The 72,089-nt window shown below is 44.3% G+C and overlaps 1 protein-coding gene and 2 long non-coding RNA genes across 3 annotated transcripts; 2 read left to right on the plus strand and 1 right to left on the minus strand.

Annotated features, from left to right (window-relative positions):
• The first annotated feature begins 4,176 nt into the window (after positions 1-4,176).
• Positions 4,177-18,259, plus strand: PIGT (phosphatidylinositol glycan anchor biosynthesis class T). Its single transcript, XM_040436392.1, has 12 exons — positions 4,177-4,392; positions 5,306-5,483; positions 7,219-7,346; positions 7,568-7,668; positions 7,749-7,835; positions 8,952-9,039; positions 9,293-9,387; positions 12,917-13,085; positions 13,706-13,906; positions 15,584-15,749; positions 16,369-16,452; positions 17,859-18,259. Exons 1-12 carry the CDS (start codon positions 4,206-4,208, stop codon positions 18,109-18,111), a joined length of 1,737 nt encoding a protein of 578 aa, XP_040292326.1. The 5' UTR covers positions 4,177-4,205; the 3' UTR covers positions 18,112-18,259.
• Positions 8,557-26,302, minus strand: LOC121004227. The gene is made up of 3 exons (XR_005779676.1): positions 26,293-26,302; positions 14,546-14,550; positions 8,557-8,770 (listed from the first exon to the last, which is right to left on the minus strand). It is a non-coding gene; the product is annotated as an uncharacterized LOC121004227 (long non-coding RNA).
• LOC121004226 lies at positions 18,904-35,257 on the plus strand. Its single transcript, XR_005779675.1, has 3 exons — positions 18,904-19,067; positions 23,412-23,414; positions 35,246-35,257. It is a non-coding gene; the product is annotated as an uncharacterized LOC121004226 (long non-coding RNA).
• Positions 35,258-72,089: the final 36,832 nt, after the last annotated feature.

Here is a 72,089-nt window from a genome sequence, read left to right on the forward strand (position 1 = left end):
TTTAAGATCTTGTATACATGTCTGAGCCTCATTATGGCCTACTGTATTGTATTTTCCAATATGTCATTTGTTTGATAACAAAATAATAAAAATAATTTGTAAAGAAGGCCGTGATGTGGGCGCATGTTATTATCCATATTACAGCTAGAAATCCTGGCCGAGCATGGACCTAATGAGCTGAACTGACTGTATCACAGGTCCCTAAAATGCACCATCTAAATTAAGCCTAAGAAGGACAGAGACAGCTGTACAGTGCCCCCCTTACGGCCAGTAATGTCCCCCAGTACCCTCCTTATGGCCAGTAATGTCCCTCAGTGCCACCCTTATGGCCAGTAATGTCCCCTCAGTGCCACCCTTATGGCCAGTAATGTCCCCTCAGTGCCACCCTTATGGCCAGTAATGTCCCCTCAGTGCCACCCTTATGGCCAGTAATGCCCCCTCCTTATGGCCAGTAATGCCCCCTCCTTATGGCCAGTGCCACCCTTATGGCCAGTAATGTCCCCTCAGTGCCACCCTTATGGCCAGTAATGCCCCCTCCTTATGGCCAGTAATGTCCCCTCCTTATGGCCAGTAATGTCCCTCAGTGCCACCCTTATGGCCAGTAATGTCCCCTCAGTGCCACCCTTATGGCCAGTAATGTCCCCTCAGTGCCACCCTTATGGCCAGTAATGCCCCCTCCTTATGGCCAGTAATGCCCCCTCCTTATGGCCAGTAATGTCCCCTCCTTATGGCCAGTAATGTCCCCTCAGTGCCACCCTTATGCCAGTAATGCCCCCTCAGTGCCACCCTTATGGCCAGTAATGCCCCCTCCTTATGGCCAGTAATGTCCCCTCCTTATGGCCAGTAATGTCCCCCCAGTGCCCCCTTATGGCCAGTAATGTCCCCCCAGTGCCCCCTTATGGCCAGTAATGTCCCCTCAGTGCCCCCCTTATGGCCAGTAATTGTCCCCCCAGTGCCCCCTTATGGCCAGTATGTCCCCTCAGTGCCACCCTTATGGCCAGTAATGTCCCCTCAGTGCCCCCCTTATGGCCAGTAATGTCCCCCCAGTGCACTCTTATGGCAGCAATGTCCCCCTGTTGGCACAAGGTAAAATCTTATACTCACCTGTGTCCTTTCGCTGGTGCTCTCTAGGTGCTGGTATGGCCCGGGATGGTGCATGCAGACGCGCACAAACCTCACTGCTGTGCGTCCTGGGACGCCTGTGCCGGACGCCCAGCATCGAGGTGCGTAGCCTGTAGTGTAGGTGGATCGGCGGCGGGACAAGGAATTATTGGCTCCCATGCCCCGTCACAACATTCAGCTACAGCGCGGCAGCCCTGTCGCAAATGGTGACGAGGCAAAAAAGTTTTGTTGCCATCTGCAAAATTTTAAGGCGCATTGGCGACCATTTTGGTCGCCATCTGGAGCACTGAATAATAGTAATAATAGAGTCAAATATGAATACTGGAGTACTAATAATATTGATAGGGAAAATAATAACAGTGGTAAGGATGAGAATATTATTATCGGTAGGCCCTGATTGCCTTTTCCCAGGGTCAAGAAGGAACACCTCCCCTGTGGCCAAATGTTTCCAGGGATCTTTGCCTTCTTCTGGGTCAACAGGTTAAGAATATGCCTCGCATTTCCAGTGATAGTAATATAATTTATAATAATAGCAACAGTACTAACAATATAACATAAAAAATATACTAATAATATATCATTAACCCCTCAGTGACCAGCCTGTTTTGGGCCTTACTGGCCAGCGTTTTTCTTCCTTTTTCATCGTCGAGTTCCAAGAGCTATAACTTTTTTATTTTTCCGTCTATATAGCTTTATGGGGGCTTGTTTTTTTTGCTGGACAAGTTGTAGTTTTTTAATGGCGCCATTTTGGGGTCCAAAAACTTTTTTGATTAACGTTTATTAACCCTTTCTGGGATGGAGATGGAAAACCAGCAATACTGCCACTGCGTTTTTTACGTATAAATTTAGGGCGTACATTTTTTCGGTATAAATAACATAATATATTTATTCTCTGGTCACTACGATTACAGTAATACCAAATACATATAGTTTTTTTTAGGGTTTTACAACTTGTTTTGCAATAAAACCCCTTTTTTTTAAAAGGAAAAAAATGTTTTTACATTGCCGCTTCCCAAGACCCATAACTTTTTTATTTTTCTTTCTATGGAGTTGCGTGGCGACTTGATTTTTTCGGACGACTTGTATTTTTCATTGGTATCATTTTGGAGTAAATGGCTCTTTTTAATCACTTGTTATTAAAAAAATTTCGGTGGCAACTAAGAATAAAATTAGCATTTCTGTCTTTTTTTTTATGGCGTTCACCTGTAGGGGTTAATTTATGTGATATTTATGTAGTCCGGGTGTTACGGACGCGGAAATACCATATATGCGTGGAGATTTTTTTTCCCTCTATTTCTTTCATTGAAAAGTGTATTTTCAATGGGGAAAAAAGTGTAATTTTTTTTAATGGAAATTTATTTTTATTTTTCACAAGGGGACTATAACAGACAGTATTTTGATTGCTTTTAAAATGTAATGCATTGCATTTGAATGGCAATGCTATTTTAAACATTGACCAGCAGGCTGTGCTAGAGAGGCACAGCCTGCTGGAATTACTACAGCCGGGACCAGGGCCTACAACAGATGCAGGTAGCCTTAAAACACATCGGCAAACCGCGATCGCATTTGCGGGGGTGCCGATTGGGAGACAGAGGGTGTTCGCTCCCTTTGTCACGGCTTTACATGCGGCGGGTGCCATTGCCCGCGGCATGTAAAGTGTTAAACAGCCCGGATCGGCACTCCTGCCGGTCTGGGCTGTTAGAGCATGGGTCGCGGCTCTCATGTGAGAGCCGGGTTCTCGCTGGACTCTTCTCTTTTTTTATTAGTGGATGTGTGCTCCCACGGCTTTCTTCTACATACGGTTTGACTTTTTAGGGCCCAGCCCATAAGAACATAGCCATGGATAGATGGTAGCCATACTTTTTATGACGTGCATGGTGGGATGGTCCAAAAGTTTGTATCTATATGGCAAGATCTATGACCCTACACTACACTGGGGAAACAAATTGGATACGTCATTGGCTAAAGATTGAGTATAAAAAAAAAAAACAATTCATTTAAAGGGGTTGTCTGGTTTCAGGAGAAATACGGACAACACAGAGATCTGTCAGATCCTACATCGCTGCTCCCATTCTCCTGGCCGGGTTCGGTTTTTCTGAGAACTGGTGACTGCTGCAGCCAATCACTGGCCTCAACCAGTGCACCAAAGAGGGCCACTGACTGGCTGCAGCAGTCACTTGTTGTCGATGTGACGTCACCACTGCACTCCGGTAAACTGAACCCGGCCAGGGGCGCGGGATCTGCCAGGAACATAATGATCACCGTGTCATCCAGTTTCCTCCCTGAAACCAGATGACCCCTTTAAAGGGGTTTTCCGGGGAGCAGAATATTGATGACCCATTTTAAGGCTAGGCCAGCTCCCGGCACCCGTTGAAGATACTGTGGTCCTCTATCAGCACTGAGGCCTGTACAGTGCCATATATTGTAATGGCTGTAGGTGGTATTGCAGCCCAGATCTATACACCTGAATGAGCTGCGCCTCCTAGGTCATCCCACAGATTCACGTGACGTCACGGACTAGGAGGAGGCCGCATCGCTCAATACAGCACCCCCGGCTCTTCAACAGCTGGACCCCTACCCATCAGATACTGATGACCTATCCTGAGGAAGACACTGGACTAGAGTACACATAGTATAGACATACTACATCAGGGGTTAGCAACCTCCAGCAGTATGAAACTACAACCCCCAGCATGCTTCATTCATTTCTACGGGAGTTCCAAGAACAGCCAAGCAAGTAGGCATGCTGGGAGTTGTAGTTTTCCTCACAGCTGAAGTGCCAGAGGTTGCTGATCCCTGCATTACATGTACATGGGGGAGCAAGGGCATAGAGAGGAGTCAGTCATCCCTGGCCTTATTAAGCAGGAGGATGGGGCTGCTGCTGTGGAGAGTTGGATGATGAGGTTATCTCTCCTCCTCAGTGCACTGGGATAGCAGCGCCGCCTGTATTCGCGGGCACATACGTGTACACGGACATGACTGGCCGCAGCACCAGCCGCCTCTGCTTCGGAGTCACGTGACTGGCGCTCATCACGTGACCCTGCGCCGCCGGAAGGTCCTCACCGCGCACGGGCTGTGTAGTCATGGCCGCTGTGTGGCTGCTGCTCCTGGTCTCTCTGCTGCTGTCACCCCGGGGAGGGGACGCGGCCGGGCTTCCCCATGGAGACTCCTTCCAAGAAGAGCTGCTCCTCACCCCGCTGCGCTCCGGGGATATCGCCGCCACCTTCCAGTTCCGCACCCGCCTGGACTCGGACCTGCGGCAGGAGAGAGGTGACAGCCCTTCTGTACATCCGTGTGCGGCTCCCACCAGGCGGTGTAGCAGAGCTGAGACTGTCACCTGATGACCTGCTGCCCCCCTAGCAGGCCATAGAGTATAATTAGGGGGGTCTGTCACCACACACCTCTGTATTGACCCAAATGACCTGCGTTTGCCTGCTGACTGACATGACACGCTGTTTCCCCCCATACTGATTGGCATTCCAGAGAAAATGATCTTGGTGCAAGGAGGGTGTCACCAGTGCACCGAAAGCTTTGCTCCCTTTTACTGGCGGTCACACCCCCAGCTGTGAGTGAGGCTGTGTTCTCTCATGCATGCGCACACGCAGTACTGCCCTGATGATCGCCACGGCTCGTGTAGTACATATACCGAGCACCGGGGTCGAACTGCGCGTGCACAGACTCCTGAAGCACCGGCGCATGCATGAGAACGCGGGGCCACTGAAAGCTGGGGCCTCCAGGGAAAGGGAGCAGAGCTTTTGGTGCAACGGTGATGCCCTTGTTGCTCCAAGCAGATCATTGGCATATAGTAAAGGCATGGATTTCTCTGGAATGTGGGCACTGATTGGGTTGGGGGAAACAAATGCACATCTGACAATTTACTTGGGTTACTATGGAGGGATGTGGTGACGGGTCCCCACAGGTCTCCACTTCCTGGCCCCATCCTGACACACTGGAGATGCCCGCTCAGTGGACTCAGCCAGTGATTGGCGTGGCTCAGCGGGCATCTCCTACCATCTTCTGTGTGTCAAGCTTAGGCCCAGGAAGTGGACACCAGCAGAGACCGGGCAGAACAGCAGTGGTGGGGGGGGATCCATATTTAACCCATTCTGCTTATTGTCTGATATGCCCTATCTTAGGTATCTACTGGCTCCGTTCTGCATTTCTACAGATATTTCTCTTTCAGTTTCCCACTACAGGTTATTCCCTAAAGTTCTTGGCCAAGTGATCTGGAAGTACTCCATCCAGGAGCTGCATCTGTCCTTCACGCAGGGGTTCTGGCACACAAGATCCTGGGGGCAGCCCCTCCTGCAGGCACCTGCCGGGGCCGAGCTCTGGGTCTGGTTTCAGGAGTCTGTCAAAGAGTAAGTCCCCAGTGTAGAGGAGAAGGTGTGAAAGGGGTTGTCCGGCGAGGGCGTATGGACGCCTCTGAGGCGGGAAGCCGCTACTCTGTGGAGGATTTGGTGTGACCCATTATTATTGTATGCAGGGGCGGACTGGGAACTGAAAGTGGCCCCATGTTCTAGGTGGGTCCAAACTGATAGAAGATGGGGCAACATTAGGAGGTGGGTCAGCAATACCACAGTGCAACACAAAATACCGCCCCAGCAGAACTAAATACCACAGTGCAGCACAATATACTACCCCAGCAGAACCAAATACCACAGTGCAGCATAATATACCGCCACAGCAGAACCAAATACCACAGTGCAGCACAATATACCGCCACAGCAGAACCAAATACCACAGTGCAGCACAATATACCGCCACAGCAGAACCAAATACCACAGTGCAGCACAATATACTGCTCCAGCAGAACCAAATACCACAGTGCAGCACAATATACTGCCCCAGCAGAACCAAATACCACAGTGCAGCACAAAATACTGCCCCGGGAGAACCAAATACCACCGTGCAGCACAATATACTGCCCCAGCAGAACCAAATACCACAGTGCAGCACAATATACTACCCCAGCAGAACCAAATACCACAGTGCAGCACAATATACTGCCCCAGCAGAACCAAATACCACAGTGCAGCACAATATACTGCCCCAGCAGAACCAAATACCACAGTGCAGCACAAAATACTGCCCCGGGAGAACCAAATACCACCGTGCAGCACAATATACTGCCCCAGCAGAACCAAATACCACAGTGCAGCACAATATACTACCCCAGCAGAACCAAATACCACAGTGCAGCACAATATACTGCTCCAGCAGAACCAAATACCACAGTGCAGCACAAAATACTGCCCCAGGAGAACCAAATACCACCGTGCAGCACAATATACTGCCCCAGCAGAACCAAATACCACAGTGCAGCACAATATACTGCCCCAGCAGAACCAAATACCACAGTGCAGCACAATATACTGCCCCAGCAGAACCAAATACCACAGTGCAGCACAATATACCACCCCAGCAGAACCAAATGCCACCATGCAGCACAATATACTGGCCCAGCAGAACCAAATACCACAGTGCAGCACAATATACTGGCCCAGCAGAACCAAATACCACAGTGCAGCACAAAATACTGCCCCAGCAGAACCAAATACCACAGTGCAGCACAATATACCGCCCCAGCAGAACTAAATAACACAGTGCAGCACAATATACTGCCACTCTCGCCACAGTATTCAACTGTACCCACGTCCTGAGGACAGTGATACAGTTGTGGCCGTTGGCCAGGTGCATAAGTACCTGATGCTTATAGCATTAGTGCTGAGAGCATCAGATCATTATCTACCCAGCGCAGGGCAGTGAGGAGGGCTCGGGCAGCCCCCTGGGTTTCAGCCCTCCGAGAAATTTCCCTGTAGGGTCTATGAGCAGTCCGCCCTTGATTGTATGGTTATGCGTTCATAGGAATGTGCCTGTGTAATATTGCTTTTCCCTGCAGCTTCACCCATCAGGATTGGTAACTTCCTATAGACAATCCAATGTGCATTTGCAGAGGCTCTGCTTATATACGACCCCGTGTACTCCTCACTTATACATGATGTATATGTATTGATCCTCTGCTTTGATAATGGTCATGTTAATTGGTAGAGGCCATGTCTCTTTTTTATGTTGGGGTTTCGTTTGTAATTTCAGTGTGGACAAAAATTGGAAGGAGCTGACGAACATCCTCTCGGGAATCTTCTGCGCCTCGCTAAACTTCATAGACTCCACTAACACCGTGACTCCGACTGCGTCCTTCAAGCCTCTGGGACTGGCCAATGGTCAGTGTATAAACGGTCTGCACATAGTCCCTGGTTACGGGAGATAATTCACCAGAGGTGTCTGGCAGCAGTTTTTGCCTCTCTTCTCATTGAGAACACATGCATACTTAGCCAAACTGAGTGTGCATGTGTATGAGGGACTCGGGAGACATAGCTGTCCGCTATTGGAGGTGTAAGGGCAGCTTATATGTTGGACTGATTCTAATCTGCCCATCTTACAGTGACAGATCACCACCTTCTGCGATATGCCACCTTACCCAGGGAGATTGTGTGCACTGAGAACCTGACTCCATGGAAGAAGCTGCTGCCTTGTGGCTCCAAGGTAACTGCGTAGATACGTTATAAGATGATCCTATTAAGAGAGTGGATTCCAGGTATTAATTCCATGTGTTCTGCCCGCAGGTTGGCCTGGCTTCTCTGTTAGAGGCAGAGCGTCTGTATCACAGCAGTTACCACTCCCAGTCTGTGCACATCCGACCAGTTTGTAGAGTAAGTGATATATAGTAGTACAAGGGTAAGAAAAACACTTACTGGATTTAAAATAGTTTCCCGGAGCAATAACGTGCATATGTTCTAGCGTGACCGCTGAGTCCAGCGATTGTCTGCAGCACGTCATCACTTCAGGAAAGCAAACAGTGGACACCACTGAAGCATCAGCGCTGGTACCTTGGGGGTTTAAAGAAAATATGTCATCAGAAAATGACCCGTTGTTGAAAGGGGTTATCAAAGACTGATAAATGCTCCCCCATATGCCCGGGTCCCTCACACTGAATCTACTTACCTGGCTCGCTGCGCTGCTCCTGGTCCCCGCACCACTGCTGCTGCTTTTCTCCGTGCGCCATTTGCAGACGGTGACAGGGATGAGCCTCCCTAGCATGACCCGCAAGGATTTTCCCTGTTACCGTCTGCTACTGGCTGCTCTCCCCCCCCCCCCCCCCCCCCCCGACACCGGATGTTTTTATCCGCTCACGGGGAGAAGCAGGTGCAGGGACCAGGAGCGACACGGCGAGCCAGGTAAGTATGTTCAGTATGAGGGGCCTGGGCATTTGTTAGTCTCGAATAACCCATTTAAATCAGGTTATATCACACACATTTTTTTAAAATCTTTTTTTTTTTTCTTTAGCTTTACATGTCTTTGTAGTTAAAAAATCCTAAAACCTGCAGTTTACATACTGGCCACTAGGCCTCTTGCACTTGTCTTATTTTTGTCCGTATTTGTGAATGAGAATAGCCTTTTCTATTGATTGGAGTGAGAAAAAACTGGAATTCTTGTGCAGACCCAAAATTTGATACGGCCAGTAGTGGTTCTGTGCCTCTGTTCCGCACCGACCGTCCCGATTGCGGACCCATTCAAGTGAATGGGTCCGCGTCCGTGATGCGGGGTGCACACAGCTGGTGCCTGCATATTGCAGACCCACTGTTTGCTACCCGCAATACGTGGGCCGCTGAACAACGGCCGTGAGCATGAACCCTCACTGTAAGTCTGCACATCAGAGGAATATGCATCCATATCTTAGGATAGCGAGTATTATCTAGGAATGCGGTTTTTGTGATACTTTTGATAAATATCTACAGTACGAAGAAAACGATCTCCTTATTTTCCAGGATACAGGATGCTCAGCGGTCTCCTGGGAGTTGAGACAAATGTTAACTGTGGTGTTTGACATGTATACCAACGGACTTGGGAAAAGAGGTATTCACGTTTCTTCTAATGCTTGTCACTAATAGACGTGTGTAAGGTCCACCTCCCTTATGTACTGGTATGTAAGTAAGTGACCAGAACAAACCTGTCCCTATATGTGCAATATGCACGTTTTCTAAAATCGCAGCGTCCCTGTGATCCTGCATTTCTCTGCGCAGTTTCCATTTTCAATAACCATCTCCCTGAATTCAGCTATCCTCCAACAGACCGGCTCCTTACATTTAGTCATTTCATCCTCTTACAGACTGGTCTCTCTTTAAGATGTTTGCCCGAACAGTAACTGAGCCTTGTCCTCTGGCTACTCAAAGCAAGATCTATGTGGAGTCTGGATATGACGAGGTAAGACACTGTGTACACATGGAACCTGGCAGAAATTGTCCTGCTGTTTAAATCACTTTTTTATGTTTAACATATTTTTAAGCTGTTTTTAATGTTCCAACAAAAAACATAAAATGCAGAAGTTTTGTGCACTGGCTACTATATCTAACAATAGGCACCACTTCATATGTATAGATCAGATATACGGTTATGGTGGCTCACTTCTAGTAGTAGAATCGCGGCGGTGCTCAGTCCAATAAAGCTAACCCAAAGCTTCGGAGGTAGTGGAGTAAAAATAGAATAAATGGACGGCACTCGCAGCAAATGGGGTCTATGGATACTATTTATTAGGTTATAGAAATAGGGTTATTTAAAAATACCAAATGGAAATTGACATGTAGTTTTATATTTATTCTTTAAAATGTGTAATTTTCATAAAAATTAGGATGTGCGCACTCCTTAAGGAATAGGTGAATAGATAATGAATGGATTTAATTTATGTCCATATAAAAAGATAAACTAATACTCATGTCCATATAAAAATTCATATAGTCAGTATATGTCCATATAAAAGTTCATATAATCAAAAATGTAAAAAGAGTGCAAAACAAGAATAAATATATAAAAAAAGTCACAAATAAATAGTTCATGCAGGTCGTTGGACAATTCAGATATTGGTCGCTCTAAATGTAGGGTAGTTGGTGATCCCTCATGGTAATAAATAGTTATAAATAGTTGTAAATACAAGTAAGGTAATAGTTTCTGAATATACTCCCTATAGGAGCTTCGACTCGTATTAAGGCCGGATCACAACCTGAAAGACAAGGATCTTACATGGGTACGTTACCACTCCTGTGCGCGGTCTTACTACGGCCGTCGGGGTGGTAGGTGACGTCCTCCTTGCTGCGCGCGTGAATTGCACAAGTTCAGCCGCCGCGATGTTCCTTCCGGTGACGTCACTTCCGGGTAGCGGTGAGCTTTCTCGCAGTCGGCGTGTCACGTGTTTAAATCACTGCGGTTGGCGTGCCACGTGTTTCTGATGAGCGGGATCTTTGAAAAATAGCGGGTTCTTTGTTTGTTCCGCAATCCTTTAGTATATTGGCCAATATAGTAGAAAATATGGGACTTATGGCTGCTCTCTCCCCATACGTGGGTACCCACTGATGAAGGAGCTGGTAGCTCTGAAACGCGTATGGGAGGGGGGGAGCAGCCATAAGTCTCATATTTTCTACTATATTGGCCAATATACTAAAGGATTGCGAAACAAACAAAGAACCCGCTATTTTTCAAAGATCCCGCTCATCAGAAACACGTGGCACGCCAACCGCGAGAAATCTCTCCGCTACCCGGAAGTGACGTCACCGGAAGGAACATCGCGGCGGCTAAACTCGTGCAATTCACGCGCGCAGCAAGGACGACGCCACCTACCACCCCGACGGCCGTAGAAAGACACAGGAAGACCGCGCACAGGAGTGGTAACGTACCCATGTGAGATCCTTGTCTTTCAGGTTGTGATCCGGCCTTAATACGAGTCGAAGCTCCTATAGGGAGTATATTCAGAAACTATTACCTACTTGTATTTACAACTATTTATTACCATGAGGGATCACCAACTACCCTACATTTAGAGCGACCTATATCTGGATTGTCCAACGACCTGCATGAACTATTTCTTTGTGATTTTTTTTATATATTTTTCTTGTTTTGCACTCTTTTTACATTTTTGATTAGGGTATATGAACTTTTATATGGACATATACTGACTATATGAATTTTTATATGGACATAAGTATTAGTTTATCTTTTTATATGGACATAAATTAATATCCATTCATTATCTATTCACCTATTCCTTAAAGGGACACTGACAGGGCCAAAAAGCATATTAAGGCATACCTTAATATGGCTGCCTCTGAGAATGAGACTGTGCGCAGGCGCGATGCGATCCCGGCCAGTGAGGGTGCCGGTCGCATGCGCTGAAGATGGCCGGGGACACTAGTAGCCGCCCAGCGAAAGTGAATATTGATGAGCTGGGCGACGCTTCAAACGGCAGTTGTGGCGAGGCTGGCTGGGCGCAAGCTGAGGTGAAACACTGCCCCTTGGGCAGATTGAACCCGATTCCAGCAGGTTATAAAACTTCACATTACTGTAGTTATAAGATGGACAGGGGGGATACTTAGATGATTCTTATACACTTTATAAGACCTGTACGGTCATATATATACCTTAATATGCTTTTTGGCCCTGTCAGTGTCCCTTTAAGGAGTGCGCACATCCTAATTTTTATCAAAATTACACATTTTAAAGAATAAATATAAAACTACATGTCAATTACCATTTGGTATTTTTAAATAACCCTATTTCTATAACCTAATAAATAGTATCCATAGACCCCATTTGCTGCGAGTGCCGTCCATTTATTCTATATGTATAGATCACTTTACTGCAGTTATCTGCTTATCTGTCATTCTAATCCTGTCTGTAAAGATATCACCTTTGTGTACAGATTCGACAGGATCCACCATTCACAATAGGTGATTGTCACAGCTTTCACACTAGCAAAAACACTTCCGTTACTGATAATACAACCATCTGCATCCGTTATGAACGGATCCGGTTGTATTATCTTTACTATAGCCAAGGCGGATCCGTCATGAACTCCATTGAAAGTCAATGGGGGACGTATCCGTTTTCTATTGTGTCTGTCCCCATTGTCTTGCATTGTGGGTCATGACGGATCCGTTTTGTTCCGCATCCCAGGATGGAAAGCAAACTTCAGCATGCTGCGGTTTGCTCTCCGGTATGAGAACGGAATGGAATGAATTTTGGAGCATTCCGTTCTGTTCCGTTAGGTTTTGACAATTAATGGGGACAAAACGGAAGCGTTTTTTTCCGGCATTGAGACCCTATGACGAATCTCAATACCGGAAAATATTAACGCTAGTGTGAAAGTAGCCTTATCGATTCTTTCCTTGTACAATGACCTCTGCACAGATCACAGAGCATGCCTAGAAATCTCCCATAGAAGTCAATAGGGTCCCCTCATGTACATTGCATCTATGGCCCATGTGACTGCCGTAAAGCAATTTTCTTACTGCTTTCTAAATTCTGTTGAGATCAGCTCAGGCAAGATGGCCGCCCCCATAATCGTGTTCATGAAATAGAATAAATCTGAATCAGAAAATAAAAACAGATTAGAAAAAAATGTATATGTGCTACCATCTGGTTTTAGCTGGCAGATCACATTTTTGGTGACACATTTCACAGTTCAGCTTCCAGTTTCTAAACTGCTCTGGAAATAGGAAACATGGACTCTTGTTCTAGGCGACAAGTACACTTTAAAAAAAAAAAAATTCTGACAAGGTTTTCATACATGTGTAATGCAGGATGGGCCTTCCAGAGCAAGAGGTGTCCTCTCTGGCCAAGTCCTTGACAGAGGACCCCCCTTCTGTTTTATTTTTTTATTTTTTTTTCAACTGGACATGGGTCCGGGCTGTCGAGTGTTCATTTTCTGGACCTGCTAACAACATGACTTTCTCCAACTTTCCAGAATGAGATTGACCTGTTTGAAGTCACACCAACTTCAGCTTTGGACATCACGGTTCCTGTCCATGGAAATCACAGGGTGTACACGTTGTATAATCTTCTAGAACCCGAATTTTTCAACACCTCTAGAAACGTGAATGTAGCACTAAAGTGGAAAGGAGGTTCTGATTCAGGTGAGAACTAAAAGACGTCAGGAACACTGATGGCACCCACTGCTGGTTCTGCCGCTATGACCCCCTGGCTATCAGCTGGGGGAGGGAGACTTCTCTGCAGAGGAAATGCAAGACACTGAGGCTTTGACGTCCACGGAGTACCAGCTACTGCTGCTGACATCCATATTCTTTCACTATCTGATTGGGTTCTGGCTGCCCGGACCTCCATGAAGGGTTTAGCGCTGTTCTGCTCGGTGGCTCTCCTGGTCACCAAGTAGCCCCTTTCACTTCAGTGGTGCTGTGCTGCGGTTCTAGGCACTGCCGTGAATGGACCGTGACGCTAAACAGTGCTGCGTCTCTTGCTTCTCAGGACCGTATAGTTTAATTTGTGCCATTTTCACATAATATGCTGCATGTTATGACACAACTTATTTTAAACATTATCCTAATTGGGGGGGAAAAACGCATTAAATTAAACATGTGCATTTTTGTTTTAAATATTTGAGCACATTCCCCGACCATATTGTGACTGGAAAGGTTTTTGCGTTGACCATGTTGTATTTTGTCCTTACCTCTGTTTTATACCACTTCAATAATAGTAATGAGTCCTTTTGTGTGTTTCCAACTTTTATCTCTGCCAGGTCACCCCCAGGCCCCCGTCTTCCATGCTGATCGTTATGTTAGTGGCTATGGCCTTCAGACTGGAGTGATTAATACCATGATTTATAACAATCATCCATTCAGGGCCTTTCCTGTCATGTTTCTGGAGACTGTTCCCTGGTACCTCCGTCTATACGTCCACACGCTGACCATAATTACCAAGGGCAAAGAGAATAAACCCAGTAAGTGCGCCAGGTTGGGAGATCCGTCATAAGTAAACCTGCTGCGGTCATACACAAGTGCCCTCTCTTATCTATAGCATAGTAGACTCGGTTGACTATCAGTGGTGACTGACATGGAATGAGTAGATACCTAGGTAAGGCTACGCTCACATCTCTGGTGAACGGCTTCGGCATGGCCGGATTCAACAGATCACCATTCCAGATAACTATTAACTATAATACGATCCTGAGGAGATCTGGCCGCTTTCCAGCATAAATGCAGCGTTTTTTGTCCAGCCGGCATAATGGAGATGTGAATGCAGCCTAACCTAGGAGCTTAGATCTTGGTATCGTAATAAAGCCCAGAACCTAAAAGGGGGTTGTCAGTAATTTTTTTTTTTTTTTTTTTCATTAAAAGTTAAAAATATTTAAAACAAACCATTCTACTTGCTGTTTCAAACCCTCTCTGCTTGGCTTTGTTTTCTTGACTGCAGTGGTGACATGCCCAAGTACCACTTGTGACAGCTGCAGCCAATCGCTGGCCTCAGCAGTCTTGTACCGTATACTGCTGAGGCCAGTGATTGACTGCAGTAGGGATGTGCGGTATACAGGCACATCGTGACTGCAGCAGTGGGGAGGATCAGAGCAGCAGCACTGGACTAGGGCTGCAGCTATCAATTTATTTTTGTAATCAAGTTTTCTACCGATTAATCCACCGATTTGAGTACTCTAATAAGAAAAAACTAATTTAAAATAACTTTTTACTTTTATAAAAACTCCCCTCCCCCACCCCAATTCGATCAGGTTTCTCCTCACGTAAGCGCGCACTATGACCTATGTCCTGACGATGTGTGTATGTCAGGGTACAGTGCAGTGCGGGCCGGCGGGAGACCACGGAGCGGTGAGTAATAGCAAGCGCTTCACTCGCGCTCCGTGGTGACACGGCACAAACGAATCCTCAATGCAAAAAATTTGTGTTGAGGATTTTTTTGTGTCGAGTTACTCGATCTAATCAAGTAATCGTTTCAGCCCTACATTGGACCGAAAGGGGTTCGTAACCGTGAATATAGTTTTTACATGTTTACAAGAAGAGAGATTCCAACATGTTAGTGTCATCTCTCACCCTGTACAGCTCCCAGAAGCTTTTCTTTATATTGTCTCCCCTCTTACCCATTCCATATCATTACGGTCATCTATTCCACTGGACATCTTTCAGTGACCCTTGGAAGGAAGGGGGGAACAAATGTGTTGTACATTTTAGTCTCTGCTTACATAAAGGGTTTAACCACAGACCTGAATTTTAATGCCTCCTTTACATAACTTTAGGCTTTGGTGCAAAGTTGCCTGACAACTCCCCAAGATTGCAATATGCTGGGTGGACTTTTCAGAATGTCACAATGGTGTCTAGTTTCATAACGTATATGGAGATATACTATGGTTTTGCAATTCTAGTTTTGTGAAAATTGCCCCGGCAGTGAAAGTGTTAACAATATCTGGTCATTAGGGACTGGATATGGAACCTTCAATTTAATTTGACTTGGTTCACATACAGTACTTGTGAATAGGAGTAAGGAGAGAAGCTGCTATTTCCAGTGGGAACCAAGAAGATAGGGACGTGCCTGAGCCTTAGATTCTCCTGCTGCCACATACTCATTAGATTATGGGTGGATCTTGACATTTGTCCTGTTTATTTTCCAGGTTATATCCACTATGTGCCAGCCAAGGATCGCCAGTGCCCCCATCTCTTAGAGATGTTAATCCAACTGCCACCTAATTCAGTCACTAAGATAAGCATCCAGTTTGAGAGGGCGCTGCTGAAGTGGACGGAGTACCCTCCTGACCCTAATCATGGATTCTATATCAGGTGAGGTACCCACACACTTTCCGATATTGCAGGGTGGGGTTGCTTTTACAGCTTTTTTTTTTTTTTTGCTCTCCGCATAATAAATTTCAATATTTTTCTTGGATAGCCTAAAGTTAAGGCCTAATGCACATGACGGAATGTATTTTGTGGTCCGCAAAAAATACGGATGACGTCTGTGTTCATTCCATATTTTGCGGAACGGGGCAGCTGGCCCCTGATAGAACAGCACTATCCTTGTCCGTAATGCGGACAATAATAGGACATGTTCTATTCTTTCTTGGAACAGACATACGGAATGCACACGGAGTAACTTCTGTTTGTTTTGTGGACCCACTAAAAATGAATGGTTCTGTATACGGTCCGCGAAAAAATGGAACGGACACGGAAATAATATACGTTCATGTGCATGAGCCCTAAGTCAAAGCCTTGTCACTTTCTACTGATTGCTTATGGGTCGCACAGTTTATTTTATTTTTTTATTAGTTCCCCATTACCTGTTGGTGGCCCACATTGGAGAAGGTTAGCTCTTGAGATTGCCTCCTCATAAGCTTCATGTTTGTGCTGTGAGGAGGGTATGTAAGGAAGCATGCCCAATATCCTAACATGTCTCCTTGTATAGTCCTTCAGTACTGAGTGTCCTGATCCCCAGTGTAAGGAATGCGAAGACCGATGAGCTGGAAGCAAGCCCACTCTTCTCCACAATGTGAGTATTACTATCTGGACTTCTCCTATTACTCTGAGGAGTAATGTCAGTTGCCAGAAATCAGACTACATGGTCAGAGGGAGGATATAGTATTATACAGAGGGTTAAAGTGTATTAAGAGTGAGGAATGCACCAGATACAGGCATCTAACTATAATAAGGGAAATGATCATCGACTATGGTAAAACATAGCGGCCGGTCGGAAAAGCGCACCCCTCCATTCCGGCGGCGCACTTTTCTGACCAGCCACTCCATCCATTTCAGGGGGGCTCCAAAGGTTACGGGGCCCCCGTTCTCATGATCGGTGGAGGTCCCAGCAGTAGGACCCTCCACCTATCTGATACTTGTTATAACCGGCTTTGTCCAAATAGCTTATTTATATGCCTCCCCCCCCTTCCTTGGACCACCGTCTCTGTTCACCAGAGTAGAAAGCCTCTGCAGACAGTGGCTCCCGCTCTAGAAGACGTGGCACCACCTTGTATTATGTGGTCATCCGTTCAGCTGGGTGCCATGTAGTGTCATGTTCCCCCTGTAGGCTGGATGCCATGGGGGGACAGTTTCAGCTGTTAGACCCATGACCAATAACTGATCTCAAGCGGGTCTTTTTTCTGTTCGGCTGTGATGCATGTAGTGAACGCATCTGTACTGAATCCTGACCCGTTTATTTCAATGGGTCTGTGTACATATTTCACGCATCATCTTTGCATTCAGGAAAAATCGCAACATATTGTGTGGTTTTCATGTAGCTCCGGCCCCAAGTGAATGGGACTTGCGTGAAAAGCAGAAGGCATTTAGATGCAGTGCATTTCTCACTTATGGTTACTAGGAGATGTCGATTTTTCTTCACTTGCGTGAAAAAACGCATGCAATCTAGATACAATCCGGGCAGAAAAACTGCACACACTGAACGCAATGGCGGAAAAAACTGATTAGACTTGCTTGCAAAACCATCAGTTTTTCCCTGACCAGATCCTGGGTCATTCCATATCACTCATGTGAAAGAGGCCTAACCTAGGAAACAGCAGAAATTGGTATCAAAGGACAAAGTAATATTCTCCAATCCCGTGCCGTCCTCATGCTGATGCTTCCTGCAGGTCTCTACCAGGTGTGGAGTGTTGAATTCCCTCCCTAGTCCATTGTGTCTATGGCACATGGTGGCTGCTGTAAATGCTGTTAACAGCTCAGGCAAGATGGCCGCCCCCATAATCTCATGCAGAAGTAGATATCTACAGTCAGAAAATAAAAACAGATTAGAAAAAAAGAATGTCACAATCTTATTTTAATTGCAAAAGGAGTTATAGGTGACCCGTTCCCTTTGAAGAGCTGTAGACAACTACAATAACTGAAATTTCATGGCCAATTTCCTGAGAACTTCCTTCTCTTATTCTCCATTTTGCTCATTGCCAGATTCCCATCCTCTGATGATTCCGGTTACTTCATGCGGCTGTACACTGAACCCTTACTGGTGAACCTTCCTACTCCTGACTTCAGCATGCCCTATAATGTCATCTGTCTGACTTGTACTGTGGTGGCCGTGGGCTACGGCTCTTTCTACAACCTCCTCACCAGGACTTTTCAAGTGGAGGACAATAAGAAGGGTGGACTGGCCAAGAAGATAGCCAACATCATCCGCAGATTACGTGGTGTCGCACCTCTATGATGATGGGATGAAGCCTATCTTTCTTTTGGCCTATTTCTACTCAGGCCCAACCATCAGTTGCCGTGCCAATCAGTATCCCTGAATTCTTGGCTGTCAAGTTAAGAATTTTACAGGGTTAAAGGGGTTGAGCGAACCTGTTTTTTAAGTTCTATGTCCAAAGTTCGGGTTATCGAGGAATCCCGTTATGGATTCCAAATTCCGTTATGGTCCGTGGTAGCAGAATCCATATCTGGATTCTTCGATAACCCGAACTTTGGACGCAGAACTTAAAAAACAAGTTCGCTCGACACTATTGATGACCTATCGTCAGGACAGGTCGGCCTGACGATCACGGCGGGGGCCTGACCCTGCACCCCTGTCAGTCGGCTTTTTAAAGAGGTTGCAGCTCTCATGAATGGCACAAGCAGTAATTGCATTGCACCGCCGCTACAAAGGAGACTGCACACAGATAACCTTAGAAGAGAAAGCAGCGCTCACATGAGCACCACAGCTGTTCGGTGGGTGTCCCAGATTTTGGACTCCCGCCAATCTGATATTGATGACCTATCCTGAGGATAGGTCCTCAGTATTACATCCTTGTACAACCCCTTTAAAAAAAAAACATTGCTGCTTTCTTCCAAAAATGAGTGCCACGCCTATTGACAGATTGTCTAAAGTATTGCACCTCAGCCTCATTTACTTCAGTGGAACTGCAGTGTAATACCAGACACTACCCGTCAGCAGGTGTGGTGCTGTTTCTGGGAATAAGTCATGGAGTTCTAAACCCGGTCAACCATTTTAACGTTCCTGAAGGCGTTTTTTTTTTTTGTTTTTTTGGTATAAACCCTTTTTTACGTGCTATAAATGACTTGCTATGGATTTGTATGAATGTTGGGTAGAGGATCACTAAACATTGCTTTGTCCCACATGTTAATGGGACATTGTAAATACAGCAAAAAGTCCTTATACACACCGGAGTTCCATTACCCACACTTATGATTAAATCAGCGTGTTCAGTTACTTTTATTTAGGTCGAACCACGATAAATAACTGACTTAATATAGAAAATATTAAAAATCCATATTGCCTTATGACCGATCAGCAAGATTGTCATGCGTTTGACAAATGGGACGCACCCTCGAAACGTTGCGAGGCAGGTGCGATATGCTGGCCTGCTCCTGGGGAACATGGTTGATAACACAGACGATTCCTGGATGAAGACAGTTATTCCAGATCATATGGGCTCAGGTTTTTAATATTTTCTATATGAAGTCACGGATTACTTATCGAAGTTTGATCTGAATAAAAGTCAGCGAACAGTGATTGAGTTTGTCCTGAATATACACAGTGATTTATGCATACGTGCGAGATGCATGACGGTTGGGAAGAGGTATGGGATTTTATGGGTATTTATTTAATAGGCTGAGATCCATGAACTAATGCCACCATTGACTGGCAGGAGGACGAGGCTTTGGAGCTGGTAGTACATCACAAAGAAGTACCAAGGGCTCGGGCACATAACTAGCCATGCATGATCTGTGTGCTTCAGCTCCTGGATCTCCACGGATAATCTGTTCTGATAACAAGCTGTGAGTCAACCTTCGAAAAATGTACAGAAAGTAATACAGACCTAATACATCCAGATTTTTATATTTAAAGGGAATTTGTCAAAGTGATAGACCCATTTAACATAGGACTTGGACAAGATGGTGTGCCCACCTGCACTTTCTTAAGCCTCATGAAAACTGCTGTGGTCTGTATTGCGGATTTGCAATATGCAAGCATCGGCCATTTGTGCACTGCATCACAGATGTGGACCCATTCACTTGAATGGGTCCGCAATCTGGAAGGTCAGTAAGGACCGGAGGCACAAAACCCCACGGAAGTACTACTTTCTCTTTGGGGTGCGGACAGATCACGTACCCATTCAAGTTGAATGGGTCTGGATCCGTCGCGGCCTTACATGGGTACTTCACTGCACCATATGGTCCCACTCAGTTAACTAGCAGGTTACACGCTTTACATATGATGAATGCACTACGTTGAAGGGGATGGTCACCCTGATAAATTCCCTTTAACGGTATTGTCTGCTTTTTACTATTGATGACCTATTGGCGGGGGTTTGACTCCCAGCACCCCCACGATTAGCTGTTTGAAGAGAAGTCTGCGGTCATACAAGTGCTGCCTTCTCTGCTCTGTTGCTCTGCAGCAATCGCACTAGTGAGCAGGTGTAATTACAACTATGGCGTCCCCATTCACTTCTTTGGGACAGCTCTGTAGTATTCACTTGAACAGACAGAGCGTCCCATAGAAGTGAATAGGGACGCCATACGTGTAATTATACCTGCTCACTACTGCGATTGCTCCGACGAGCAGGTAAACAGAGCAGAGAAGGCAGCGCTTGTATGAGCGCTGCCTTCTCGTCAAACAGCTGATCAGCGGGGTGCAGGGTGTCTGCCTCCCGCCAATCTGAAATTGATGACCTATCCTGAGGATAGGTCATCAATAGTTAAAAGCAGACAACCCCTTTAAGGCCCATGTTACACTTCTGTTCTTGGGTTCAGAAAATATGATTTTGTAAATAAAGAGATTTAAAAAAATAACTTTCTCTGACTATTCTCCTAGTGCCAAACTACAGATCTAACACCCGGTGAGCCAGGGGAAGCGAAGTCTTCATAGCACAGGCCACGTGTTCGGTCATTTTTAGAAGCCTTGTGGTGTCCTCTTTAGGGTACGGCCTCACGAGGCAGAATTTCCAGTAAAATCCACAATGAGTCCTCAGCAAAATAATGTGCTACATCCAAATATGTCATGGGTTTGCTGCAGATTTCATTGCAAACGGCAGTTTTGTTGCAGACTTTTTTGCAACTGAGACTTTTCTATACAGCTTGGTGTTTTTTTTTTCTGCAGCTCCCATTCATATTAATGAGATCATCATAGACATTTCTGCAACAAATCTTCTGTGTGACCATACTCTTACAGTCAAATTCAAGAAGTCAGCATTTGTGACATATCGCTAGGATATGTTACAAATGTCAGATTGCTGCGGGTCCCACCCCAGAGACCAATGGCTTGCTCTCTCTTCACTACTGTGGGACTTCTGAAAATAGCTGACTCAGCCATTTTTGGAAGTCTCATAGCAGTGAATGGAGAGGACACCACGCAAGCGTAGCCACCTCTCCATTAACCAGCATGGTACTGCTTGGCTATTGGCGGAACTCCCATAGAGTCAGATGGAGGACAGTGGCGCATGCACAGCTGCTCCCCCTTCATCTTGGGAGCCCCATTCTGGAGATGGCTGTGGGTGCCAGAGGGGGGATCCATTCCTATCTGACATTTGTGGCATATCCTAGTGATGAGCCACAAATGTTTAGATGGGACAACCCCTTTAGGGAGCATTCACATGACCGTAAGTGTTTTGCGGTCCGCAAATTGCGGATCCGCAAAACACTGATACCGGCCGTGTGCGTTCTGCATTTTGCGGACAGCACATGGCCTGCGCTATATAGAGAATGCCTATTCTTGTCCACAACCGCGGACAAGAATAGGGCATGCTCTATCTTTTTTGCGGGGCCACGGAACGGAACAACGGATGCGGACAACACACTGTGTGCTGTCCGCATCTTTTGCGGCCCCATTGAAATGAATGGGTCTGCAAACTTGCAGATTGGTTGCGGATCCATTTATACAGTCGTGTGAATGCTCCCTTAAGCTCCTGTTAGAAGTGGAAGTAGTTAATTACAAGATTAGGAATTTGACCCATTTGGCATTTTGCCGTTTTTTACGTATTGTGTTCCAATTTTGTCCGACTTCCTTAGACCAGTTTCACACAAGCATACTCAGTCTGGGAAGCACTCTGTGTGATGGCTGTATTTCCCAGACTAAACACTGCTGCTCTCAAGTGAACTCACAGCATCATAAGAGACTGATATCTATATCCCTTATTTTTCTTACTGTCACTGTAATGCCTTTATTTTTCAGTTTTTGTATTCTCTGTAATGCTGTGAATTTCACCACGGTGAGAGTATTAAAGGATTATCTTATAATAATTTATGATGCTGTGAATTCCCATCTTACCGTAGGTGTAACTGAACCGTAGTCTCAGCATTATGTCAGTACAGTTCAGTAGACCCGCAGTGAGAGGGGAATTTACAGCATCATAAATCATTACTTGTGCTCGGATCGACTATCAGAGTGACAGTAACCTAAAACATAGCAGTAGAGTAGTGGCGGAACTGCTGTAAAGGGGCCAAAAATACAAGACTCAGTAGTAGAGAAAACAAGGAACTGTATTACCATAACATTATGACAGCAAATTCTGAAAAGCCAATGACATTTCTCGTTTAGGGTTGGGTATGTAACGAGTGTAACATAGCGATTTCCAACGACCCAGTTTCTTAATAATGTGAACAGGTACAATGTTCTTTGACGCGGCTGAATGAGTGGCCGGTTACGCTTAACGGATCGACATCTAATTTAGGCAATAAGACACGTATGTACTTTAGGAATGTTTGAATGCTTAGGGGGCCGGAGTTGTATGCTAAAAGAGGGGAGTTGGGTGGAGCGCATTTGATCAATTCCGAACATTCGTTAAAGACTGCCACTGGACACCACTTGTTACCCGTAGGGAAGTATTTCACCTTTACGGTTTCACCTGGTCGTGTGGTTTTTGTATGATCAAGTGTAAGGACATAGTGGGAACCTTGGCATTTTAGTTGTTGTTTTTGCACAAAGGTACTGCTAGTCATAGGGCACGTAAATTCTGGGTCGTAGGAACCCGTAGAAACATAAATACAGGGCTGTTTTGATCAAAGCGCTAGTCTTTAAAACGAAGGGGTTTGCACTCAACATTATTGAAATAGATTTAAACATTTCACCTGAGAATGGTTTCCTGGAAATCTTACTCACAGTTGATGTATTATGTATTCCTTTTAGGATTGCTCTAATAGGGTGTGCTAAGAATAAAGATGACCTGTCTGGATAGGAAATATGCCAATAGTGTTGTATTCCGGCTAAATATAACTTGATCATTCCGTGGGAAAGTTTAAGATCTGAGTGGCAAAATGCTATAAACGCTAGTAGGTATTTGATGTGATCCAAACCCTGTTGCGGACAAGACTGTTGAAACCTAGTAAAATGGGACCAAGCCGTCTCGTAAGTTCTTGCCGTGTTCTTGGATAATGACTTCTGAATAAGAACCCTGGCTGTATCCAGGTTCCCCCTCAATCCATGACTAACAGGTTGTGCGATGGTGTTGGAGTTGGTGTTGGGTCCGCTTCCGGTGAGATCTGAAAGAAAAACTGAAACTTGCACCTAGACAGTGTGTCTGCTGCTAAATTTACCTTCCCGGGAATGTGTACACATTCAAAATGGAATTGGTGTTCCAAAGCCAACCAGATGAACCGCCTCATGAACGACATGATCTCTCTAGACGCTGATCTACCCTTATTTAGCAGGGCGGCCAGACCTGCATTATCAGTTAAAATTAATACTGTGTGCTTGCTCCAGTACGCTCCCCATGCCTGTGCTGCAGCGACAATAGGGTAGATTTCGAATAATGAGGAAGATCGGGAAAACCCTGGAATGGTCGTGACCTCGGACGGCCAAGAGCTGGCTAGCCAGTGACTGCCGTAAATGGCCGCGAACCCTATTGCCGACGAAGCATCAGAATGGAGGATCGGAGACTCGCTAGATACTGCAGGAGTAAAAAACAAAATTCCGTTCCAATTGGAAAGGAACTGGTCCCACATGATCAGATCGGCCAAAGCTTGTTGATCTAAACTCACCTGGCTACCTTGGTCTGTAGTTAATGGAAGCAGGCTAAGAAGTCAAGAGATAAAAGCCCTGCCCTGCGGGATAATCCTCATGGCGAAATTGAGCATCCCCAATAAACTCTGAAGATCTGCTCTGGAAGAAATGCCTGCTTGGGCTAACTTATGAACCGTGTCTCTGACTCTGTAACTTGTCCTGAGGCAAACTAGTCTGTAATGTTTGTGTCTAGCTAGATGCCTAAGAAAGTCAACCTAGTGTGCGGGCCGTCGAGTTTGTGATCAGCTACTGGTACTCCGAGCTTCCTAAAGACTTCAGTTAATACCCTTAAATCCCTAGGAGGCCGAGATGGAGGTTCGATCAGCAGAAAGTCGTCTAGATAATGTATTACGTGATAGGCACTGAAGGTGTTTTCGAGTATCCAGTGCAGACTTTTGGAAAAATTGATCGAACAGCCATGGGCTTGATTTGGAACCGAATGTGAGACTATTGGCAAAATAGTACAGACCATCCCATTTAATGCCGTGCCACTGCCACAGTTGGTGAATGGGTAAAAGTTTAAAGGCATCAGTGATGTCTGCCTTCGACAGCCATGAATGCTTGCCCAAAGACAGTATCACTTGGATTGCCTCGTTTATGGATGAATATTTCATACCAAATTCCTCGGAGGGAATTAGAGCGTTGAGGCTTGGAATGTCTGAAGAATGTGGAGCTGACAGGTCATAAATAAGGCGTTTTTTATTTGAAAATTTACCAACGACCATACCTAATGGATTGCTTCTCCAGCATTTGAATGGGGGCTGACGCAATGGTCCTATCAGAAACCCTTTCTCCAATTCCAACTGAATGAGACTACTAACTGCCTCTGGGTTCCTAATGGCTGACAGTAAATTCCTGCATTCGTATGTAGTTTGTGGTAAAGATATCTGACCTGTATGGAAGCCTTCGGTAAGACCAAGAGGAGGAAATGCACCCATTGTTTGTCTGGATGGTCTGCCAAATAGGTAGCTAGCGCGTCCACATGTACTCTGCCTAGTCATGCCGTATTAAGGCCTTTCTGGGGGCATGCTGTCTTGGGGTGAGCCCTGAAACAATTAGCGCACAGATGCAATAACCAACATTGGCTATAAAAGCATCCTGCAGAATTAAAGTTATTGCAAATCTGTGACTTGCCTAGGTATTTGATAGGCCTGCCTAATTTGTCTACCCCTATCTTAGACTTGGGCAATACGCTGTCGGATGCATACTTTGCCTGGTAACTGCCTGCTGGAGGGTTGTTAGAGGAACACCATTCTGCGGTATGGGAGTGGGAACCACAGGTGGAACAAGCGGGGGGCTTTCAACCCCGCAAAATGGCGACAGAAAAGCTCAGTGTCGGTAACTGACCAGTCAACCGTGTGCTGGAACTGTGTGAGTAACGCTGCTGCCTTTGCGGAGAAAGATCTATGGTAATCATAGAATGCCGTTCCCCCGTATTTATGGCCTAGATCCACTACTTTATATAGGTATAAATCCAATTCTTCGTGACGATTGGGAGACACGGAACAAACTACGTCCCGGTACAGGCTAAATGCCAGAACAAACTCTGTGATGCTGAGTTTGCGGTTTAATATGACATCCCGTGACTTTAGAATAACTGATACCTCGCCACAGGCGATGGTTTTATTATCAGGTACCTCGTGTGTAGTGATGAGCAAAGAGGCTAGGTTCACATCCTTACTGTCTAGGATATCCTGCCTAATGTTGGCCGGTATGAAGTGTGATGGCGGTGGTCTCTGAACTGCGGCGCTGGAGGTGGTGGCGAAGCGATATTATTGATCGCGGCATGTAACTGCGTAATAGAAGTTTGTATAGTGTTCGTGGAAAATAATTCTTGGCTGGGCCCCGGTTCAGACTGTAATAGGCAAAATAGTTCAGCCTTCCTGGCGGATGCTGGGAATGGAATCCCTCTGCGTAACAGCTCCGTCGTGATCTTAGATACGGTCCAAGACCTTAATGATGGGGCGGCATCTCTATCCGACTGAAGGTCCCCGCTTGCTTGGGATGATGCTGATCCCAGTGGATCCTGATCTTGTGGCAGATCCATTTAAAATGACACGACCCGTGTGAATCACCATGTGACAACCTGTGTAACATTTGCGAATGAAAAGTACAGCCATAATAGCTAGCACTCTACCATGGGGAGGTGCCAATGCCTGCCTGTGGACTGACTGCTAAATGGCCATGTTAACTAAGACTGAAGGAATATACCCGTACTGCAGATGGCCGTGACTAGCTTGGTCATCGCCAGAAAGACGCGACCGTCCTTGCTAGAGACAGGAGTCGTGATGATCTATAGAACGTTCGTGACGGGACCTAAAGCAAGACTGCGGACGTGACAGGCTTGTCGCTTGTGCCTGAAGTCGTGACAGGACTTACGTCGTATCTGTAGACGTGACAGACTTATCGAGTGTGCCTGAAGTCGTGACAGGGCTTCAGCATGTCTGAAGACGTGACAGACCTATGCGTTCCTGAACTCGTGACAGGACTAATAAAGTCAGCACACACGCCGGACCTACTGGACGTGTCATCCGTAGTGGTGGTATGGTTGATACGCTTATATGGGCACTGATACAGTATGTGGTTACCCTATTTGTATATGGGCTGTTATGTAGTTGCTACAATTATATGGGCACTGATTTGAAACCGCTATATTTATGTGCCCACTGATGTGTTTGCTCCGTTTGTACGGTCAGAATCATGTGGTTACTATTTTCCAGTACATGGCCACTGATATGTGGCTGCTACATTTATAAGACCACTAAAATGTGGATGTTTCATTCCTAGGGGCAATATATATATGTCCACTATTATGTGGTTACTACATTTACCCATACAGCTAAGTGTGAAATCAGAGCCGGTGTCCGCCGTTTGCATGTAGTTTAAGGCAGCTGCACAGAGAGCCGTGTCCCTGAGGAAGAGCAGTGGTCCCTTTGTATGTCGTAGGGCACATGACAACCACTAGTGAGTTGGCTGAAATCACACATGCAGTTTTTGATGCAGAGTGTTAAACTTTATTTAAACCTGAAGTTTTCCTAGCGAAATAGACACCTGAAGTTCAGGTGCGTATCGCACTTTGGAATCCGTACACGCATACAGCACTGACATGTCAGGTGCGGATTCCACTGGGGCTATACTGAGCACTGTCATTTTGTATTATTTTCCCATGAAGTAAAAAAAATTAAAAACTGACAGGAAAGCCAAAAAGACAAAACAGATGCATTTTGTGGCATCCATTTTTCTGTAAAAAATCTTTTTTGAGTAGAAATTGATCAGTTGAATGGAAAAAGCCCTTAGATTGGTGCTGCAAAACTCAGTACCCACTCTGTCCACTTTAGTTCTAGGTAGACATTGGAAGTGAGCTCACTGCTATATCCTATCTGGAACACTACTTAGGCCTGTGTTACACCAACAGATGATCTGTCCAATCAGACCAATAGTCAGTGTGTGTAATAGGCCACCCGACCAATGATTGGTCAGATATCTGTCAGATAATCTTTTGGTGTAATACAGGTGTTAGGGCTCTTTCATACAAACGGATGCCGTGCGGGTAATCCACTGCATGAAAGAGAGCCAAGCCCCGCACTGGACAGCAGAGACACGGAGCATTAACATGATTGATAATGCTCTGTGCCTCTCTGTGATCTTTTTACTACAAAATCACGGTGACAACTTTATCTCACTGACTTTGTGTTAAAAAGATCAGAGAGGCACGGAGCATTATCAATCAGGTTACTGCTCCGTGTCCCTGCTGTCCGGGACGGGGCTTGGCTCTCTTTCATGCAGTGGATTACCCGCACGGCATTCACTTGTGTGAAAGAGCCCTTAGGCCTGCTAGGCACTGTCCATAAGGAGGAATAGTATCCCATTGAATCCAGTTCAAGCAGCAAACACTAGGTGGCAGTCACAGACCTGGACAGAAGCAAGCTCTAGCTCGCAGTAACTGAACATACGGTATACACACCCTCTGTTTTCTGCAGTATAATACAGAATTTGTGTAGTTTTTACTGTAAATTGTGTTTCCAGCTCTGATTCAGCATGGTGCACACACTAGCCTCTGTCCGCGTAGTGGTAGGGACTTTATGACACGATTGCAGCTCTTCTGAGTACATAGGCATTAAAACAAAGCAATAACATTTGTCTGTTCCTCATTCACAAGGTTTTTTTGGTGCCGCTGCCCTTTTCCAAATTACACCAATTGAAATTCAACCTCCAACATCATCAGAAAACAGTGAATTCGACCAACCATGGTCTAAAGTATATTGGGGACTTAAAGCGACCCTCCAGATCACAAAAAAAAAAAATCACATTAAGCAGGAAACGAGTAGAACACTTACCTGGTGACCTCCTTTTCATCCTCTCAGCTGCAGATCTTTCAATTCCCGGCCTCCTCTCCTGTCATCCGAGATGGCCGCACTGCTCTTTAGACTACCCAGTGCACGTTGGGGGAGATTTATCAAAATGGGTGTAAAGGAAAACTGGCCCACAGCAACCAATCAGGTTCCACCTTTCAGTTTTCCTTTACACCTGTTTTGATAAATCAACCCCCTTTGTGCATTCGGTAGACACTTCGTGCTGCTGTCAGACTGACCAGCACTGCTCACATGCGCAGGACTGGACAAGTAGGAAGTGTCTTCCCAAGATGAATATGATTTCTTAGTGGCAAGATAGGGGCTGATCATCTTCTACTGAACAATGTAATATCTCCCTGGATGTCATATTCTTTATGACCTTTCCACACTTGACACATGCTTTCTCACTGTCCCACCGCTCATGTTCTAGCATTGACATGTGCATTAGTGAGGGACGAACATCGGCCGGGACTTTAATGGCAGGCGAACCTGAAAACCTTTCAGGTCATATTTACAGCCAACAAACACTTACTAGAAGTACACAAATAGTCCTACAGCATGGACAGTGATATACCAGAGGGGGATCATTGGCAAAAATTCCCACAAAAAAATGTATTTTAATCAGGGGCCATTTTTATGCATCTTCAAGGGAAACTCTAAAAAATGTGCCCTGCTGGAGCCTAGAAAAAATGTATTTCCTATCGGTTTGATGTACACAAATGTGAAGCACTCCACATTTTTGTATCCTGCAGAGTCCATAAAAAAAATGCATACGTTAACGTAAGTTTTTTTTTCTACTATGGAACTGTATGGTGAACGGACGCCACTGCACGGCATCAGTCTCGGGCATCTGTTAACGCATACATTTTTGGTATGCATTAAATGGATGGCAAAAATAGGATGTGAACCCAGCCCTAGTGTCAGAATAAGCACGAGTACACAGCGTACCATAATGAGAGGCAGAGGAGTGAGACAGGGGTGTGATTTTGTGGCTAGAGATAAAAAATTTAACAGTACAGGCCCCAAAAATTAGGCAATAGGCATTCACCTGACAGCAAAGAACTTTTGATTCTGCGGCTGGAGGTACATTAGGCGGTCACAGGATAAATATGTAACTGTCGGCCAGTACAAATAATTAGGCAATAGGCATTCACCTGACCGCAAAGAACTTTGTATTCTGTGGCTTGAGGTACATTAGGCGGTCACAGGATAAATCTGTAACTGTCGGCCAGTACAGGCCCCCAAAATTAGGCATTCACCTGACATAAAAGGCCTTTTATGCCGCTGTATATACATAGGACCATTGTTTGTTCTGGGTGGCGGCGGATATGTGTGGGCTGGCATGAGGAAATTCAGTTACACGTGGTCATCACAGGTGTTGAATTCCTCTGAGATCCATGCCTCATTTATTTAAAAAAATGTGAGGTAGTCCACACTGTCGTGAGCTAGGCGAGTGCGCTTATCGGTCATCGGTTCCATGGCAAATTGTGCCAGCTCTGGCCACAGGTCAAGCCTACACACAGTAGTCAAGGGGTTTCTCGCTTCTGAGAGCATCCACATCGGCCGTTAACCCGATATAGTCGGACACCTGACTGTCTAGGCGCTCCCTGAGGCTGGATCCGGGCAGCTGTTGATGGGTTGGCTGCAAGAATGATCTCATATGCGAAGTGACCAACACATCTTCAAACCGCCCTCTTTTCAGGTGCGGTAGGATTGGTACCCGCACCTGTTTTGCTGTGGGTGGAAATTCCTCTGCCAGTGCCTGCAACTGCAGAATTCAGCATCTCTCGCAGCAAGGCCTGGAAATGCTGCATTCTGACAGCCCTCTGTGATGCTGGTAACATGTCCGCCATTTTGTGTTTGTACGTTGCCACCCAGTACAGGTCCTTGACCTTTTATGCTTTTTATACGGGGGTCCCTCTTCAAACACTAGAGCATGAAGGCCCCATTTGCACTAAATTGGAAGTGGTGGAGTGCCCTGGCTCCTGCTCATCGCTCAGGAGAATGTCGTTCTCGGTCTTCTCCCCCCAGCCACGGACAACACCAGGGATCCCCGAAAAGTTTAAAGCCTGCTCTTCTTGCTCCTCCTCCTCCTCCCCCCAGCCACCATCCTCCTCAGACTATTCTTCAGACTCCTGCTGACTAGTCTCAGATGGAGTAGCCCCCCCCCCCCCCCGGGAATTCATTCAGCATTGCGACTTCCTCATATTCCAGCTCCTGCTCATCAATGACTTGATCAATGACACAACGCAATGCATGCTCTAGAAAGAAGGTGTAAGGTACGAAGTCACTGATGGTGCCCTGGCTGCGACTGACCCGTTTGGTGATCTCATCAAATGGCCGCAGAAGTCTGCATGCGTCACGCATGAGCAGCCACTGACGCAGTGGAAAAAAAACAAGCTCCCCAGAACCTGTCCTGCCGCAGAGTTCGTACAGGTAGTCGTTAACTGCACGTTTCTGCTGGAGTAGCCTATCAAGAATGTACAAAGTGGAGTTCCAGCGTGTTGGGCAGTCACAAATCAGACGTCTGACGGGCAAGTGGTGTTGCTGCTGAACGTCAGCAAGGCTAGCCATGGCCATGTAAGATCTTCTAAAATAGGCAGAGATTTTCCTGGCCTGCCGCAAGACATCCTGGAGCCTGGGGTATTTGGCAACGAATCGCTGCACGACTAAGTTCAGGACGTGTGACATGCACGGCACGTGTGTCATTTTGACCTGTTTCAGTGCGCTCAGCAGATTGACACCGTTGTCGCACACCACTTTACCAACTGTCACAGAGCTGAAAGGAGTGCAGGAACGGTGTGGCTTTTGGCTTCCAGGCACAACAGCCACAGCCCAGCATGGCAACGTCCAACCTGGCACGTCGAATAGGTTCTGGGGAGCTTGGGGGGTGCAGCGGAAGAGGCTGTAGCAGTGGCAAAGGAGTAGTCAGCCGAAGAAGAGACAGAGTGGAGTAGGAGAAGAAGAGGCAGGCCTGCATACAATCTGTGGCGGTAACACTAAATCCACACGGGTGCCACAGGGTTACTTGCTTGACGGCCGTCAGAAGGTTCACCCAGTGGGCAGTAAAAGTTATGTACCTTCCCTGCCTGTGTTTGCTAGACCACATGTCTGTGGTCAGATGTATCTTGGCACCGACACTGTGTGCCAGAGATATATTAACTTGCCGCTGAACGTGGCCATATAGTTCTCCATTGCGGTGTGCCTTTGGCCACAAATTTTCGAAAGGCCTCCGAGTCCACCAATTTATATGGCAGTAGTTGGCAGTTCCGACAAGCCAGCGGATTATCCAGCGTCATAATTTTTTTTACGCTTGAACATTTGGGCCACGGAAGCCTGCCTTGTGCCAGATGAACGCGACAACGGCACGGTGGAAGGTGGAGTGGAGGAGAAATGGGAGGAGAAGGAGAAGAGGCAGGACGTGGAGCGCCGGGAGTGTGGCTTTGTGGGTTCTGACGGCATTATTCCCACTGGGCTCAGTGATGGGAGGCCAGGTGCCTTCTTAAGGCGGTCGTCCCTAGGTGAGTGTTGGGCTTACCGCGACTTATGCGTTGACAGCTGGCAACACTATTATCAGCAGCTGACACGTTAAAAAAAGCCCACACTGCGGAGCCATGTGCCGGCGTCCAGGGGAGAGCAAGATGTGACCGTCCATGGTGGATGACTCGCTCCAGATATACTTGCAGTCTGCTTTTTGCCTCATGTGCACTGCGAGTTCTGCCTGCCTCTCCTCCTTCTCCTCCCTATCTGCTGCTCCATCTCTCCCTCTGAACTCCCCTCTTCCTCTCTTGTGGGCACCCACGTGACGTCCATCGACACGTCATCATCGTCACCTTCGCCACCACTGACATTAGAGATCTCGGAGTAGGCAGCAACAGCGGGGACCACCCTCCTTGGGCTGATCTGGGTACTGTCGTCAGACTGCTGGGTGGTGGCCGTTGCTACCTCCTCTTCCTCATTCGATGCCAAGAATAGCTGTGCATCGGTAAGGTCTGCTAATGGATGGGAAAATAATTCCTCTGACTCAAGTGGAGGGGCTATGGTGGTGGTGGTGTCTTTGGGGGTGCACACAGCAGAGAGTGAGGAGGGTGCAGAAGCGAAAGGCTGAGTGAGCCACTCAACCAACTTTGGTGCGCCCTTTGAATTTATCGCACACGCCATCTCCAACTTCCCACTTAGGCTCTGGCCTGGTGCACCTGTCCGACCCCTACCACCCCTGTGGAAAGATCTGCCTCTTCCTCTGCCTGTCATTTTCAAAATGACCCTCTGCCTACGTTCGTAGAGAAGAGCAGTATTTGTGGAAGAAGGTATATTGCAGCCTTCAATCAGTATTTGGTGGAAAAAGGTATATAGCAATAGCACCCCTAAATCAGTATTTTGTAGAAGAAGGTATATAGCATCCCTCAATCAGTATTTGGTGGAAACGGGTATAGAACACCCCTCAATCAGTATTTGGCAGAAACAGGTACATGGCACCACTTAATCAGTATTTTCTGGAAGCAGGTGTATCGCATCCCTCAATCAGTATTTTGTGGAAGAAGGTATATAGCACCCCTCAATCAGTATTTTGTGGAAGAAAGGTATATGGCACCCTTCAATCAGTATTTGGCGGAAACAGGTATATAGCACCCCTTAATCAGTATTTTGTGGAAGCAGGTGTATCACAGCCCTCAATCAGTATTTGGTGGAAGAAGGTGTATATGTCGGGGATATAAAGCAAAGGGTTTTATATAAAAGAAAGGATCAACGAAAAAAAAATTCAAATGGTTATTGATCCTGAGATAGACATATAAACACCTCAAAAAGAGTTCTATTGGTTATTTAATTACGGTATATTGTGCAGTAAAACAAGGTAAAAACTCCTATGCAAAAATATAAATGATTTATTATACAAGAATTTAAAATACAATAAAAAATGTATGTAAAGTTCAATGATACACAATGACATGCAGTACCCAAAGTTCACCTCTAGATGGGGCCAACAAAACACAAATTTATCAGCGCTCTCTACTATTTAACCAACACAAGAATTTATGCAATACTGCTTACAATTATGAGAGATATACCATCAATTGATTATGCACAGAAATTCAATCAAGAAAATGACAGATACGAGCCCTTGCTCTGACAAAACTATGACCAATCTCGGATTGTATTGGTAGTATTGCAATAAAGCTTATATATTATCGGCTTGATATCAAACTAGGGAATAAAGATTCCCAACAGAGAAGTTCTCTTGATATCAATATTAGATCTCTTATTCAGTGATATGCATCTTCACTGAATACTGCCAATATTGATGTAGCACTAACACTATATCCACACAAAATGGGGATTTTGGCTAGATATCAAGCAAATTAATTTATCAATACTACACACGCATTAACATCATACATTACCCGAGTCTAGGGAAAGTCAGCTCTCAAGAGTTTTTCTGATAAACAAGATCCTTCTTCCAGCTCCGTTTCTTTTTCCTCCCTCCTTTCTTTTTGGTATGTGGTTTCTTAAAATCAGAACCAAAAATCAAATGAACACACCTTTCTAGTTTGGAACTTTCCAATCATTGTCGGATAGGCGTGTACATTGATAAGGAATGTGACATCATAACACTACCCAGAATGCACTTTTGCTACTGGTGTAGTGTTACCTACTCATACCTAGGTGGCACTGTTGTATAAGCTATAAGCATCATACCATTAAGGGTTAACTCATACATGCCTGACATCTTCAACACTACACACACCTGACACCAGATTATAAAAGAGGGAGAGAATTTGCAGTATTTGGGAATACAGATATTATCTAACCCTCAAGACTACATAAAATTAAATCTAATTCCCACAATAGCGAAAATTAGAAATAAGATGCGTATTTGGAAAAAACTACCCCTGTCTATGTCTGGTAGAATTTCGCTGATTCGGATGTGTCTACTTCCAATGATAAACCATATTTTATGGAACTCCCCAATCGAAATCCCTAAGAAATATAATAAGATAATACAGAGTCTCCTGAGTGATTTAATTTGGAGGGGTAGAAGGCCAAGAATGAGATTGCAACTGTTACAACTGCCGACTGGAGAGGGTGGTCTGGCAATCTCTGACCTACAAGCATATGCTGTGGCAGGGCATATGCTTGGACTGGAGTAAATCACAACTTTATAATTCTGTTTTGATCTGCATATATAAAAATGCTACTTCCACTGGAATATCCCAGATATTAGAAGCTGGTATACACCTGCATCCCCAGTTTAATAAATCCCCTACTATGAAATTAATGTATAAAACATGGCAAGCTATTAGACAACTATGGGAAAAGACAGACTATCACGATGATACGCTGCTTTGGGGAAATTATCACTTAAAAGAACTATTGGGTATTGATGAGAGGTTCTGGCAGACAAATGGAATCAGTACTCTTGGCCAGATATGGGGAAATGGAGAAATAATGGGTTTTGAAGATCTTAAACGTAAAAAAAAGACTCGTAGATAAAGATTGTTTCCATTATTTTTAACTCTCTTAACCACCTCAGCCCCCAGTGCTTAAACACCCTGAAAGACCAGGCCACTTTTTACACTTCTGACCTACACTACTTTCACCCTTTATTGCTCGGTCATGCAACTTACCCCCCAAATGAATTTTACCTCCTTTTCTTCTCACTAATAGAGCTTTCATTTGGTGGTATTTCATTGCTGCTGACATTTTTACTTTTTTTGTTATTAATCGAAATTTAACGATTTTTTTGCAAAAAAATTACATTTTTCACTTTCAGTTGTAAAATTTTGCAAAAAAAACGACATCCATATATAAATTTTGCTCTAAATTTATTGTTCTACATGTCTTTGATAAAAAAAAAATGTTTGGGTAAAAAAAAAAATGGTTTGGGTAAAAGTTATAGCGTTTACAAACTATGGTACAAAAATGTGAATTTCCGCTTTTTGAAGCAGCTCTGACTTTCTGAGCACCTGTCATGTTTCCTGAGGTTCTACAACGGCCAGACAGTACAAACACCCCACAAATGACCCCATTTCGGAAAGTACACACCCTAAGGTATTCGCTGATGGGCATAGTGAGTTCATAGAACTTTTTATTTTTTGTCACAAGTTAGCGGAAAATGATGATTTTTTTCTTTTTTTTTTTTTTTTCTTACAAAGTCTCATATTCCACTAACTTGTGACAAAAAATAAAAACTTCCATGAACTCACTATGCCCATCACGAAATACCTTGGGGTCTCTTCTTTCCAAAATGGGGTCACTTGTGGGGTAGTTATACTGCCCTGGCATTCTAGGGGCCCAAATGTGTGGTAAGGAGTTTGAAATCAAATTCTGTAAAAAATGACCTGTGAAATCCGAAAGGTGCTCTTTGGAATATGGGCCCCTTTGCCCACCTAGGCTGCAAAAAAGTGTCACACATCTGGTATCTCTGTACTCAGGAGAAGGTGGGGAATGTGTTTTGGGGTGTCATTTTACATATACCCATGCTGGGTGAGAGAAATATCTTGGCAAAAGACAACTTTTCCCATTTTTTTTATACAAAGTTGGCATTTGACCAAGATATTTATCTCACCCAGCATGGGTATATGTAAAAAGACACCCCAAAACACATTCCTCAACTTCTCCTGAATACAGAGATACCAGATGTGTGACACTTTTTTGCAGCCTAGGTGGGCAAAGGGGCCCATATTCCAAACAGCACCTTTCGGATTTCACAGGTCATTTTTTACAGAATTTGATTTCAAACTCCTTACCACACATTTGGGCCCCTAGAATGCCAGGGCAGTATAACTACCCCACAAGTGACCCCATTTTGGAAAGAAGACACCCCAAGGTATTCCGTGAGGGGCATGGCGAGTTCCTAGAATTTTTTATTTTTTGTCGCAAGTTAGTGGAAAATGCTGATTTTTTATTTTTTTTTTTCATACAAAGTCTCATATTCCACTAACTTATGACAAAAAATAAAAACTTCCATGAACTCACTATGCCCATCAGCGAATACCTTGGGGTCTCTTCTTTCCAAAATGGGGTCACTTGTGGGGTAGTTATACTGCCCTGGCATTCTAGGGGCCCAAATGTGTGGTAAGGAGTTTGAAATCAAATTCTGTAAAAAATGACGAGTGAAATCCGAAAGGTGCTCTTTGGAATGTGGGCCCCTTTGCCCACCTAGGCTGCAAAAAAGTGTCACACATCTGGTATCTCCGTATTCAGTAGAAGTTGGGGAATGTGTTTTGGGGTGTCATTTTACATATACCCATGCTGGGTGAGATAAATATCTTGGTCAAATGCCAACTTTGTATAAAAAAATGGGAAAAGTTGTCTTTTGCCAAGATATTTCTCTCACCCAGCATGGGTATATGTAAAATGACACCCCAAAACACATTCCCCACCTTCTCCTGAGTACGGAGATACCAGATGTGTGACACTTTTTTGCAGCCTAGGTGGGCAAAGGGGCCCATATTCCAAAGAGCACCTTTCGGATTTCACTCGTCATTTTTTACAGAATTTGATTTCAAACTCCTTACCACACATTTGGGCCCCTAGAATGCCAGGGCAGTATAACTACCCCACAAGTGACCCCATTTTGGAAAGAAGAGACCCCAAGGTATTCGCTGATGGGCATAGTGAGTTCATGGAAGTTTTTATTTTTTGTCACAAGTTAGTGGAATATGAGACTTTGTATGAAAAAAAAAATAAAAAATAAAAATCATAATTTTCCACTAACTTGTGACAAAAAATAAAAAATTCTAGGAACTCGCCATGCCCCTCACGGAATACCTTGGGGTGTCTTCTTTCCAAAATGGGGTCACTTGTGGGGTAGTTATACTGCCCTGGCATTTTCCAGGGGCCCTAATGTGTGGTAAGTAGGTAAATGACCAGTGAAATCCGAAAGGTGCTCTTTGGAATGTGGGCCCCTTTGCCCACCTAGGCTGCAAAAAAGTGTCACACATGTGGTATCGCCGTATTCAGGAGAAGTTGGGGAATGTGTTTTGGGGTGTCTTTTTACATATACCCATGCTGGGTGAGAGAAATATCTTGGCAAAAGACAACTTTTTCCATTTTTTTATACAAAGTTGGCATTTGACCAAGATATTTATCTCACCCAGCATGGGTATATGTAAAATGACACCCCAAAACACATTGCCCAACTTCTCCTGAGTACGGCGATACCAGATGTGTGACACTTTTTTGCAGCCTAGATGCGCAAAGGGGCCCAAATTCCTTTTAGGAGGGCATTTTTAGACATTTGGATACCAGACTTCTTCTCACGCTTTGGGGCCCCTAGAATGCCAGGGCAGTATAAATACCCCACATGTGACCCCATTTTGGAAAGAAGACACCCCAAGGTATTCAATGAGGGGCATGGCGAGTTCATAGAAAAAAAATTTTTTTGGCACAAGTTAGCGGAAATTGATATTTTTTATTTTTTTCTCACAAAGTCTCCCGTTCCGCTAACTTGGGACAAAAATTTCAATCTTTCATGGACTCAATATGCCCCTCACGGAATACCTGGGGGTGTCTTCTTTCCGAAATGGGGTCACATGTGGGGTATTTATACTGCCCTGGCATTCTAGGGGCCCTAAAGCGTGAGAAGAAGTCTGGAATATAAATGTCTAAAAAATTTTACGCATTTGGATTCCGTGAGGGGTATGGTGAGTTCATGTGAGATTTTATTTTTTGTCACAAGTTAGTGGAATATGTGACTTTGTAAGAAAAAAAAAAAAATTCCGCTAACTTGGGCCAAAAAAAAGACTGAATGCAGCCTTACAGGGGGGGGGGGATCAATGACAGGGGGGTGATCAGGGAGTCTATATGGGGTGATCACCCAACTGTCATTGATCACCCCCCTGTAAGGCTGCATTCAGACGTCCGTATGATTTTTACGGATCCGATCAGTCTATCAGTGGATCCGTAAAAATCATGCGGACATCTGAATGGAGCTTTACAGGGGGGGTGATCAATGACAGAGGGGTAATCAATGACAGGGGGGTGATCAGGGAGTCTATATGGGGTGATCACCACAGTCATTGATCACTCCCCTGTAAGGCTGCATTCAGACGTCCGTATGATTTTTACGGATCCGATCAGTCTATCAGTGGATACGTAAAAATCATGCGGACATCTGAATGGAGCTTTACAGGGGGGTGATCAATGACAGAGGGGTAATCAATGACAGGGGGGTGATCAGGGAGTCTATATGGGGTGATCACCACAGTCATTGATCACGCCCCTGTAAGGCTGCATTCAGACGTCCGTATGATTTTTACGGATCCGATCAGTCTATCAGTGGATCCGTAAAAATCATGCGGACATCTGAATGGAGCTTTACAGGGGGGTGATCAATGACAGGGGGGTAATCAATGACAGGGGGGTGATCAGGGAGTCTATATGGGGTGATCACCTCCGTCATTGATCACTCCCCTGTAAGGCTGCATTCAGACGTCCGTATGATTTTTACGGATCCGATCAGTCTATCAGTGGATCCGTAAAAATCATGCGGACATCTGAATGGAGCTTTACAGGGGGGTGATCAATGACAGAGGGGTAATCAATGACAGGGGGGTGATCAGGGAGTCTATATGGGGTGATCACCACAGTCATTGATCACTCCCCTGTAAGGCTGCATTCAGACGTCCGTATGATTTTTACGGATCCGATCAGTCTATCAGTGGATCCGTAAAAATCATGCGGACATCTGAATGGAGCTTTACAGGGGGGTGATCAATGACAGGGGGGTGATCAGGGAGTCTATATGGGGTGATCACCTCCGTCATTGATCACTCCCCTGTAAGGCTGCATTCAGACGTCCGTATGATTTTTACGGATCCGATCAGTCTATCAGTGGATCCGTAAAAATCATGCGGACATCTGAATGGAGCTTTACAGGGGGGTGATCAATGACAGGGGGGTAATCAATGACAGGGGGGTGATCAGGGAGTCTATATGGGGTGATCAGGGGTGATCAAGGGCTAATAAGGGGTTAATAAGTGACGGGGGGGGGGGTGTAGTGTAGTGGTGCTTGGTGCAACATATTACTGAGCTGCCTGTGTCCTCTGGTGGTCGATCCAAACAAAGGGGACCACCAGAGGACCAGGTAGCAGGTATATTAGACGCTGTTATCAAAACAGCGTCTAATATACCTGTTAGGGGTTAAAAAAATCACATCTCCAGCCTGCCAGCGAACGATCGCCGCTGGCAGGCTGGAGATCCACTCGCTTACCTTCCGATCCTGTGAACGCGCGCGCCTGTGTGCGCGCGTTCACAGGAAATCTCGCGTCTCGCGAGAGGACGCACCGGCGCGTCCACCCAGAACAACAGGACCGCCGCAAAGACGCAATCCTGCGTACGGCGGTCCTGAGGAGGTTAAACAAGCATTGCTGGGGAAAAGAATAGCTACCTCACGCCCTTCACCAGTCAAGGTAATTTCAAAAATGATTAATAGTAGGAGGAGAATATCAAATATGTATAATATCTTGTCAAAAAAAATGAGGGAAAAACAAGGTGTGAAGATTAATATGGGAAAATGGAATGGGAGAATGGAACAGATAAATTCCGAAGGGCGGAGCAAAATATTTCAAGTAATAAACAAGACCTCCCAGAACCCAGCACATAGGCTTATTCAATTCTTTGCCGTGCATCGTTTATATTACTCCCCTGCCAAGCTTATGAAATATTATAAAAACAAGGTATTTAGATGTTTAAAATGTGGGGAGATTGGAGTTGAGGATGTGCATCAACTGTGGGAGTGCCATTCTCTCCAAAATTTATGGAATGAAGTGCTTGGTTATATTAAGGTACTACATAAGGTGGATATCCCTCTAACCTTTTAGGGCATGGGTGCTGGGTTTGGTGGAGGACATAGGGGATTCCGGGAAATTCTTAATAATAACTAAATTGTTATTTCAGGCTAGGAGATGTATTGTAAGAAAATGGATAGAGAAAACCGCACCAACAATAAGTATGTGGCTCAGTCTGGTCAAATGTTCGCTGGCTTGTGAGAGATTACATATAGTTAAAACCCCTAAAAAGTGGAGGTGAAGTATGTGGGCAGAATGGCTGAAAAACTGATTAAGATGGAGGTTGGACTGGGGTGTGGGGGGAGGGGTTGGGGATGGAGAGAGATGAGAGTTTTCCTTTTTCTTCTTTTTTTGGGGGGATGAGGAGGGGGGTGGAAAATTATAAATTGTGATGTGGTGATATTCAATTTTGTAATACTGATTTTACATGCAGCTAAGATACGTATGTCCTTTTTTGGTATTGTAAAAGCATAAAAACAATAATAAAAATAAAATAAAAAACACACACCTGACATCTGGAAGCCTTATCTCAGAGCTGAGGGACAAACTTTGATACATGAACCAATTACACCATGCAACAACAAAAATACTTTTCATCTGCTACTGGGCAAAACCCATTTGTCCTATACTAAATCGAGTGTGCGGATTACAAATCCGAAGTCAGAATTGTTGCAACACGTCACAAAACTTTGCTATGCATAAGTATGCCTAAATGAATGAAGCACTTGGAAAGCATTGAATAATTTTGAACAGAACAAGTTTTACTCCAACAATTACCTGATCTACATCAAAGTTTACGTAGTAAACAGTGTATGAAAATGTAATGGAATAACAAAATTTCCAAAAGTTTCATTTTTCAGTTTAAAAGTCTTACTTCAGCAAGGCCCAGTACTGTTAAAAGTGCTTCAGGCATCTGCTTTTGCGTTTGTGAACAGTCATATTTTCCCGTTGCAAAAAACAGCAGTAGTCCCCCATCATGTTGGGATTCCAGCGGCCTTGATACCTGTTCTGCATTGTAGAAATATCTTTATGGAACCGCTCTCCATGTTCATCACTTATGTGTCCCAAATTGGGTGGGAAAAAGTCAAGATGGGAATGTAATAAATGCACTTTCAATCACATTCGGCAGCCAAGTTGTTCATATACTGTAAGCATGTTGTCTACTAATTCAGCATAGTTTGCACCTCGTCTGTTCCCAAGGAAGTTCTGCACTACCAGCACAAATGCATCCCAAGCTGCAAGACGCACTCGCTTTGTCAGATTCTTGCGCTGATTATAAGTAGTGTATTTGCCACATATGTAGCAGAAATTGTCTGGATCCTTAACACATTTGCGTTTATCCATCTTAAGTTTCAAAACTGATAGCACTATAACAGATCACTTTATCAAAATCTGTCCAGCTTGCCTTATATACTTACTGCTGACATCAGCCTGAGTGCGTCTGAACAGGTCTGGAGTCTCTGGACATGTCCATTGGAATATCTCCAATATAATGCATTAATATTATAACTGAATAGGCTTTGCATGTACTTAACCCTTTAAGGACCTCCGCCGTACATGTCCCCAAACATGGCGCCCGCTTGAACGTGCAGCGGGCGCCATAGCCACCGGGTTTCTGCTATTTTAAATAAGGCCATAAGGCTGATTGCATGCATTTTCCCTTTCAGGTGCCATGGTCAAATGTGACCACGGCATCTGCGCAGTTCGGAAGCGGAAGTCGCGCACTTCTGCTACGTTAACAGCGTTCCCCGGCTGAGATCGGGGAACCTGTTACATTGATCTAATAGGCTGAAGCCTCAAGCAGGCTTCGGTGCCTATTAGATGACTATACCAATACAGGCCACTAGGTGGCAGCATTGTATTGGTATAGTGCAGGGATGCTCAACCTGTGGCCCTCCAGCTATTGCAAAACTACAACTCCCAGCTTGCCCTAATAGCTGTAGGCTGTCTAGGCATGCTGGGACTTGTAGTTTTGCAACAGCTGGAGGGCCGCAGGTTGGGCATCCCTGGTATAGTGCAAATGAAGTGTTCAATGGTGTCTATATAGACATCAATGAACACAATAGGCAATCTAATGATTGCCAGTTATTGTCACCCAAGGTGACTTAAAAAAAAGTAAAAAAAAAGTTTTTGCAAATATAAAAAAATAAAAGTTCAAATCAACCCCCCTTTCTCTAAAATAAAAATACTTAAACAATAAAAAAAGAAACATAATGGGCATCGCCGAGTGCGAAAATGCCCATACTATTAAAATATAACAATATTAATGACATACGGCAAATGGTGTACGAGAAAAAATATAAAAACAGCCAATTTGCCATTTTTTGTCACTTCAACTACCCAATAATTTTTTATAAAAAGTGATCAAAAAGTCGCACACATTTCAAATTGGTATCACTGAAAAGAACAGATCGTCCCGCAAAAAATGAGCCCTCACACTTGTACACATAACTACAAGTTATAGGGGTCAGAATATGGTTATTAAATTTTTTTTTTCAGTATTAAAATGCAAGAAAAATTATAAAAGTGTGGTATTGTTCTAACTACTGACCTGGAGAATGGAGATAACAGGTCAATTTTACCACATAGTGTTACAGTGTAAAAAAAATTAAATCAGAATTGCGTTTTTTCCTAATTCTACCCCATTTGGAAATTGTTTCCCGCTTCCTACTACATGGTATGCAACCATAAATGGTGCCATTAGAAAGTACAACTTGTCCCACAAAAAATAAGCCCTCATAAGGCTATGTGAATGGAAAAATAAAAAAGTTAGGACTATGAGAAGGCGGGGAGTGAAAAATAAAAATGCAAAAATGGAAAATCCCAGGGTCCTTAACCCCTTCAAGACCAAGCTAGTTTTCACCATAAGGACCAAGCCACATTTTGCAAATCTGACATGTTTCACTTTATGTGGTAATAACTCTGGAACGCTTTTACTTATATAAGCGATTCTGAGATTGTTTTCTCGTGACATATTGTACTTAATGTTAGTGGTAAATATGAGTCAATATATCACCTTTATTTATAAAAAATGCCAAAATTTACAGAAAATTTGGAAAAATTAGCAATTTTCTAAATTTGAATTTCCCTGGTTCTCTGACAGACAGTGGTAATTTACAAAATAGTTATTACTTTACTTTTACCATATGTCTACTTCATGTTTGCATCATTTTGTAAATGTTATTAAATTTTTTGGGGATGTTACAAGGCTTAGAAGTTTAGAAGCAAAATTTAACATTTTTCAGAACATTTCCAAAACCCACTTTTTAAGGACCAGTTCATGTCTGAAGTCACTTTGTGAGGCTTATATAATAGAAACCACCCAAAAATGACCCCATTTTACAAATTGCACCCCTCAAGGTATTCAAAACTAATTTTACAAACGTTGTTAACCCTTTAAGTGTTCCACCAGAATTAATGGAAAATAGAGGTGAATTTTTTAAATTTCACTTTTTTTGCAGATTTTTCCATTTAGATCCATTTCTCCTGAAATTCAGCATGGGTTAACAGCAAAATAAACCTTAATATTTGTTACCCTGATTCTTAAGTTTACAGAAACACCCCATATGTGGTCATAAAGTGCTATATGGGGGCACAGCGGGGCTCAGAATGAGAGGAACACTGTGTGGCTTTTGGAAGGCAGATTTCGCTGGAATAATTTTCAAGCACCATGTCGCATTTGAAGACACCCTGAGGCACCCCAACAGTGAAAAAACCCCAAAAGTGACCCCATTATGGAAAATACACCCCCCAAGGAATTTTTAAAGGAGTGCACTGAGCACTTTGGCCCAATAGCCGTTTCATGGAATTTAGAAAGACTGAAAAATTTCATATTTTACAAGAATATCTTGCTTTAGGCCCAAATTTGTCATTTTAACAAGGGGTATCAGGAGAAAATGCCTGCCATAATCTGTTACCCATTTTCTCCTGAATACGTCAACACCCCATATGTGGTTGTAAAGTGATGTATGAGCACACACCGGGGCTCAGAATGGGAGGAACACCGTGTGGCTATAGGAAGGCAGATTTCGCTGGAATAATTTTCAGGCACCATGTCGCATTTGAAGACACCCTGAGGCACCCCAACAATGAAAGAACCCCCAAAGTGACCCCATTATGGAAAATACACTCCCCAAGGAATTTTTCAAGGGGTGCACTGAGCACTTTGGCCCAATAGCCGTTTTATGGAATTTAGAAAGACTTGGCAGTGAAAATGAAAAATTTCATATTTTACAAGAATATCTCGCTTTAGGCCCAAATTTGTCATTTTAACAAGGGGTATCAGGAGAAAATACACCCCATAATCTGTTACCCATTTTCTCCTGAATACGTCAACACCCCATATGTGGTTGTAAAGTGCTGTATGAGCACACAGCGGGGCTCAGAATGGGAGGAACACCGTGTGGCTTTAGGAAGGCAGATTTCGCTGGAATAATTTTCAGGCACCATGTCGCATTTGAAGACACTCACGCCAACAGTGAAAACCGCAAAATCGAGGCTCTAGGGGTGCCAGAACATAAAAGGAAATTGAAGAATTGCCTCATTTAATAAAATGACACCTTTCAATTTATTCATCTAGGGGTATAATGGGAATTTTTAAGGTTTTTAAATATTATTTTTTTTTGGGGGGGAGCTATTATTGGATTGCCAAATGGAAAAATGCTCAACTGAAAATGTCTTGCCATGGATTAACTAAGAAATTAGTGAAATGGACTTAATGGATATCAGTGGAGGTGTGATAAACTTGAAAGCACTCTCCAATGCAGAGGCCCGGTTTAGAGGGGCAGGTCTGACAGTAGTGAGTGGTGTCTTTCCTAATTCCTTTAACCGAGCAAACTCGACATCTTTTTTGGGGTCGCCTTTTTTTTTTCTGTGGAGGGAAGTACTCCAGGGAAATGCTGCCCACGTATTATTCTTGATACCCCAGAAGCACTGCTGGATGAAAAACTGCCCGCTCCTTCCTGAACGCCAAAAATCTATTTTTTTATATTTTTTTCCTGAAATTCCAGAAAGGTCCCCCCATGACCAGCTGTTCTGTGGATGACAAAGGCATTATATAGTGACACTTGGGTTAGGTACACAGCTAATTTTTTGTACCACACCTTAGATTTTCTTAAGGCACTGTAGGGCTGTAGTACCTGGTCTGAAAGATCCACTCCACCCATGAACTTGTTGTAATCCTGGATACACACAGGCTTGATGTTCTGCTCTGTGGTTCTTCGGACTGGGACTGGGGTGGACTGATCTGCATGGAGGGTAGTCAGCACAAGAACATCCCGTTTGTCCTTGTATTTTAGCAGCATAAAATTTTCTGAGCAAACAGCCCTGCTTTCCCCACGACGCACTGTCTGATCTATAAAGGATTTAGGGAGCCCTTTTTGATTTCTTCTAATTGTGCCACATGTGCCTATGCCTCTGGCAGCAAGGCACTTCAGGTGAGGGACACTATTGTAAAAGTTGTCCAAATACAGATGGTATCCGTGGTCCAGCAGGGGGTGGACTAAATCCCATACTATCTTCCCACTTATACCCAGAACCGGGGGACAATCGGGTGGCTCAATTTTGGAATCTTTTCCCTCGTAAATACGAAAGCGCAGTGTATACCCAGATACACTTTCACAGGCCTTATACAACTTCACACCATACCTAGCCCTTTTATTGGGCAGGTACTGGCGGAAATGTAATCGGCCGTTGAAGTGGACCAATGATTCATCCACTGAGAGACATTTTTGGGTGGTATATACTTGACCAAATTTGGAATTGTAGTGGTCAACCACTGGCCTAATTTTAAAGAGTCTGTCATAACTGGGGTCGCTTGGGGGTTGGCATTCATTATTATTGCTGGTAGGAATGTGTAGGAATCTTAGAAGAGCTTCGAAACGGGCCTGGGGCATGGCAAGACAGTGAAGAGGGGTGTGATATAAAATATCTTTGTTCCAATACGAACGTATTGTTTTTTTTTTTTATAATGCCCATGCTTAGGAGAAGTCCCCACAACCTTTGCATTTCAGTCGTGTTAGTAGGGGTCCACATGCGGGGCCTTGAGAGATAACTGTCTGGATGGGAGGCAATAAATTGCTCTGCATATATATTTGTTTGTTCCACCATCAAGTTAATTAGGTCATCAGTGAAGAATAATTGGAAAAAATAAATTTCACTGAAACCTGTTGTATCTACATTGATGCCTGGAGTGGCTGTAAATTCAAGCACCTGGGGCACATAGTTATCTGCGGGGATCCATGAAGAGTCACTTGTACAGGGCTGCGACTGCGTACTACCCCTAGGACGCCTACGAGGGGGTTCATCATTAGATGAATCATCTGAGGAAGATGAAACTAAAAATATCACTTCATCTCCACTGTTGGAGTCAGTGTCCTCAGTGTCCTCAAAAAGTACGGCATATGCCTCTTCGGCAGTGAAAAGCAGTTTAGTCATTTTAAACTGTAAACTAACGTAATTTTTTTTGTCTTTTTTTATATATATATATATATATATAGAAACGAAGAAAGGACAGCACTCCAAGTAAAAATATGATGGTCTTTAATCACCCATGTAGATGGCAACGTTTCAGCTCCAAACAAGAGCCTTTCTCAAGCAATGAACACACTATATGCTGGGGTATATATAGTCCAACCCCCATTACAACATAATACAATCAATCAACAATAAAATATATAATTAACAGTGCAAAAGTGTATAAATAATATCCATACTTAGATACAATTGTGTAATATCCTTGAATAGGAGATGCCATAATAATGCATCCAAAATATAATAAATAGTGTACATATTATAACCTAAAAGGAAGTAATTGGTGATAAGGAACAGGTGTATATATTAGTGCAAAAATTAGGAACGATGATGCTGCAAAGAAAGAAGGAAAAGTGTTAACATACCCAGCGCCGTCCATCGCACCAAACATGTCACATGTCGATCAAACCGGCGTCCGGAAATAGGTAGTGCGCAGACGCCAACCGCGTCCTGTCACGGCGTGACGTCACCAGCATTGGTTGCAAAGACGCGCGCACAGACATGCGCATTACCGCCGAGAAGCTCAGTCGGCCATACTACGAAAGGTCATTGCGTCCCACATGTCCATGTGTATGCGCATGTCCATGTATGTGTAAACAGGACAGCGCAGCACGGGAATACAAGCCGTGTTATACAATATGTATATACAGGGGGGGGGGGGGGCAGGGCAGGACACTGTATCACAAAGTAGCACAGATCCCACCAACTAAGGGAGAACAGCGGAGATCACAACATCAATGTCGCGATCCTCACCAAGATCACCCATAGATCTCCCACAAACCAAACATGTATCGATATACCGCAGTGTAGACTGACACAGAATATAAATAATAGTGAGTTAGCCAGATCGAAATTACACATCATAATAAGGGCACTCTTATAGATAAATAAGGACATGTGGATACAATGTACGTGCACCAGGTACGTCACAAATCCTGTTTCTGCAGCATCATTAGAATCTGTGAATATAAAAAAGAAAAAGAATTAGAAACATGGCTTAGTAGTGTTCAAAAATACACTATGTAGCACAAGAGAAGACGGCGCATATCACATAAAGAGGGCAAACAACTCATTTAAACATAAATCCCCGGATTGTAATCCACATTGAGTCCATTGGGTCTCAAACTGTTAAGAGTATAGATCCAGAGGAGCTCTCTCTTTTTGAGAATCCGTACCCTGTTCCCCCCACGTCTGGGCATGGGTACATGATCAATGGCCCAACATTTCAGATCTTTTTCAGAGTGTTTAAATTCTGTGAAATGTTTGGCAACTGGGAGGTCCTTTCTCTTTTTACGAATGGACAAGCGGTGATTGTTGAGCCGCGTCTTAAGATCAGTTGAGGTTTCACCCACATACAATAACTTACATGGACAGATCAAGACATAAACCACGTAACAGGAATTGCATGTAAGGTGAAAACGAATAGGGTGTACAACTCCGGTGACAGGATGAATGAAAGCACTGCCTTTACCCATATATTTACAATCAGTGCAGCACAGGCAGGGAAAACTACCCTTGCCCAATGTAGTTAGTGCAGTTTGTACCGACCTAGATTTAGGGCCAATATCCGCTCTGACTAGTTGATCCCGTAGGCTTCTAGACCTACAATAAGAGAATAGGGGGGGAGATCTGAATTCCTGGATCTCACTATGGCAGCCCCCCAAAATACCCCAATGTCGCTTAATAATACAGTTAATCTCTTCACTTTGTTCCGTAAATTTGGAGATGAAAGGAATCCGAGTCAAGGATCCTTCAGATGACTTCCTTTTTAGAAGACTACTCCTATCCAAATCACGGACCTTGTTCATGTGAGAATCCAACAATTTAGTAGGGTAACCCCTTTTTTTGAATTTGACGGCCATATTATTTAAGGAGGAATCTAGTTTGTTAGGCTCAGAAACAATTCGTTTAACCCTAAGAAATTGTGAAAAGGGTAAGTACTTAAGTGTGTTACGTGGATGACCACTATTGTAACAGAGGAGGGTATTTTTATCAGTTGGTTTGGTATAGAGCTGAGTGTGTATCCCGCTCTCGCCAAACGTAACAGTGGTATCAAGAAACTGCAGTTCAGTATCCGAATGGATTAACGTGAACTGCAGATCCCTGTCAACACCGTTTAAAAACCGATGAAATTCAAGTAACTGGGTGACACTACCAGTCCATATGAGGAAGATGTCGTCGATGTATCTCCACCACCGCAGCAATTGGCTGCGGTGGTGTGACACATAGACGACATCCTCCTCAAAGCATCTCATAAAGATATTGGCGTAGGTAGGTGCCACGTTAGATCCCATAGCCACGCCCCTTTTTTGTTGGAAAAAGGTGTCTTGGAACATGAAATAATTATGTCTCAAAACTATCTGCAATAGATCAATGATGAGTTGCCTAGCAGCCTCTGTATAGGATGAAGTGTCAAGCATGCGGGAAATGGCATTAATACCTAGATCATGACTGATAGAGGTGTATAGTGAAGTGACGTCAAAGGACGCCAGATGGACCTCATGGACACCGGTAAAATCAATCTCCCTCAACTTGCATAGGAAGTCGGTCGTATCTTGTACATACGACTCAGCCCCTATTGCAAATTCATGTAAAACCTTATCCAGAAAAATAGCAATGCAACTAAAGATGGAGTCCGACCCGGAGACGATAGGTCGTCCGGGAGGATCAATAAGGGACTTGTGCACTTTCGGAAGTATATATAGAACCGGGGTCACCGGATGATCTACAGTGAGAAAAGTGCACAGGTCCTCATCGATAGTGCCCGCCAACATAGCGTCTGCCAAGCATCTCTGGATAAGTTTAGCGATCTTAAACTTAGGATCACATTGAAGAACAGAGTAAACATTGATATCATCCAGCTGACGCTGAATCTCCGCCACATATTTACCGGTGTCCATGATGACCACTGCGCCACCCTTGTCCGCAGGCTTGACCGTCAGTGAAGAGTCTTTCCTTAATTGATCTAGCGCTTCAATTTCAGATTTGGATAAATTAGGATGTTTAAAGGCAACATTATCACATCTCAATCTATAAGCAGAGACATCAGACTTAACTGCAGTAATAAATGCATCAATCGAGGCCTCATTGGTGCATGGAGTAAAACTGCTTTTCAGAGACAGATCGAGGCGGCCCAGGGAGAACTCGCTAGCCTGAGGCGCCGCGATCCGTGTCCTAGAGTTAAACCACAATTTAAGCTTAATCCTGCGAAAAAAAGCATGGAGGTCAGTGTCCAGTTCAAACCAATTAGGTACAGACATAGGGCAGAACGAAAGTCCTTTATTCAGGACACTCACTTGAGCCAAAGTGAGCGTCCTGGATGACAAGTTGATCACCGTCACCTCCTCTTGTTCACCAGTGACTTTGTGGTCTGTGCTCTGGTTTTGTTGATTTTGGGCTTGACCGGTTCTGCGGTGTCGACGACCCCCTCTTCTAGTCCGCCCACGTCTCTCTTTTCTGGATCCGTACTGTTCCCTAAAAAAGGGGAAGATAAAGTGGAGGTAGCGGGTGTATTTCTTTTCTTTCTCCTGGGATCTTTATAATTGAAATTGCCACTATCAGACTGCCAGGTGTAAACAGCATCTTTCTTGTAATCCTCGGAGTCACGATTCCACTTTGACCTTTTTCCTTCCTCCAGCTCCAATTTGGTTCGTGTTACATGCACACCAACGTTATCGCTGAACAGCGAATACTCCTCGGCGGACATAGCTGACCGTAATGTATGTTCAATATCCGCCGTATCAGAAGCAATAGTAATTAATTCATGCTGGAGGTACTGAATGTTCAATAGAATAAAATCAAGGGAATACCTATTCGATAAGGCCTCAAATTTTTTGCAAAACAAAGCATTGTTGGCAAATAGATTAGGTCTCAGATTAGACCTCATACCACGTGGGATCCTTTGTACCTTGAAGTATTCCCCAAGTGTAGTCATGTACCTCCAGCATGAATTAATTACTATTGCTTCTGATACGGCGGATATTGAACATACATTACGGTCAGCTATGTCCGCCGAGGAGTATTCGCTGTTCAGCGATAACGTTGGTGTGCATGTAACACGAACCAAATTGGAGCTGGAGGAAGGAAAAAGGTCAAAGTGGAATCGTGACTCCGAGGATTACAAGAAAGATGCTGTTTACACCTGGCAGTCTGATAGTGGCAATTTCAATTATAAAGATCCCAGGAGAAAGAAAAGAAATACACCCGCTACCTCCACTTTATCTTCCCCTTTTTTAGGGAACAGTACGGATCCAGAAAAGAGAGACGTGGGCGGACTAGAAGAGGGGGTCGTCGACACCGCAGAACCGGTCAAGCCCAAAATCAACAAAACCAGAGCACAGACCACAAAGTCACTGGTGAACAAGAGGAGGTGACGGTGATCAACTTGTCATCCAGGACGCTCACTTTGGCTCAAGTGAGTGTCCTGAATAAAGGACTTTCGTTCTGCCCTATGTCTGTACCTAATTGGTTTGAACTGGACACTGACCTCCATGCTTTTTTTCGCAGGATTAAGCTTAAATTGTGGTTTAACTCTAGGACACGGATCGCGGCGCCTCAGGCTAGCGAGTTCTCCCTGGGCCGCCTCGATCTGTCTCTGAAAAGCAGTTTTACTCCATGCACCAATGAGGCCTCGATTGATGCATTTATTACTGCAGTTAAGTCTGATGTCTCTGCTTATAGATTGAGATGTGATAATGTTGCCTTTAAACATCCTAATTTATCCAAATCTGAAATTGAAGCGCTAGATCAATTAAGGAAAGACTCTTCACTGACGGTCAAGCCTGCGGACAAGGGTGGCGCAGTGGTCATCATGGACACCGGTAAATATGTGGCGGAGATTCAGCGTCAGCTGGATGATATCAATGTTTACTCTGTTCTTCAATGTGATCCTAAGTTTAAGATCGCTAAACTTATCCAGAGATGCTTGGCAGACGCTATGTTGGCGGGCACTATCGATGAGGACCTGTGCACTTTTCTCACTGTAGATCATCCGGTGACCCCGGTTCTATATATACTTCCGAAAGTGCACAAGTCCCTTATTGATCCTCCCGGACGACCTATCGTCTCCGGGTCGGACTCCATCTTTAGTTGCATTGCTATTTTTCTGGATAAGGTTTTACATGAATTTGCAATAGGGGCTGAGTCGTATGTACAAGATACGACCGACTTCCTATGCAAGTTGAGGGAGATTGATTTTACCGGTGTCCATGAGGTCCATCTGGCGTCCTTTGACGTCACTTCACTATACACCTCTATCAGTCATGATCTAGGTATTAATGCCATTTCCCGCATGCTTGACACTTCATCCTATACAGAGGCTGCTAGGCAACTCATCATTGATCTATTGCAGATAGTTTTGAGACATAATTATTTCATGTTCCAAGACACCTTTTTCCAACAAAAAAGGGGCGTGGCTATGGGATCTAACGTGGCACCTACCTACGCCAATATCTTTATGAGATGCTTTGAGGAGGATGTCGTCTATGTGTCACACCACCGCAGCCAATTGCTGCGGTGGTGGAGATACATCGACGACATCTTCCTCATATGGACTGGTAGTGTCACCCAGTTACTTGAATTTCATCGGTTTTTAAACGGTGTTGACAGGGATCTGCAGTTCACGTTAATCCATTCGGATACTGAACTGCAGTTTCTTGATACCACTGTTACGTTTGGCGAGAGCGGGATACACACTCAGCTCTATACCAAACCAACTGATAAAAATACCCTCCTCTGTTACAATAGTGGTCATCCACGTAACACACTTAAGTACTTACCCTTTTCACAATTTCTTAGGGTTAAACGAATTGTTTCTGAGCCTAACAAACTAGATTCCTCCTTAAATAATATGGCCGTCAAATTCAAAAAAAGGGGTTACCCTACTAAATTGTTGGATTCTCACATGAACAAGGTCCGTGATTTGGATAGGAGTAGTCTTCTAAAAAGGAAGTCATCTGAAGGATCCTTGACTCGGATTCCTTTCATCTCCAAATTTACGGAACAAAGTGAAGAGATTAACTGTATTATTAAGCGACATTGGGGTATTTTGGGGGGCTGCCATAGTGAGATCCAGGAATTCAGATCTCCCCCCCTATTCTCTTATTGTAGGTCTAGAAGCCTACGGGATCAACTAGTCAGAGCGGATATTGGCCCTAAATCTAGGTCGGTACAAACTGCACTAACTACATTGGGCAAGGGTAGTTTTCCCTGCCTGTGCTGCACTGATTGTAAATATATGGGTAAAGGCAGTGCTTTCATTCATCCTGTCACCGGAGTTGTACACCCTATTCGTTTTCACCTTACATGCAATTCCTGTTACGTGGTTTATGTCTTGATCTGTCCATGTAAGTTATTGTATGTGGGTGAAACCTCAACTGATCTTAAGACGCGGCTCAACAATCACCGCTTGTCCATTCGTAAAAAGAGAAAGGACCTCCCAGTTGCCAAACATTTCACAGAATTTAAACACTCTGAAAAAGATCTGAAATGTTGGGCCATTGATCATGTACCCATGCCCAGACGTGGGGGGAACAGGGTACGGATTCTCAAAAAGAGAGAGCTCCTCTGGATCTATACTCTTAACAGTTTGAGACCCAATGGACTCAATGTGGATTACAATCCGGGGATTTATGTTTAAATGAGTTGTTTGCCCTCTTTATGTGATATGCGCCGTCTTCTCTTGTGCTACATAGTGTATTTTTGAACACTACTAAGCCATGTTTCTAATTCTTTTTCTTTTTTATATTCACAGATTCTAATGATGCTGCAGAAACAGGATTTGTGACGTACCTGGTGCACGTACATTGTATCCACATGTCCTTATTTATCTATAAGAGTGCCCTTATTATGATGTGTAATTTCGATCTGGCTAACTCACTATTATTTATATTCTGTGTCAGTCTACACTGCGGTATATCGATACATGTTTGGTTTGTGGGAGATCTATGGGTGATCTTGGTGAGGATCGCGACATTGATGTTGTGATCTCCGCTGTTCTCCCTTAGTTGGTGGGATCTGTGCTACTTTGTGATACAGTGTCCTGCCCTGCCCCCCCCCCCCCTGTATATACATATTGTATAACACGGCTTGTATTCCCGTGCTGCGCTGTCCTGTTTACACATACATGGACATGCGCATACACATGGACATGTGGGACGCAATGACCTTTCGTAGTATGGCCGACTGAGCTTCTCGGCGGTAATGCGCATGTCTGTGCGCGCGTCTTTGCAACCAATGCTGGTGACGTCACGCCGTGACAGGACGCGGTTGGCGTCTGCGCACTACCTATTTCCGGACGCCGGTTTGATCGACATGTGACATGTTTGGTGCGATGGACGGCGCTGGGTATGTTAACACTTTTCCTTCTTTCTTTGCAGCATCATCGTTCCTAATTTTTGCACTAATATATACACCTGTTCCTTATCACCAATTACTTCCTTTTAGGTTATAATATGTACACTATTTATTATATTTTGGATGCATTATTATGGCATCTCCTATTCAAGGATATTACACAATTGTATCTAAGTATGGATATTATTTATACACTTTTGCACTGTTAATTATATATTTTATTGTTGATTGATTGTATTATGTTGTAATGGGGGTTGGACTATATATACCCCAGCATATAGTGTGTTCATTGCTTGAGAAAGGCTCTTGTTTGGAGCTGAAACGTTGCCATCTACATGGGTGATTAAAGACCATCATATTTTTACTTGGAGTGCTGTCCTTTCTTCGTTTCTGTTCATCTGGGGTAAGCAGCAATATCCCTGGACATAGCACCCATTTTTGCTTATTTCCAGTGCCGCCGCCTTCTTCCCTTTTTTATATATATATATATATATTTTTTTTTTTTAAATAGAACAGCAGACTAAAATACTGTATATCCTTTAGGATAGGATAAAATCTCCCCGAGTCACTTGGAAATTATTGACAGGTGTCACAGGTAGCACAGACAGGCTAGTGTGACAGGTGTCTTTATTGAACAGACAAACTGGAGTCACAGGTGTCTTGACGGACGAACAGGCTGGACTGACAGGTGTCTTGATGGGCGGACAGGCTGGAGTAATAGGTGTCTTTATTGAACGGACAGACTGGACTGACAGGTGTCTTGATGGACGGACAGGCTGGAGTGACACGTGTCTTTATTGAATGGACAAACTTTAGTGACAGGTGTCTTGATTGACGGACAGACTGGAGTCACAGGTGTCTTGATGGACAGACAGGCTAGTGTGACAGGTGTCTTTATTGAACAGACAAACTGGAGTCACAGGTGTCTTGACGGACGAACAGGCTGGACTGACAGGTGTCTTGATCGACAGACAGGCTGGAGTGACAGGTGTCTTGACGGGCAGACAGTTGTCTTAACGGACGGACAGGCTGGAGTGACAGGTGTCTTGACGGGTAGACAGTTGTCTTAACCGACGGACAGTAGTGACAGGTGTCTGGATGAGGTGATGAGAGGACTGGACAGGACTAATCTCACTGACTGGGGCAAATCAGGCACAGAAGAGTGGCAAATCGGTACTGAAGGGGTTAAGTAGGGGTTAATTATGTACTAAGCAGGGGATGAGGCACAAAACTGACTACAGATGACAGGCTGTTGATGAGGCACAGAACTGATCTGTGTCACTGACTGGGGCACAGAAGCAGCTTTTCGGCACAAAAGGGGTTAATTCGATCTGGTAGGTATCTACAGCAGCTTTTCACACTCTCTCCTTCTCTGATCGCTTCCCTGACAGGAATTGGGACGATCAGAGAAGGAGACCCTCCCTAACCCCCCCTTACATGCCCCGATGCGCTGCGATTGGTCCCTCTGCAGTATTGGACCAATCCCAGCGATCGCGGGCGGGTCAGAGCTCCGATGCAGTTCCCGCTGGAGTCTCTGGTTGCCTAGCAACCCCAGCACGCCGGCTTCACTGAACCTTCAGCGCTTCGCTCCCTGCACTGACAGAGAAAGCCGATCACGTACATGCACGTGGGGATGCGGTGAGGCACCACATTACCCAACGTACATGTACGTGATGTTGCGTGAAGGGGTTAAGGGATTAAAATCTAGACATGTCAGCCAAATTCCGAGTTAATATTTGGAATCAGCGCATTCATTTTAGTATTAGGCCTCATGCACACGACCGTTGTGTTCCACTCCGCAAAATGGGGTTCCTTTGTTCCGTGATCCGTTTCCGTTTTTGTTTCCGTGTGTCTTCCTTGATTTTTGGAGGACCACCAGACATAAAGGAAAGTAAAAAAAAAGTCTAAGTCAAGTTTGCCATGCAAATGATAGGGAAAAAACGGACGCGGATGACAATCTTGTGTGCCTCCGCGTTTTTTCAAGGTCCCATTGACTTGAATGGGTCCGCGAACCGTTTCCGTGAAAAAAATAGGAAAGTTTATATTTATTTGACGGACTGGAACCACGGATCACGGACGCGGATGACAAACTGTGCATTAGCCGAGTTTTCAACGGACCCATTGAAAGTCAATGGGTCCGCAGAAAATCACAAAAAACAGAACAACGGACACTGAATAAAACAACGGTCGTGTGCATGAGGCCTAAATCACATGAATTTCTCTCAGTAGCAAAATCATTGTTGTGCGGTGTTATAATGTAGGCTCGGAGGAACATCTTGACACTTCTCACATTGTGGAATTTATGTTCAGATAAGAAATACAATGAAGCCTTTACCACGACAGGTGGCGTGTATCTTCTAACTGTCTAAATGACGATTGACTATTGGTTACAAAAACACAACTTCCTCTGAACGAAGTCTCATTCCCAAAAGTCCATACAAAAATAGTGACTGTAAACTATCCATCATAACTAGAATAAGTAGATATAACTGTTTACACTTCTGAAAAGGCTCAACAAATCCCCCTTCATTACAATGTAATCCAAGAGACCAGATAGAACCCTCTTATTCGTCAAGATGAATCCCATGGTATCCTGCAGCATGATCCCAGATGAAGGGACTGGTACAGCGATCGGCTCGGCATGGCACTCCTTTCCCAATATTAGGACGACGTAGATAACGGCAACAACTCTCGATGCCATCTTGCACCTAGAATATATTGTATGACAAATATAAGCACATACATCTTCCACTTTTTATCACTCCTGCAAGAAAAGAGTTCATATTACCATACATCTTTGATTTGGCATAGTTTCTTTTCTTGAACAGAGCAAGTTCTCGATTCATAAGTGAGTCAAGAGATAATTAGTTTCAGAGGAAAATACATGAGGATAGGTTAGTACACTCAATTGTTTATACAATACCAATCCTGGGTTTCCGTCTTTAGCTGTAGCCTTGATATCTCTTCACTTATCATCTGGTAATCCTCCCATCTCGCGAAATCGTGAGCTAGGATGACAAACACGTAATTGATTAATATGCACCCATTTCTCTACAAATTCATCCCCCTTTGGAATCTTGATTTTGTACACCACAGGTGACAATTTGTCAATGACGACATATGGTCCCTTCCAGGAAGGCAGGAACTTCCTTTCCTTCACCTGATCCCGGGCAAAGTTATAGAGGTAAAGCTGATCGGCAATCTGATACTCCTTTTGGGTAGTCTTCAAATCATAGTAAGTTTTAGCGCTCACTGCTGCTTTCTCCAGATTCTTCTGGGCAAACATGAAAGCATGCTGAAGGTGCTTGCGTAGATTCTCCATATACTGATGAGCTGTTGAAGCATTTATCAAATTGTGGTCTGTCGTCTGGTAGAGTAAATGCTGGCGTGACTCCATCTTCCTGCCTGTGATCATTTCGAAGGGAGAAAGTTTGGTTGCCGCGCTTGGGGTGGCCCTTATGGCCATGAGAACCAAAGGCAACTTCACATCCCAGGCCTTACCAGATCCATTGACAAATTTCTTTAGAATGTTGACAATGGTTTGGTTGTAGCATTGTACTCCACCACTAGAGGCTGGCCGATAAGCTATATGTCGCTTTCTTTTTACCCCCAGCATCTCCCACATTTTTGTCGTCACCTTACTAGTGAAATGACTTCCACGATCGGACTCGATGCTTTGGGGAAGACCAAACCTGGAAAATACGTGGTTAATGAGTAGAGATGCACACACACTTGAACTGCATGTTCTGCAAGGCAAACATTCCACCTATTTTGTGAAAAAACAAGTCACGATTAAAAATATATCTGTTGCCTTTTGATGAAGTCAACTTGGATGTCTGACCATGGTATAGACACCCCTCTTTTCATCAACGGTGCCCGATGAGTGGGTGCTTGTGGCTGGAATTGAGGACAAATTAAACATCCTTGACAATATGTGTGAACGTCTTGCAACATATGAGGCCAACAAGTGTAATCCGGTAATAATTTATACGTTAGCTTCTCACCTCTATGACCAGCCGTTGGGGCGTCATGGGCATGCTGCAACACCAAACCTCGGAATGCTGCGGGTACCACCCATTGTGAGATAGCATACTTCGAGGTTCTTACCAACAATCCATCCTGTAACGAGAATTGGGACTTACCCTTCATCAATATCCGTAACTCTTCTTTGCCTGCATAATCTTCCACAGTTATGGGACAATTCTGGGGATCTTCAATGTGTTTGTAAAAGATACCAATGACTGGATCCCCCTTTTGACTCGCGATGAGATCCTCACCAGGGGAATCTTGGCTCCATTGCACCACATTGGTTTCAGCAATAGACATCTTGCAATCACATTATGACTCTGTGAATCTCCATCCAGATCATGTAGAAATTGGTCCTGTGGAGAGGAAACTTTAATCACTTTAGGGTTAGCGACCTGTTTCAAGAGACTTAGGCTCATGTAACTGGCTTTGTATTTCAGATCCAACTTGGCGTATTTCACCCGGGCCATATTGTTCACCTGTACGGGAATCAATAAGTTATCATTAACCTTCTCAATCCGTACAATGGATTGAGTATGCCTGGTCAGGTCCGCAACTTCGTAACTTCCCCCTTTAAGATAAATAGTTAATGCATCCCCATCCAAGGTTACCTTTTCAGTTCTATCTTTCTGGATGGTTATGATATGGGTGGCACTGTTGACGGCTTCCTCGGGTTCACCATTTTTCAGGATCGTGACATCCGGCGTTTGATTCTTCCTAAAATGAACTTCAACAGACTTAAACCTTTCTTCAATCACGTGACAACTACTTTGGGGTTGTGCATTGCAAGAGTACTCATAGGCAATGGGTGCCTTCACCTGAGTCCAGACTACTTCATTGATGAAGTCTACTATGAAACTCAATCTTTTCAGGAGGTCGATTCCTATGATCAGCCGATCATAGGGAAGGTCTACAATCAATGTGGGATGTCTAATTACTTTCTTGCCAATTTTAAATTTTAACCATGATGTACCACTTACCTTCAAAGCGTCTCCGCCTACACTTATCAAAGAAAAAAAAGGGGGTTAGTCAGCACATCCCAATGCGGAGGTGCACGTTGCTATGGCTGAAAACACAACATACAACAAAACATACAATGCAACAGCACTCTTCATACCAAATAAAGTACAAAAATGTATTATATTGCTAATGCCATGCTTATAAATTAGAGATGCTTGGCAAATAATTTTGTACAAAATTATTTGAGCCCGTCTGCCACACATCAAGGCGATCTCTGTAAGACGGGAACCTAACACTAAGTTCAACCTGTTAAGTGCCATGACAGCGACCATGAAGTTCAGGGGGTGTAGGTTCCGCATGCATGCTGGGCCCCCTTTGGTTTTTATCATTTTCTGTGCCAAAATGGCCTCCATTGAATCCAGGGACTACAAGTACCAACATGCATGCAGAGCAAACTAATCTTTATACTCATGCTAATTGTACTCACTTATCCATGCAGCCACATCATGATCCAAATCTAAATGTGAATTTACATATTCAACAACGTTATGTTGCATCACCATTACCGGCTTCAGTACCGGCTGCACTAATTTTCCTACAACAAAGTTATACACAGATCTATGAATAATCTGGTTAGCCAAGAAAGTATGGAACTTTTTACTATTTGCACAAATAATCTAAGAATTTACTCGATTTCAGCAGTGCCTCCACTTATGTCGGGGATATAAAGAAAAAGGCTTTATATAAAAGAAAGGATCAAAGAAAATTTTTTAAAATGGTTATTGGTCCTGAGGTGTTTATATGTCCACCTCAGGATCAATAACCATTAGAATTTTTTTTGTTTGATCCTTTCTTTTATATAAAGCCTTTTGCTTTATATCGCCGACATATAGCAATAGCACCCCTCAATTAGTATTTTGTCGAAGAAGGTATATGGCACCCCTCAATCAGTATTCGGCGGAAACAGGTATATGGCACCCCTCAATCAGTATTTTGTGGAAGCAGGTGTATCGCAGCCCTCAATCAGTATTTGGTGGAAGAAGGTATATAGCAATAGCACCCCTCAATCAGGATTTTGTGGAAGAAGGTATATGGCACCCCTCAATTAGTATTTGGCGGAAACAGGTATATAGCACCCCTCAATCAGTATTTGGCGGAAACAGGTATATAGCACCCCTCAATCAGTATTTGGCGGAAACAGGTATATAGCACCCCTCAATCAGTATTTTGTGGAAGCAGGTGTATTGCAGCCCTCAATCACTATTTGGTGGTAGAAGGTATATAGCAATAGCACCCCTAAATCAGTATTTTGTGGAAGAAGGTATATGGCATGCCTCAATCAGTATTTGGCGGAAACAGGTATATGGCACCCCTCAATCAGTATTTTGTGGAAGCAGGTGTATCGCACCCCTTAATCAGTATTTGGTGGAAGAAGGTATATAGCAATAGCACCCCTCAATCAGTATTTTGTGGAGGAAGCTATATAGCACCCCTCAATCAGTATTTGGTGGAAACAGGTATATAGAACCCCTCAATCAGTATTTTGTGAAAGCAGGTGTATTGCAGCCCTCAATCAGTATTTTGTGGAAGCAGGTGTATCGCAGCCCTCAATCAGTATTTAGTGGAAGAAGGTATATAGCAATAGCACCCTTTAATCAGGATTTGGTGGAAGAAGGACTTGGCACCCCTCAATCAGTAATTGGCGGAAACAGGTATATAGCACCCCTCAATCATTATTTGGCGGAAACAGGTATATTGCACACCTCAATCAGTATTTTGTGAAAAGCAGGTGTATCGCAGCCCTCAATCACTATTTGGTGGTAGAAGGTATATAGCAATAGCACCCCTCAATCAGTATTTTGTGGAAGAAGGTATATGGCACCCCTCAATCAGTATTTGGCGGAAACAGGTATATAGAATCCCTCAAACAGTATTTTGCGGAAACAGGTATATAGCACCCCTCAATCAGTATTTGGCGGAAACAGGTATATGGCACCCCTCAATCATTATTTGGCGGAAACAGGTATATTACACCCCTCAATCAGTATTTTGTGGAAGCAGGTGTATCGCAGCCCTCAATCACTATTTGGTGGTAGAAGGTATATAGCAATAGCACCCCTCAATCAGTATTTTGTGGAAGAAGGTATATGGCATGCCTCAATCAGTATTTGGCAGAAATAGGTATATAGAATCCCTCAAACAGTATTTGGCGGAAACTGGTATATAGCACCCTTTAATCATTATTTGGGTGAAACTGGTATATAGCACCCCTCAATCAGGATTTTGTGGAAGACAGGTATATAGCACCCCTCAACCAGGATTTTGTGGAAGAAGGCATATCGCAGCCCGCAAGCAGTTTTTTGGGGGGCAACAGGTATATCACACCCGTTGCAATTAGTTACTCCAATAGCGTTTGTCCCTCTATCTAGCTGCGGTATCGCAGCAGAACCCCACACAACTGCTGCACAATACAAATACACTATAATATAATTTCTATGTTAGAAAGTATATTATAAGTATATCATACCCCTCGATAGCACACCTATACCAGTCCTTAAAAGGACTTTTGTGGCCGTATTAGCTAGCGTTTGGTGTCCCTAACTGCCCCTGCTCTAAAATGCAACCTCTCCCTACACTGGCAAAACACATAATGTAAAATGGCTGCCAGATCGGGTTCTGTTATAGGGTTGGGGGTGTGTCCATGTGCTCAAATGTCTTAATTGGCTGTCCTGTCCCACCTGATGGATGTGTCATGGGTCAAAGTTCAATTGTTCCAGATGTATACCCTACACATGTAGAGGCACTTATAACTCTATTTTCATATAGTACTAGACTACTGGTTGCCTACTCTTGACATGTGTATGCTAGATTATGACATTAAAATATAACTTTTATTGATCACTTATTAAGTGGGTCAAAGTTCGGCACTATGCGGAAAAAATTGCCGCGTGCGAATATCGCCACATGTTTGGCGAATCGCAAACGAGCAAAGTTCACCGCGAAACGACTGCCGGGCGAACCGCAAGGCCATCTCTAATGTGCACTTGTCTCATCTAAGCCTACCACTTAGAATAACTGTACTAAAAAGTACTGTCTATAGTCAGAACTTATATATGTGTCCACATGCCCTTAAAGGGGTTATCCGAGACTAAAAAATGTCCCCCATAGGCCCAGGCCCCTCACACTGAATCTTTTTACCTGGCTCCCCGCGCCGCTGCTTCTCCCCGTGCGTGGATGAGCCTCCCCCCGACACCGGATGTTTTCATTCGCACACGGAGAGAAGCAGCAGCGGTGGTGCGGAGACCAGGAGTGGCAATGGGAGCCAGGTAAGTAGATTCAGTGTGAAGGGTCCAGGCATATGGGGGCATATTTTTGTCTTGGATATTATGGAGGCTTATCAGGTGACTACAGAAGGAGGCTTATATTAGGAGGTTGCAGAAAACCCGTTTCTAGTGTAAGGTCCACCCATCCGTTTCATTGATATGGGTTTCTGTAAACTTGTGGTTTCAGAAGGATGTGAAGGTCCTCTGGCGTGAGATTGCCTTAAACGTGTCTTAAAGAAACTCTCTGGTTAATGTAAAAATGTTCACCTTAGCTGGGGAATGGGAAGAGACTTACATGGTGACCTCCTTTTCATCTGCACGTCCACTGATTCCCTGGCCCCTCTTCTGCTATCCAAGATGGCTGCACCACTTCTCAAACTACCTGATGCACACACAATAGAGCCACATTTACCATACAGCTATGCCACTTTGGAGGCGTGAAAAAGTCACAAACTGCACGGTTAAGACTTTTTCAACGTAAAATGGTTTGTACGAGTACCGGTATGCCACGGACCTCATCACTTTCGAAAAAGGGATGATGGCAGGGCCCTCGGTGCCGCCACATTTGTCATCTTCTACACCAGTTTTCTGACATGGAAGAAGACTAAAATCCACGGCAGGGCACTGTAAAGCGTACGCCTCTTCATAAATCAGGCGCAGCATACGGCAGTGCTCCTGGTTATCATAGTCTGGCATACGCCGCCAGGCTCTGATAAATCTGTCCCAATGCCTTGGTAGTGCAAGACACTTCCACCATGTCCAGTCCTGCTCATGTGAGCAGCGCTGGCCAATCCGAGGGCAACATGAAGTGTCTTGGACCACCAAATGCACAGTGTGCAGCAGGTAGTCTGAGAAGCTGTGCGGTTATCTTTGACAGAAGAGGAGGTTGGGAATTGACAGATCTGCAACTGAAAAGATAAAAAGGAGGTCACCAGGTAAGTGTTCTGTTCATTTCCTAGGTAATGTGAATTTTTTTTTCTTGAGTACACATTACACCAAGGTTCGTTCAATTCGCCATTTTCTGATGATATCGGGGGAGAGAAGAGTTGGGCATGTTGACCCGTCAGTGTTCATGTAGTAAGTCTATAAAGCTGTACTTCTGCTGTATGCACCAGAATTTATCAGATTGCTCTGCCTCTCGTTCCCTTGACTTACTATATGTTAAATGGGTTAAACTCCCTAATCTTTGATTAGACTAAACTGTAGCCGGTCGCTGAGGTCCTGTTTATGATGGGAAATCCCTGGAACAATGGTATAATGTTGGACACAGCTCCTCCGAACACTTAGTAATACAGATACGTCTGAAGCACTGTTAGTAGCATTCCAAGAATTCATATATTTTGAACATGACAGCCATGCAAAGATTAACGTACATCCGGAAATTACACTGCTCTCATTCTTTCACACGTGGGAACCATGACTGAACAAGAATCTAAATCCCTAAACCGCAAGTGTGACCGGAGTACAAGCTAAGCAGTTGGGGTGGGAACTCATTGTCTATTATACTATCCAACAAAATGGTCAGAACATGTTTGATGATTTCCACACACTTGAGAGAGTCTTCCTAAATTCTGTATGGGGCACATTTATTAAGACCAGCGTTTTAGGCGCCGGTCTTAATATAGCCCTGCACTGGCGGCAGCAGGGGCAGGCTTAAAGTGGCCCTGGAAAAAATACTAAAAGTGGCCCCGTTTTGTAGTCTGGTCCAAATTGATGGAAGGCAGGACCAGCAATACCATATTGTGGCACATTATACCACCCCAACAGAGCCATATTCCACAGTCTATCATAAAATACTGCCAGCAGCACAGAATACATCCCCAAAAACACACTGGCCAGCCGTGAGGAGGGTCCAGGCGGCCCCGTGGGCATCGGCCCACCGGGAAATTTTCCTGTAAATATGCCTAAGATAGGCGTATTTCTGTTTAATAAATAACCCCTTATGTTCCTAACTTCCAGCCATTCTTTTCTATAGACTTAAACGAGTTGTCTCACTTCAGCAAATAGCATTTATCATGTAGAAAAAGCTAGTACAAGGCACTTACTAATATGTTGCAATCCTTTTAGTGGTGACCATGCTTACACACTATATGTGCACACTTCCACGGTCATGGCCACCAGAGAGGCCGGCACTTTTAGTGTACAAGCACGACCACCATTGCTGGATTGCAGGGTGGTCGTAACCATGGAAATGAGCAGTGCATAATGTGATGGAAAAATGAATCCAGCCAGCAAAGGAAGCAATATGGACAATCACAATACATTAGTAAGTGCCTTGTACTAACTTTCTCTACATGATGAATGCCATTTGCTGAAGTAACACAACCCCTTTTAGCTAGCCCCACTTATTAGGTCTCATGCACATGACAGTATTCATTTTGCGGTCCGCAAATTGCGGATACCGTCTGTTGCATCCGCATTTTTTGCGACTCAATGGTTGCATGGTCCATGTTTCGGGTTCAAGTATTGGACATGTTCTATCTTTTTGCAGAATGGACATATGGATGCAGAAAGCACATGCTAGAATAGGTCCGCAGAAAGATAGAATATGTCTGCAAAATGCAGACCACAGACCCACTGAAGTCAATGGATTCGCAAAAAAAAAAATGCAGAAGGCACATGGACCACAAAACGGATACTGTTGTTTGCATGAGGATGGAAAGCCGTGATGACATCCATGACAAGATGGTCAGTGGTTCATCTGTGTTTGGTCCATGTTTCTGTTTTTTGCCCTCCCTGTATCATCCGTATTCCACAGACACTGCTAGGCGGAAAATTGGTTTCCAGAGCATCTTCTAGCAACGTTCCATGAAAATCACGGATCAAACACGGATGGGATCGTGTTGTGTCAGTGGTTTTCATTGACCCATAGACTATAACAGGAATGGCCATTCTGCGGCTCTCCAGTTGTTGCAAAACTACAACTCCCAGCATGCACAGACAGGGCATGGTGGGAGTTGTAGTTTTACAACAGCTGGAGAGCCGCAGGTTGGCCATCCCTGGACTATAATGTGTGTAATGGGTCCATAATAATAATGGACAAAGTAGTTTATGTTTTGTGGTGTCACCACGGACCCATGGTCAATGAAAAACACACCGATGTGTGAATACACACATAAAAGTCAATGAATACGTGAGCAGTCCGTGGAGAACATAGACGGCATATGTGCGTGGTTCACTGACGTAATTTTGGCCCAGGAGCTTTAGGTTCTACTTCATGTATTTTAAGGTCATAGAAAAGTGGAGCTGCACTTTATTGAATAGATAGATAGATAGATAGATAGATAGATAGATAGATAGATAGATAGATAGATAGATAGATAATAGTTTGAACATTAAAGCCGATGAAATCTCACTTGAGAATTTTATCCGAGTCAAGAGAGGGAACAAAAAGAGGCCAGAGACAAAGACGAATGCCACCCATGGCCACAGCTGGGAAACAACCTCTTGCTGAAATGCAGCTGTTCTGGAAACTGAGACAGCTGGAGGCTGAAATAATGCAGCTGTTCTGTGAATGTCACAGTCCAACCATAACATGGAACCATAGGAATGGCCCTGTAATGTCACCTAACCTCTGCCGCCAGCAGTTTTCACCCGTGCATAACTAGATTTACTCCTAAAAGTGTTCCCTGGAATGCCGAGGACTTCAGAGAAATTTACTACAGATGTTTTCTTAACCCACTGTGGCTTAAATAAGACCCAAGCACAGAATCTTCTGTGATTTTATGAAACTGGAGTGTATAGTGCCCACTGCAGCGTCAAAGTGAAAAGCATTCCTACTCAGGTGTTTTATAGATATATATATATATATATATATATATATATATACACACTCACCTAAAGAATTATTAGGAACACCATACTAATACGGTGTTGGACCCCCTTTTGCCTTCAGAACTGCCTTAATTCTACGTGGCATTGATTCAACAAGGTGCTGATAGCATTCTTTAGAAATGTTGGCCCATATTGATAGGATAGCATCTTGCAGTTGGAGATTTGAGGGATGCACATCCAGGGCACGAAGCTCCCGTTCCACCACATCCCAAAGATGCTCTATTGGGTTGAGATCTGGTGACTGTGGGGGCCATTTTAGTACAGTGAACTCATTGTCATGTTCAAGAAACCAATTTGAAATGATTCGAGCTTTGTGATATGGTGCATTATCCTGCTGGAAGTAGCCTCAGAGGATGGATACATGTTCTCATTCTGTTTATGCCAAATTCGGACTCTACCATTTGAATGTCTCAACAGAAATCGAGACTCATCAGACCAGGCAACATTTTTCCGGTCTTCAACAGTCCAATTTTGGTGAGCTCGTGCAAATTGTAGCCTCATTTTCCTTTTAGTAGTGGAGATGAGTGGTACCCGGTGGGGTCTTCTGCTGTTGTAGCCCATCCGCCTCAAGGTTGTGCGTGTTGTGGCTTCACAAATGCTTTGCTGCATACCTCGGTTGTAATGAGTGGTTATTTCAGTCAACGTTGCTCTTCTATCAGCTTGAATCTGTCGGCCCATTCTCCTCTGACCTCTAGCATCCACAAGGTATTTTTGCCCACAGGACTGCCGCATACTGGATGTTTTTCCCTTTTCACACCATTCTTTGTCAACCCTAGAAATGGTTGTGCGTGAAAATCCCAGTAACTGAGCAGATTGTGAAATACTCAGACCGGCCCGTCTGGCACCAACAACCATGCCACGCTCAAAATTGCTTAAATCACCTTTCTTTCCCATTCTGACATTCAGTTTGGAGTTCAGGAGATTGTCTTGACCAGGACCACCCCCCTAAATGCATTGAAGCAACTGCCATGTGATTGGTTGACTAGATAATTGCATTAATGAGAAATAGAACAGGTGTTCCTAATAATTCTTTAGGTGAGTGTATATATATATATATATATATATATACAGTATATATAAAAAACATACAATGCAACAGCACTCTACAAACCAAATAATGTACAATAATGCCATAGTTATAGAAAATATTCTGGTGCTAATGCTACGCTTATTTAGTAAATTTGAGATTCTTGGCAAATACATTTTGTACAAAATTATTTGGGCCCGTCTGCCAAACGTCAAGGTGATCTCTGTAAGACGGGAACCTAACACTAAATGCTATCTGTTATGTGCCATAACGGCCACCATAAAATTCAGGGAATGCAGGTACCAACATGCATGCTGAGTAAGTGTAGAGCTGTAGCCTGCTCTCCCTGCACTCACTGGAAGCCGTCTGGCACCAGGAGAGGTATAGAGTGGACACAGCATGCATGTTGGTACCTGCATTCCCTGAATTTAATGGAGGCCATTTTGGCACATAACAGGTAGCATTTAGTGTTAGGTTCCCGTCCTATAGAGATTGCCTTGACGTGTGGCAGACAGGCCCAAATAATTTTGTACAAAATGTATTTGCCAAGGATCTCAAATTTACAAAATAAGTGTAGCATTAGCACCAGAATATTTGCTATTACTATGGCCTTATTGTACTTTATTTGGTTTGCAGTGCTGTTGCATTGTATATTTTTTTCTTTGTGTTTCTAGCCATGGCAGCGTGCACCTGTGCATTGGGATGTGCTGACTGACCCCCTTTTTTCTTTGATATATACAGGGAGCGCAGAATTATTAGGCAAGTTGTATTTTTGAGGATTAATTTTATTATTGAACAACAACCATGTTCTCAATGAACCCAAAAAACTCATTAATATCAAAGCTGAATATTTTTGGAAGTAGTTTTTAGTTTGTTTTTAGTTTTAGCTATTTTAGGGGCATATCTGTGTGTGCAGATGACTATTACTGTACATAATTATTAGGCAACTTAACAAAAAACAAATATATACCCATTTCAATTATTTATTTTTACCAGTGAAACCAATATAACATCTCAACATTCACAAATATACATTTCTGACATTCAAAAACAAAACAAAAACAAATCAGTGACCAATATAGCCACCTTCTTTGCAAGGACACTCAAAAGCCTGCCATCCATGGATTCTGTCAGTGTTTTGATCTGTTCACCATCAACATTGCGTGCAGCAGCAACCACAGCCTCCCAGACACTGTTCAGAGAGGTGTACTGTTTTCCCTCCTTGTAAATCTCACATTTGATGATGGACCACAGGTTCTCAATGGGGTTCAGATCAGGTAACAAGGAGGCCATGTCATTAGATTTTCTTCTTTTATACCCTTTCTTGCCAGCCACGCTGTGGAGTACTTGGACGCGTGTGATGGAGCATTGTCCTGCATGAAAATCATGTTTTTCTTGAAGGATTCAGACTTCTTCCTGTACCACTGCTTGAAGAAGGTGTCTTCCAGAAACTGGCAGTAGGACTGGGAGTTGAGCTTGACTCCATCCTCAACCCGAAAAGACCCCACAAGCTCATCTTTGATGATACCAGCCCAAACCAGTACTCCACCTCCACCTTGCTGGCGTCTGAGTCGGACTGGAGCTCTCTGCCCTTTACCAATCCAGCCATGGGCCCATCCATCTGGCCCATCAAGACTCACTCTCATTTCATCAGTCCATAAAACCTTAGAAAAATCAGTCTTGAGATATTTCTTGACGTTTCAGCTTGTGTGTCTTGTTCAGTGGTGGTCGTCTTTCAGCCTTTCTTACCTTGGCCATGTCTCTGAGTATTGCACACCTTGTGCTTTTGGGCACTCCAGTGATGTTGCAGCTCTGAAATATGGCCAAACAGGTGGCAAGTGGCATCTTGGCAGCTGCACGCTTGACTTTTCTCAGTTCATGGGCAGTTATTTTGCGCCTTGGTTTTTCCACACGCTTCTTGCGACCCTGTTGACTATTTTGAATGAAACGCTTGATTGTTCGATGATCACGCTTCAGAAGCTTTGCAATTTTAAGAGTGCTGCATCCCTCTGCAAGATATCTCACTATTTTTGACTTTTCTGAGCCTGTCAAGTCCTTCTTTTGACCCATTTTGCCAAAGGAAAGGAAGTTGCCTAATAATTATGCACACCTAATATAGGGTGTTGATGTCATTAGACCACACCCCTTCTCATTACAGAGATGCACATCACCTAATATGCTTAATTGGTAGTAGGCTTTCGAGCCTATACAGCTTGGAGTAAGACAACATGCATAAAGAGGATGATGTGGTCAAAATACTAATTTGCCTAATAATTCTGTACAGGGTGTATATATATGTGTTGAAAAAAGTACCTTTCCAAGTACCTATCTCTTGTCTGTCTTGGGAGCATTAGAATGAGCGTTTTTTGTATTTTTTCAGATACATATCTATTATAGGATAATGCTGTCTGTATGTTTTCATGATTAAAGCCCCATCTTAGTGAAACAAGTAGTAGTTACTAAGAAGTAAAGCATCCACAGCTGCCACCTCACCGTTTTGTCTTTCAGCTTCCATCTTGTATCCTGTTGTGGACATTTGGTCGGCATCTGAGGAAAGTGTTATACAGTGATCTCACAATCAATGTAGCAGCCGTAGATACTCACCCAACTAGTGGGAGGCGGATGGCCCTGGGAGGCAGTGGGACAGTATGGCAGAGTATTGAGCTATTGGCCTCCTGCCCCCTATTTACTTTTCACCTCTGATGGCACAGATAGGATCACTATTAGGGCTCATACACACGAACGTATTTTACGTTCCATATACAGGCCGTATTTTGATTCAGTATACGGAACCATTCATTTCAATGGGTCCGCAAAAGATGCGGACAACACTCTGTCTGCTGTCCGCATCCGTTGCTCTGTTCCGTGGCCCCGCAAAAATTATGAGCCATGTCCTATTCTTGTCCGTTTTGCGGACAAGAATAGGCATTTCTATAATGGGCCTCCTGTTCCATTCCGCAAATTGCGGAAGGCACACGGGCGGTATCCGTTTTTTGTGGATCACAAAAAATGGCACGGTCGTGTGCATGAGCCCTTAGTGTGTGGGAGTAACTAAAGGTGGCTCTAGTACTCTGGGGGGGCTTAAGGGCACACTGTTACTGTGTAGTAAGCAGAACTCACTGTGTACAGTCTATAGGAGGCATAAAATGGGGGTTCTGGGACTGAGTGCAGCATAAAGAGGGACAGTATTACCATCTGGGGTACTATGGGTGGGATGTTTGTGTAGATGTGGGGAAAAGGTAGGAAGGATTCTGGAAAAGGGAAGAGCCAAAGACTCTTGGGCAGCAAATTCTGCAGAGACAAGTTATGGAGAATAAATCATCACTGCAGTCTGGGACAGATGGAGAATAAAAGAGAAATGAACATCTACAATCAGAGCGGTCACCTGTAAGTCTTTGGATGTAGCTGTACTGTGGTCACTAATATAGCCTGCAGAGTACTCATGTAGAACTGGCATCTAACACTGTATGGTGGTAATATTGGTCTTTGCATAGTGTTTTTGTCCTGTAACAGCACGGTGGTATTTAGTCACTATACAGTGGTAATATGTGGTCATGGTCTGGTGGTATTATTTGGCTATTACATACATTTAATGCTGGCAATGCAGGAACCAGGTTGTACAATATTACTTATTCAATTGGACACTTCCATTTTGTTAAGAGAAACCTCATAACTACCATGCAGTTGATGAGTAGGGGGGTGGGTGGCACCTCAGAGGTGAGTTTAGATCCCTAATTTGCCTAGGACCATAACAGCAGTACGCCTTTACTGCCCTGATGCCAGTCAGGTTGGGCTCCTGAGCCTTCAATATTAGTCAGGGAAATGTGGCTGCTTTGTGTTGAATGCTCCAAAAAACACCCAGTATATAACCAGTGAGGACCAATTTTGGATTAGTTAATCCACTTTGCCGTCAAATAAGTTATCTGCTTTAGGCAATCCCCTTTTTTTTTTTTTTCTCTTTACAAGGTCCCCCTGAAAGTTGGCAGATCGCTGGTATCCTCATGCTGGACCTCCATGCCAGCTGCTGGGGAAACCCAACACAGCTCCACTATAGGATAATTTAAGCATTACAGGACACAAGATGCTTTTAGTAGTTGCTTGGTTATGGTTGAGGTTACAAATGAGGGACTCCATGCTCTTTATGGATATGATCACTAACTGTCACGTGCCGGGGACCCTGGGTAAGCCTCCAGGACGTCTGGAAAATAGACACAGGCGAAACAGACCAAGGTGCAACAGGACTTCATTACACAAGTAATAAAAGCAAATGACAGAACCAGGAAACCAAAATGTACTGCTAGGATCAGCGGGTGTGTACCCACTGTGCCACTGACTGGCAATACTCTGCAGGGGCGTAACTAAGCAACACCAGGTCTTCACTAGCGCCTCTGGTGGGGAGGATAGACTTGAGCCACGGTAGTTGCCAGGGGCGACTCCAGAGCGTAAACCAAGTCAGTGGCAGCTGGTCCAGCAGACAGCGAAACTGATCCAGATCCAGATACCACAGACAGGCAAGGCATAGCAAAGGCAGAAGCAGTTACCTGCACCGAAAGCGATAGCAGCTAGGCGGCCCCAGGCAGAGCTGCACACGGAAACAGACAGACAGAAGCAGTTACCTGTGCCGCAAGCAATAGAAGCTAAGCGGCCCCAGGCAGAGCTGCACACGGATGGCGATTCCCCCCCTGGGGAAGCCAGGGATCCTCTTCTGAAGGCAGGACATGGGACAGGATACATCGGAAGCAGTTAAGAACTGCCAGGCTCTCAGACGCAGTTACGCACTGCTAGGCGGACAGATGCAGTTACGCACTGCTAGGCAAACATGGACAAGACATAGATCATGGAAAGAATAAAGAGCAAGAACGAAGCATAATACAGGGCAGATACAACAATGTAAAACCAGGCGGAACCATACAAACGGACAGATGGTAAGACCCCTTGGGTCAGCAGTAAGGAGCTACACCTAGAACGGAACAGGACAGACTGACTCACAGGAACC

Source organism: Bufo bufo, chromosome 6 (assembly GCF_905171765.1).
Source record: "Bufo bufo chromosome 6, aBufBuf1.1, whole genome shotgun sequence".
NCBI classification, from domain to species: domain Eukaryota; kingdom Metazoa; phylum Chordata; class Amphibia; order Anura; family Bufonidae; genus Bufo; species Bufo bufo.

What these genes read in the sequence shown, in the direction of transcription:
- PIGT (XM_040436392.1), top strand. Translation starts at nt 4,206, where the DNA reads ATGGCCGCTGTGTGGCTGCTGCTCCTGGTCTCTCTGCTGCTGTCACCC. An exon ending in GGACCTGCGGCAGGAGAGAG is followed by an intron (nt 4,393 to 5,305) that starts GTGACAGCCCTT and finishes TTTCTCTTTCAG; the next exon opens with TTTCCCACTACAGGTTATTC. An exon ending in ACATCCGACCAGTTTGTAGA is followed by an intron (nt 7,836 to 8,951) that starts GTAAGTGATATA and finishes CTTATTTTCCAG; the next exon opens with GATACAGGATGCTCAGCGGT.